General features: G+C 39.1%; 1 protein-coding gene across 1 annotated transcript; it reads right to left on the reverse strand.

Annotated features, from left to right (window-relative positions):
* Window positions 1–40,233: 40,233 nt before the first annotated feature.
* LOC104507134 (serine/threonine-protein kinase Nek7-like) lies at window positions 40,234–51,108 on the reverse strand (the record flags this gene model as incomplete). The annotated part of the gene is made up of 3 exons (XM_010148315.1): window positions 40,234–40,344; window positions 46,441–46,554; window positions 51,014–51,108. Coding segments are annotated over 3 exons (320 nt in total), but the record flags the coding sequence as incomplete, so codon positions are not given.
* Between the last annotated feature and the right edge of the window lie 2,023 nt (window positions 51,109–53,131).

Here is a 53,131-nt window from a genome sequence, read left to right on the forward strand (position 1 = left end):
AGCTTACACACGAACAGGGCAGGAAAATAAACCCATCGCCCTGTGAAATAACTGCTCTTGTCCTTGTTCTTGGAAAGAAACTGTCTCTTATGGATCTGCTACACTATCACCTACTTAAAGTAGATTTAAGCAACTACAAAAATCACAAAGATGCCTGTCAATAAGTTCTGAATTTAAAGAATTATCAGAAAGTTTGCAGAGTTTTGATTGGAAATAATCATCTTCTCAAACGCTAAAGAATTTTTTTTAAAAAGTGGTGTTTAGTTCAGAGTTATTTTAATTAAAAACGTAGAATGTTAAACCTTCTGTAGTATTATTGTGCTGTTTAACAGTTTACATCCTGCTTGCTTCACTCACCTAAGTATCCTGGCAAGTTTAGGTATCAGAAGATTAATTATGCCATCCAAAGATGATTCATTTGCTGAAGAACACTTTCCCTTCATGTTGGTAAACTGATACCAACATGTTTATATCCTATTAGTAGGCAATAATCCAGTCTCTGCAGTGAGCTCTCTGCTATGAAACAAGCTCTCTGCTAACTCTTAGCTGCGGGATGAAGTTCACTGACATAGAAAGCTGATAAATTCCCCCCAAAACAGTTACTGGAATTTCTCAGCAGTCTCCTGATATGATAGCCTCTATGCCTTGCCCTGTGACTGTGGAGCTAGAAGGGTTCCTGGCTGGAACCTCTTAGTTTCTTTTGCAAAATCTTTAGATAAAATCTTGATTGCTCTCATCCTTCCCAAAAATCAATGCAAGCAATCAGTTTGCCTTCAGTAGAACTTGTACCAAGACTTAAATGTGCTCCTGTACCAATTTTGTGATTGATTCTGGTGGATATTTTGGTATTAGTAAATATTTATAAAGTTTCCGAATTTTTTATAAGCTGTTATTTCTACTTTTCCCTGACAGAAGCCCTCTGGCTATGAAAACTGATTGGCATTGTCCTTAAACCATGCTCTGCTTCTCTCCTTTCAACTCTTGCCTCAGTCATCTTAAAAACTAAAATAACCTAAATCCAGTCCAGTCTTTCCACTAGTCTACTTGGAGGTAAGCATCATAGGGTAATATAAACAATATTCCCATTTTTTTCTTTAAGGGTTCTATAACTCTTCACCAGCCTTTGACTATGGAGATAGCTCCCAAAAGCAGGAGTCTTCACAGGCAGTGCTTTAACATGCTGCCCCTATCCCTGCTGTGATAGTCTCATCTTGCTTTCATCATTTCTTAACATTTTGAAATGTTTACAATTTGATAACAACCCATTTTCTGAATAACATTATTGGGAGTACTATAAATCTGCTGTTTAGAAGTTCCTCTGGATGACTGAATAATTATATAGCTGAATATACTTCCTTCAAGATAAGAAGCAAAATATACTGAAAATATTAAATTATTAAAACAAAATAATTGCTCTACTGAAAAACAGAGCATGACAAGAAAAACCTACCTGATAGGAAGTTATCTGGCAAATTTGTAATTTACCACTGAATTGAATTATACAATGAATATAACTCTAGAATATGCCTCTCTCACTACAAAGCCCAACACTGAGCAGACTTCTCTCCCCCTCTCTGGGGTTAAGGATTGCCCCAGGAGGTGGGTAAGCTGGAAAGCATGCTGCAAAGCACAGCACGCTGCAGGTATGGCACACAGAGTGCTGGTGCTCCGTCTCCAGCCAGCACGCTGGCCTTCCACGGCTGACTACAGCACACCAGGGGATAATCAGCAGAGGCTGCTCCACAGTATGTTAAGGTTCAAAGCATTACAAAATGGTACCTATATGCAATCCCCACAGGCTCTGAGCTGAGCCACATATCAGACACGTCATCTTCTCTTACTCTAAATTACACTAAACTGTATTTCCACCAGTTCCAGAAGAGCCATCAAGTGTGTTCTGCAGCCTGAGCTCAGAAGCAGGTATAGTGTAGGTGGTGAACAATGATCTGCCTTGCTCCCTACTCAATCTAAGAGGTCAAGAGTGTGACACCGTTATTTGTTTTCCTACTATATTTTGTGTTAGGTCCATTTCTGAGCCATCTTTTAAAAACAGCAAGCTGAGACAGGACTACAAGTGCCATAGTGAACGTACACATAGGAACAGTATTGTTTACACATGGCTAAACTTTGTTTAAACACTCATGACACGAGGAAAGAGAGGCAAGTCAGACATTCAAGAAAATATCTCTTCATCTCTTTTTACAAGATGCTGTTGGAAAAACTGCTGGCAATTGCAAAAGACCTGTCCAGCTTGGCTACTCCTTACAGATTGTCAAAATGGGAAATTTCAGTGCTGTCCAACACAGATACTGCATCTTGACTTTCCCAGGAACAGAATAATAATTGGTAACTAGTGAAAGTGTACTATACTTTCTCCTTTGGCAGCAAAGAGGCTGAAACACATCTGAAAACCTAGAAAAAGTAGGATGCATCTTTATGTTGCAAACAAGAAGTATTACTTGCAAGGATATATGAACTTGTGACGCAGTCTCCTATCGAGTTTAAAATGTACGTATGCAGGTAGCTACGCACATCCTACACTGATTTCAGATGCATAGGGGGTAAATCTAACTTTCAGTGATACTAAAAAGCTGTTTGCTACTTATTTCAGCAGACCATAAGTGATTTTATATTCAGCAGAATGGGACAGAATATATTTCTTTTAGGTACAGCAAACTGAGTATCTTGCAATGAAAGAATGTATTGTTTTGTTCTAACTGAAGAGAAATAGTTGATGGGTGAGCATGATCTAAAGCCTATTGAAATCAATGGAAAGATTCTCACTGACTTCACCAGGCTTTGGATCAAGCCTCAAAAGAGCAGCTATTTCTCTCTGATACAGCAAGGAATCAATTCCCTCTCCCAGTGGTCCTCTAAATAATTCAATATTTTGTCTCAGATAATTTCTTAAGAAAAATGACGAGGATGTCGTTTAAGTGGGCGATACCCTGCAGTGACAGAGTTCACAATTCATTCAGCCATGTAAAATCTCCTCTGTGTTGTACATCCACACAGAGACAGGGCAGTCAGAGCACCCTCGTACGCCGAGCAGTGCCTGCCCATTCACTGCCTGCAGGACAACACACGGTCACACTTCTCTCGCTGGTCGGAGAGCACTAGGTGGGTTTTGCTACATCTTGAGGAATGCCTGCACCGTGGCATTTCTTTAGAGAAGCAAAATTATCTTTTCTTTGCAGTAAAATCACAATCTATTTGCACAATTAGTTTTGATGCACTGCTGATTGTGCTATTTTTTTTTACAAAAAACCCAATACTCTCACCATTCTCCAATGCTTTATAGAGCAAAACACAACATGGAAATGATTATTCTTTTCGAGCTCTTTCGCTCCACATGTAAAATGAATCAGCATTAGATTGTGGAACTCTGCCCCAAACCACAGCACAACCTCACTAATTTTTACTCTCCTGACATAATCAGGCAGCCTTGTGCATACTAATCCTTTTCTCCTGTAAATGAAGAGAAGCCTGCTACGGGTTGTTTATGCACAGTTCGAAGAGGAGCTGCAGCACCCGCGCCGTCTCCACGCGTCGGGTCCAACAGGAGCGCAGCCCCGCTCACAGTCACACACCCCTTCGGCCGGCGGCGGAGCAGCGCTGGGAGCCATTCTCCCCATTTGCACGGAAGGGCTGCAATCTGCAATAAGGCAGTTGGGGGGGGTGGTGGGGATCCCACTTCTCCACTCCCACCAGACAGCTACCTAGCAACAGTTGACAAATGATGAAATTGGTACTGAGCTACAGCTCAGGCGGTCTCCCCCTTCCCTATCACTTCTGATTGAGTTAGACCTGTGGGGAGCATCTTGCCAGCAGCACCTCTGATGAGTGCAGACCTAGCAGCTCTGGCAGCCACCCTTCCACTCCCAGCACAAAGCACAGCCACAGCCTGGTTTTTCATTATCTACAGAGAAATACTAATCAGCATCTGTCCAAGCACACTCCTATATCCCTCCCATATATGTTGTATGCATATACATGTACTCACACTCTTGTTCACTGTGCATTTCAACGGAGCTGGATTAGAGACAGTATCACCTGTTTCCAGCACCCGGCACACTGATGCCAGTCCCAAAAGCTTGCCCTGACTCCTGGAAATCTTCACGCACAGAGAGAAACCTGCCGCCGCGGCTGGCTCCCCCTGACAGCTCTTCCCTAAGAACAGGAAAAGACAGGGGCTCTTCCCCTCGCTCAGGGCCACTCAGCAGCGTTTCACGGAGATCAGCTGGGTATTTCTGCCAAAGCACACCCAGATGCTTACGGCTGGGGCAGCCCAGCCGCAAGGCACAGCTGACTGCCCAAAAACACTCCTGAAGTCATCCTCACGAGCAGTACAAAGTACACCCGCTGTCCTCTCAGGTGCCAGGAAGCACGTGGTCCTGTCATGGCCAGAGACAGGAATCCTCAGCATCCTTGCTCTGACTTTTGCTTACCACCGCCACGTACAGTCTGACTCACCCACCCCCCATTAAGGTACTGCCTGAGCTAGTGTTAGAGAAGATTATATTTGCTAAATTGAGCTGCTACTCAAACAAAGAGAGTATTTCTGACAAAGTTGGTTCTTTTGGTTTCTCATGGTATTGGGATATTTAAGAATGATGAATTTCCAAGATACCATAATAAACAGATAATGAAAAACAAACCCTGTTCAAACTTTTAGAGAAAAAAACCACCTGTAGATAGATGAATGTATTCCAGTAATTTCAAGAGTTGTTTTTATGTTATGGTCAGCCAAATTGCCTACTTTTCTAGAAAAGGCTTTTAGAAAAATATAGCAATACACTGTTGGTTTTATATCTTTCCATTTAAATGGCTTTCCCAAACCTTTCAACTCAAATTCCTCCTCCCAAACCATTTTTTCATTAAAAAATTTATTACAATACCAAGGGGGATATGGCAAAATGCCATATTTAGGACACATCATACAAAAACAACTAACTATCCCTTTGATTTGCTGTGCATACCTACAGAAATGCATTACTATCAACATCACTCAGCCAACTGAATTGCCATAACAATGCTTTCTGTGCAAATTCTAAGACTAAAGCAACAATTTGAATTCCTTGTTTTAATTAGCATTTTAAGTTTGTTTTAAAAAAGAGCAAAAATTCCATTTTGCACTTATTTTATGAGCAACAGAAAATAAATATTATAGTTAGAAGCTTTCTTCTAGAACAAAAAAAAAATTTTTTTTTTTTTTTTAATATGAAGCATTTCACCTTCTTGGATGGAAATTTAGGCACTACACAGAAGACACGTGCTTCTCCCTGCCCCACTACATATTAGCTCCAGACTCAGTTTTCACCCAGGTCATTCTGCATTAGATGCCACAGCTCGACTACCACACTGAGAAGACCACAATTTCTCTTTGTGTGGGTCACAACAGCCTCCTCAATAAGGCACAGAGTAATGCCTACCGTGTACTTTTGCCCTGAACCTCCAACTGTTTTAAAGAACAGGATGAGATTCTGTCACAGTCCCATGAGGAAGAGGGAAACAAAGCAAAAGAATTGAAGTTATACATATCTAAGCACAAAAGAAATTAGCGGCTAAAGCACCACCTCCTTTTCTAAGGAGCAGTTTCAAACAGTAATGAATAAAGTCAATTTGAGACCTGCTATTTATTACAAGGAGACTGAAAATGCTCAGAGTACAAAGAGAGCAAGTTTACTGGGGAAGGCATTGCATCAGTTCTCAAATGTATTAACCCCTGACTGCAACGGGGAAGAAATATTCAGCTTTTTCTTTAACCAACCCTAGTTTTGTGTTATTAAACACCCCCACACACCGTTGATAAAAACCAGTGGTGCTGGAGACCCCACACTAGCTGCCTTGCCGCTTTTCCCCTCCAAACACAGCTCTGCCTTTGGGAGGCTCCCAGCCCCATCCCACACTGGGACACAGAGTATGTGTCCACCCGCTCTGCTGAGACACACAAAACCACACTGCAGCCCCTTTGATTCTGTACTTTCTGTCCCTGCCTAGATAACTTTTCAGAAGCTGACAGAGCCTTTACAATTTAATTGGTGTTGACACCTTTTGAAGCAATGCCTTGAGGCGTCGAGGGTCATTGTCTACTTTATCCTGCTTTTCTGCGGCTGCCTCCATTTGGCTACCTGGCAGCCTGTGGTGCTTTGGTGGCCCCTGCACTCTTCATTCATGTTTGTACTTGTACTGGATCCCATTACAAGGACCCTTGTTAAATGCCCAGCAGGCAGCACTGAATAGAGATTTTGACTATCTGGGATTTGAAGGCCTCTAGCAATAACAGAGAAAGCCCTGTAAACATAAAAGTATCCCAATAGCAACGGGGCGTTAACGTAATCACGCATTTATGCCACAGGACCTCTGGACCAAGCTCCTTGCTGTCAATTCACTAGCTATTAAGCCTTGGTAATTAGGTGGTTTCCCGTAACTTTTCCTTCTTGGGATTCACCAACTATCATTTTCCATATGTCCCTTTTTCCCAGAGCAGCTATACACCCTCACACATTCAATGATCCGGGCAGATGGTACCACGTACCAGCCTCTGAGCAGCCAAAGCCAATTCAAAACAAGTAAAAAAGCTTGGTGCAGCATTCCCAAAGCTGCCCAGGAAACCTGGATCCAAAAATCAGGGAGGCAAAACAAAGAGGGCAAAAACAAATAGGGCAAAAAAAGCCCCGTAGGCACGGTGGAAGAAAGGAGTGGTTCTGGAGAGGCCAAGCTGGCCCGGTTATGAACAAGACAGGATAGAGGGTTTCACAAGAAACACCCCCAGCGACAGGTATGCCCTTTCAATGAGCCAAATGTAAATAATGCCAAAACCAGCTTCCAGCTGCAACATGCTTCGCGCACCTCTGCTGGCTCTGCCAGGACAGGTGACCCTTTGGCTGACAGAGCACGAAGGTCCCATGAACAACACCAGCAGTGACAATTCCCTGCAAAGACTTCGGAAGAACGTCACTGGATGAGAGTAGGTTATGTCTGCCAAGGTGTCAGCTTCCTTGAAGACTGAAGTCAATCAAAAGGTCACTACAGCTGAGCTAAGAGCACGTGTTCGGGCAGAACCTTGCTTTTCTTCTGTTTCCATCAGCTCACACAGAGTCTGCAGGAAAGGATGGCAGCTAGTAAATAAAAAGTGGAGAAGCACCTCTACCCACACTCTGTCATGTAAGTTCAGCTCGAGTTGTTCCTTGCGACAATTAACCTAAAAGTACAACCCTTTCCTCATGGAGGCAAGGGCTTTGCAGAGTCGATTGCAAGGTACAGGGTATCATCTATGTAGGTAAAGAACAACCATATCTGGTTAGACAAGAGGCTGAAATCTTTTTCTGTAAGTGGCCTTTGTGTCCTTTCATTTAAGAGCCTTAATAAGTGAAGTTTTCTTCCACCATTTTGCCCTGCCTCTTTCAAGTCTGTGCAAACTTTTGATACGCACCACTACATATACACCCATTCCAGAATCATAATGCTCGTTTAGAATATCTGCTGTTTTCCTAAAGAATCATAAAATAGCACAAAGTACAGAAACCGTTCCCATAGCTAGAACAGTTTTCGCACCCTGTACACCTGTCTATGGAGGGCTAAAGGCTATGGAAAAGACACTAGTTCTATTTCCGAAATGTTCAATAACCTTGTGTTTTTTGGTTTGGATTTGTTTGTTTGTTTTGTGTTTGGGGTTTTTTTAATTCTTCTGTATTCCTTCCAAGATGGGAGGAGCATACCCTAATTCAAGGATATTTATGCACAGAGTCTGCTGAGCCCAAAGAAGCCCCACATCTCCCCTCTCTCTGACACGCGTTATGTGGGAGCTCTTTCTGGTGCACCTTTCTTGCCCTGAACACAGGCAGGCAGGAAAGGCTATCCCTGTTCTTTTCGTCAGCTAGCAAGGACAGATTATGTTTAGGTACAGTCTACACCAAGCAAGGTGCAGAGCTTCCCCAACATCTGCTACTCAGGCCTGTATCCTTGGGGCCAAATAATCATGCTGATGATGATGCACTCCAAGATCTGCTCATTTTAGCAAGAAACGGACTAAAAACACCAAACTGAATATTTCTCTAAATTTACAAAGGGACTTTGCTCATCTTTGGATTCAATTTATATCTGCTCCGGTTGTCTTGTAGAAATCTACCTCTGATTTACAGGAAGCTGAAGATGAAACTGTCCATCTGACTCTAGTTACCAGAAAAAAGCAACAGTGGTCCTACTGGGCGTCAGAAAGGGGATTACCAATGAGGGAAGGAGCTAGCCCAGCTGACTGGAAACACTTCAAAATCCTTTCCCCTTTCTGCATCTCGCATTTGCTCTTTATTAAAGCAAAAAACACTGCATTATTGTTTACTTCATGCACAGGGTAGCTGTAAAATTTAATTAATCACTGTAGCTTAGCTTGCTGAGATTTTTAAATGAAAAGCCTTATAAAAATGTAAAGTCTCCTATAAAGAAAACCACTCAAAATTGCCTAACTTCCTGCTTTTGTACCGTACCTTATGGTACCAGTGGCTGGACACTGCCTACAGTCTTGATTCAGCAGGTTACTTGGAAGTAAACGTAAACCTAAGCCAACAGACACCAAAGCATGCACTGATATGTTGACTTGGGATGGACTTGGTGCCCTGTAGACTGTCTGCTTCCGCCTTTACCACCCACCTCCGAGAGAGTCCAAATTACCAATGGAGCCTTCCTTTCTCACTCGCAGATTTCCAAATGCAGCTCTAGTCAGAGTCAAAGTGTGAGCCCTTATTTAATAGTACTTTACTTCATTAATGTCCTTATGGGTCTGAATGAGTGCGCTTACAGCACAGTACACTACTATGAACAATAACGACATCTAGGATTGCTGATCTAGAAGAAGCAAGATTTCCACCCAGACCTCGTCCCCCAAACAGCCCTTACCTGTGATCTGCCCCAAGATGTAACACACGAATGCACACAGTGGTACAAAAGATGAATGCTCTGTCTCAAGTGCTTCTTTTGTCTGCTGAGTAATTCAGTTTCATTATATGAATATATACTGTTACAACTGATAATCCCCACAGATCTCCTTTCTTCTAAATGAGATAAGCTACAAGAGAGCAAATACTCCCCCCCACACACCCCCCACCTCCAGTAAAAATTAGGACATAGAGATGGAATAGGCACAGAATGTTTCTTCCCCCTCTAGGTACTATTTTCACTGTTCCATTCTCAACAAAAAAACCTCATGGGTTAATTTTTCAGTTACAAAGGAAAGCAGAAAAGGAAGAGGGCCCTTAGTGAGGCACAATAACATGTGCAAGTTTCCTTGGATCAATTGCCAGCATTGACACCGCATCTTTCAGCTAGCATCCTGTGATGAATGGTACCCGGTAGCATTGGAGAGAGCCACAGCAGCCAGGCAACATGGGTGACTGCATGCCCTCCTAATTGGCTGATGAATGAGGAAACTCAAGAGAGACTCCGAGTGTGCGAGCTGGAGTAGTAAATGTTTTCATCTTTCTCTTTTATTATCTCCTCTTCTCCATTTATATAGGACATTTTAGAGATTGAGCTTTGTTACAAACTATTAGTCCAAGGCAGTGGGTTGGGAAAGTGAGATTTCATGGAAAAATGAAGCACAGGAAAGTATGAACAACTAGAAGTACATGTAATATTATTGGTTTGTTGTTGAAGGAATTTCTGTTTGGATTGTAATTCAGACAGTTGCCTTGATGTACCAGAATGAAAATCGGCACCCAATGTGCCTAGAGACAAAACACAGAACTGTCAAAAAAATGCTCTCCTTTTTATATTCCAGAATATTTAATTCAAAATGAAAAGGCCCCATGCACCCACAGTACAAAAAATACAGCTCAGCAATTGGAGTACTGTGCAGTACCACGCTACACAAAGTCAGACAAGCAACTCCCCCTAAAAACTACCAAAGTGAGGCAGTGGTGTACCCAATTGGTGTACCTCTGTCACACTTCTTAACAATGCAGAGCCTAACTTTAAGCAATCCTGTCTCTGGTAATGGCCAAGAGCCAGGGAAGCACCCATTTCAATTGACCAAGTGTCAATCTAGGGCAACTCTACTGAACTCAATTTTTATTCCATATTTTCTTTCATAAAGTGGAGAAGAATCTGGTATTCTCCAAGTATATTGTGACCTATATGTAAGCATTGATTTGCGTGTGATCAGTTTCTTCACCTGTGCTGTAGCTTCAGCTCAGCCTGGTGTAAGCTCTCTACCCATGGATCCACACCAGCTGAGGGTATGGGCTACTGCTTGCAAAACGCTATGAGCTGGAAGGAACTTCATCTTTCTCACATATTAAAATGCTCGGCTTCAACAGAGCTTGTGCAATAGAGCAATGGCTTCCCAGAATGCAACAAAAAAATGCACACACAGGTCCTCATTTAAATGGCAGTAGGCAGTGTATGCGTGCCAAGAATTTCTCTGGTTTCTTAACTAGATACAACTATACGCTACCACGATGAGAAGGCTGAGCAATGAAAACAACGTCTTTCCCAGCAGTGTGTGCTTAGAATGGCAACACGAGAGGCTCCTAAAAAACACGCACAAAGAAAAAGCCACAAGGGGAGTCTGTACAGGAAAAGGGATACCCGGGGACATCCCAGAAACATTTGATTTCTCTGAGGGTATGGCAACCTCACTCAAACATTTCAATTTAAATGAAGATGAGTAGTGATGTAATGCTATGAGGTCCTGCATGGTATTTGCTTGGGTTTACTACCAACACGTCAAAGTGGGAACTGTGTAACTCTGTTAATTCCATGGGCACATAACAGAACCACGTTAGATCGCTGAGGAGTCTTGCAGGAGCTCTACAACTGATGGAAATTAAAAATATTGTCTGCAGCTTGTTAAAATAGCCCTTTTTGTCCCTTTAATTGTGAGAGGACTAGCTGTGAGACTTCCTTCCTGTCAAATAGTTTGTTTTCCACTTGGAGGCAAACCAAACTGCCTACTGGGACAGCCCTGCAATGGAAATGGCTGAGGAACAGAACTCCCAGTTGTGAGGCACTGAGGGCTTTAACCAAAGGGAAACATTGTTTTCCTCATTAAATTAATTGGTTTACAAAATATGAGATCACAGAAGGAAAGGGGAGTTCCCCTTGTTAAATATTTACCATTAAATCTCTGCAGGGACTCCCACCATAAATCAGGAATTAAACAAGAGAATTAAAGTCAGTTATTTCCTGCACCATAGCATACACGATGCCTGCAGGACGGGACAAAAATCTTCACCCTGATAGACCTGTCTTCCTCTGAGTACACCTTTGAAGGGTGTAGGTTCCTCTCTCCTTTTGTTCTCCTTCATTAATTTTTATTAAATTATTTCATATGAAAACTTAAGATCTTTAGACAAAGTTTATAATTATAAAGAAACCTAATGTTCATGTGTAAATAGTTTGATTTTTCAAAAGCATAGGCTACCATTAATGGGTTTACATACCCAGCTCTATCTTCCAGTAAAGCTAGTTTTACAATGCTTTTTAGTTTGGTTTTAGATTATTTTACAGAAGAATTCCATATTTTGTCTGCCCTTGCTTTTATGTGAGATGAACATTTTGAGTTAATCAAGTAAGAGTGAATTCCAGGTCCTTCAAGCAGATGGAATGGAACATGCATGTTCTAGCAAAAAAAGAAAACCAAACTAAACTAAACCAAAACCACAAAGAAAACTACCATTTTCACAGTTGGGTAGAAAAACATATGAAAAATTGTAATAGTAAACCCTCTGACAAAAAGAGGGGTTTGTTGAAAACTTAGGAGATACTGAACAATGGACACTTGAGAGAGGGATTGCCATGTTAGAGGCAATCTCACCTGCAGAGTCAATAAAAATCATTCAGGTGATCCATCATGTCCATAAGTATTAATAGCAAATCCTAGTATTCTACCTCAACAAGAAAAAACAACAATAAAAAGTGTTCCTTGGTCTACCACGCTCATTAGAACATTTTCCCATCACCTTCCTGACATTCAAAGCAAAGAACTCATTGGCCAACTGCATTCATCCAGGGGAGCAGTGACAAGAAGGAACCAAGACATTGGTGAAGACAACAGAGGATGACTACAAAATCCAACAGCTTGGCCAGAGAAATTGCACGTCAGGTTCACCAAGCCAATATTCTGACTGGTGTGGGTCACCCTTAGAAAATGTCATATTTTGATTATTTCTACAGGAAAAATAATGGAAAGGAGGAAAAAATGTCTGAGGAGGCCAACAGAGGCACCCAGCAAGAGTGATGAATGTTTTGGTTACAGCCGCAGGTTGCTCTTTCAACCACGTGATTTTAGCAATGCTTTCACACAGCTCTTGCACATAACAAAGCCTAAACTTGTCTGGAATACTATTAGGTTTCATATAGTTCAGGCACACCTCATTTGCAAACAGTCCATGTCGCTTTTAATAGCAATACTTATTCTGAGAACAAGTCCAGATAAGGCTGTCAGAATGACTTCAGTCAGTAAAATCAAGCCTTCCCATAATTCCAGTAGATGATGAATTGCTGCAGCCTTCGGCCTTCAAAGTCTGGTCCCAAAAGCAAGTTCCAATGCTTCAGCACTAGGACGATGAAAGCAGCTGTCAGTGGTTGATTCCAGAATTGTACATAACATGAGCATAAGAATCGATGCAGGACGTGACCCATCTCCGCTGTCCTGACTTTTGCCTTGTGGTATCCTATCTACTGGTTCAATTTGGGAACGAGGTAGAGTCCATTTCTCCATTAACTAAAAAGAAGGCACCAGTGGGAGGGAAGAGGGGAGAACATTCTCATTGATCCTGTGGCTCTCTGATACTGTGGCACAAAACCTGGAAAGATTAGGGTCAAAACACAGCTTCAAACAAATATAATTTCTGGCCTTCAACTTCTGTCACACAAGGACCACCTTTTCACCTCCAGCTCTCTACAATTTCCAGAGCAGCCTGCTATTGGCACCTGAGTGGTACTAAATGGAGAGGACAGAAATTCATACTGAGAAAAGCCTGTATGTAGAACCACCGCTTATCCTCCTGGCCTAGAGACCCAACGTGCTGTGGGTGTGCAAAATGCACTAATAGCACCCTTGAAGAGACTCAAAGGCTCATTCGTCCAAAGCAAGGATGAGGCACACTCAGAAATGAGTACTCGCCACACTTGTTTTAACAAGCAAAAGGTATCAGACTTGGCCCTGTCAGTCCTGAATCTTTTTGAAGCACTTGGAACTTCATTTTTCTGCTGAAAGTCAAACTTCTAGAATTAACCCCTAAATTTGCATGGCAATGAAACACGGGAAAAGGCATCCGGTTATCAATAGAACTTAGGAAAGGTAAGATGATATTATAGAGAATCAATCACTGTTGAAAGTAAAACAGAAGGGCTAAATGAAAGGACTCCACCTGCTTTCAATTTGAACCCACAACACAAGGGAGAAGTTAAAACTCAAATAGGTACATACGTTTCTTTGAAAGGCTAGCTCTGTGCCTGAACAAAAGAAAGAGGCTTTTCACTTACCTCCTGTGGTATCAAAGAGCCCATTAAAAACCAATAAAATATTATGAAGCCTTTTCCCTTTGTGAAAAAGTGCAATTAATATCCTTCAGCAGATGATTATTAATTTTTATAAAGCAGGTTTCTAAAGTCATAATTATTCAACCCTCTGGGTGCCAGAAAGGAAGAGTTTTTAGAAGTAGGAATCGTATTCTCATTTCCACATCAGCACAGCCAGAATTTACAGATTTCTGATTTTTTTTTTTTTTTTTTTTGGCCCCCAGGACATTTTTGTTGTTGTTGATGTTGCAGTGCTCCAGCACAGGATTAACCCTTTTATTCCCTCCCACCTGAGACACATTTTCTTTCGCGACCCGTTCTTGAAGTATAGCACCTGTCAGATATTCATCCACTACTCACGGCTGGTGGGTTGGATGCTCAGCAGAGTAAACTTCATGTCAGAAAATCACCAGCTGCTCATACATCACACTGGTCATTAGTAGAGGATCATTCTGGACCTTTGCCCACAGCACCTTGCTATGGCAAGAGAAAGGCTATAAAACCCTAGGCCCTGTCAGCTGTTGTCATTTAGGTGAGAATTTATCAGGTCTCAGAGTGCCCTCTGACTGGATTATTATGAATAATGAATGAAGCTTTATGCCACACTGAGGCATTAATAAGACTGGGATGACTGGGAGAAATTCAGTACAACATCATAGCAGTAACTTTCTGTAAGTACACAGCTGGTGGGCTCACTGGATTTAGCTCGTGTTAGATACTGTGACTGAAATGAGGAGCTCTTTTAATTATTAAGCAGGTAGCACGATGCTTTTGGTTTAGCCTATGGGTAGTATTACTGACCTACTCATAGAAAGCTTGTAACAAAAGGCATTCTACCCTCTAGTCAAACTCATTTTCTGCACTTAAGAAGCTGAATTGGTGAACCGTCCCCAAAACAGATCCGATGAATGTTAATTTTCATATTTACTTTTAACGCAACTTAAAAAAAAAAAGTATACATAAGGGCAACCAGTTAGCAATAAATCCCTAAAATCTCCCAACAGAAGTCATCCAGCTTGTTGGTGATACTCTGGGGATATTAGTCAGGATTACTGATTTTCTTCCTTATTTCTCCTCAGTTCATTCAGTATGTAACCCTACAGCACACAAATGAGAAACAGAGAAGGAAGGAGACAAAAGGCAGCACTGACCTAACCAAGAGGAGGGGGGGGTGGAAAAAAATGCAACTACAAAAAAAAAAGCAGATGCACAGCAGAGACTATTGGCAATAATCAACCTCCTGGTGCGGCGGTTCCAGCTGCACTCCAGAGGACTGAGCCCACCAAGCTGACAAGCGCTCAAGGCTGTCATTTATCCTCCTACCAGCTTCACTAGGAAAATTATTTTATAGGGCTGGACACACTTTTAAAGACTCTTTGTATCTTAGGTGCATAATATCATTAAAACCTTAGGCTCTTACTATCTCATATTATTGTGCCCTCAGAAAAAAAAACAAAACCTGCATGGTCTCTTTCAAGGAAAGATGTTCTCTCTAAACCAATTTTCTTTTTATTTTTTCTCCTTTAATATGGCGTGCAGTCTCCAGTAAATCCTTAAAAACACCAGGCCAGATCTTAGTTTTTCCAAATGGCCCAAAATAAGGAGGCAGCAAAGCAGGACCCAGCCTGAAGAACACCAACCAGAGGCACCATGTCTCAGAAACACAACTGTCTTTCTCAGGTGGAAACACATAGATCACAAAGAACATTTCAACTTATTACTCATGCACGGGCAGACAGCACTAGGACTTGGCTTAAGTCTCACATCAACCTCTCAGTTAGTCGTTTTTACAGCAAAACCACTGATGCAGAGCCAAGTTATGAACAGAAAGAAAATTTAGCTCTTTAAAAGGGAGCATGCCTTTCTGTCAGGGACTGGAAATAGGAAACCCCTGTTTGAAAAGGTTCCGTTTTCAGCTCACTCACAGTCAGAGCTGGAAGAGAGAAGAGTGTCGCGAACCGCAGCGAATGGCATACTGATCTGACACCCAGACACTGGGACCAGGGACAAGCTTGCACACACACTCACAAGTGTGATCAGAATTTTACAAGCAATCGTGTCGGAGAGGTTTAAGAAGCTTTTCTCTAAAATATTAATCAAATTATCAACTTGGATACAATATTAATGTTACAAGTTTTTCAGTATGGTTATAATGTAGCAGCCCTCACAACAAATATTAGGTACATTTAAAGGCCTTGAATTGTCCCAACTCAGTTTCTGCTTTTTGGTCCTAATTGCTTGGACCTGACCCTCAGATAGGACTCATTTTCTAGAAAAAAAAATGCAGGTCCTTTGATTATTTAAGAAAGATCTTACCAGGAAAAAGAGAAGTAACACACACACCCCTTCCCAAAACCCCCTAACATTTTGAACAATACACAAGAAAAATTCTCAGAAGAGCAAATTTCATTGCAATAAAGGAAACCAGTATAATCTCTGATCTGCAGTGACAACATGTCCCTTTTTCCATAGTTTTGCTACTTTTTTGAGAATGGAAATAATAAAGATTATGACAATCCATTCACTCCTTTAGTACTATAAATAATGTAAAATGTTTTGTTTTCAATATTTCAGTGCTAGAGACGTCTCATTGAAAGCAAAATCTAGTGTAATCTGGAACCTGAAACCACACTGCACAAATCCTACTGAAATAGAAAGATTCTTAAAGATTTTTCCTTTTACTGGATTTAACATATTTATCATTAATATCACCCACAGTACATTTTGTGGATAATATCATCTTCATATTATACTGCTTTGATCTAGAATGCCTCATACTTGCATCCTGCCAGTTTTGTTATGTATAGGGAATTTAAAGGATAACAGTGTAATCTTGTATGTTTTTTTAACTTGCAGATCATCAGTCTTTCTCACAATGAGTCAAGAATGTAAATAATCCACGCTTGATTTCACATTGGTGAAACAAGCTTTGAAAAACTGTTTAGAAAGCTAGGAAACAGAAAACTGAATTTTTTCTCCTTTTTTCATTTGATAATCTTTATGACTTCAGATGTTTTTCATGCTAGTAAGGAATTTTGTATGTTCACAGCCTCTAAGAACGTCATCTTCTGCTAAAAACAGACAGACCTATTTTGGATGAAAAGCAGCAGGAGTGAGAGCAAAAAGCAGAGTCCCAGAGCTAATTGAAGCACAATGGCTATAGGCTTGGTGGGTTTTGTTTGGGCTTTTTTTAAAGGGTCTGTGGGAATCTGGGTGACAACAGGAACTGGGTGTTAACCTCAGTTGATATTCCTGTCTGTGTCCCGTAACCCTGCTGAGGCTAAGCCCTGTTTGTAAAGCTGATGGCCGGTAACATCTTGTTTCAGTAGATGACTACGGAGGGGTTTTCCCCGTTCCCCATTACTGCCTTCTCTGACGGAGCTTCCCCATGGGAAGGTGGGGGACAGCAGGTGCTGCTTAGCCCATTTCACACACGGTATTCAGGCTCCCACCCCATTGGAGGGTGCCCTGTGAGTAACACAGGGCTGCAGAAACACAAATCGTCTCCACATCCTGATGCTCTGTGCAGACAACATGAGAAGTAGCTCAGCATCCACGATACCCCCTCCTCCCACTGCACCTCCTTCTGCCTCCCTTGGCTCACAATCCATCCTGCTTTCCTAACATTTAATTTGTACTCTACAACAAATTATATACACGTAATTATTACCACCACGATATTTAGAAGGCAGGCCTGCAAAAGCCCTGGGCACCAGCACAAGGACTGTTTGGCGGGGCCGATGCAGGAGCCCACTCTGCTGAGGCGACAAGCATGGGCTGGGGCACCAACATCACACCCTGCTTTTGTGAGCTTCTTAAACCACAAAGAGAAAAGCGGCACTGTGGATACCAAGCATTTGCTTAGAGCATATATATAAATGAGATGACATATTCTCAAAACACATTGTCCTTTAAGCAGTGGTACAGGGCTAGGAGAAACCTGCTCAGCCTTGGCAGCGTGAATCCTTCCCGTGTCATAGGCAATACACCAGAGGTAAACCAGCAAGAGGTTAATTTTGGTTTCTCCTGTGATTTTTAAATAGCCATTTGATATTTCAGATGTCTTGCTGCAAAGTAACATTGTCAGCAACAGCTAAAACATGAGAAATCAATGAAACATAACTACACGGGGTTTGTTTTTTTTTTTTTTCTTTTTTTCCTTTTAAAAGTCACTGCACTGTGGTAGGTGGGGGTTTGCCCACGCAGTTACTCCCGAGTGACCATAAGGTTTCAAGCTGTTCTCATGTTTAACAAATGATTACCACAATCCACTGGAAAATAATATTCAGAGGCAAACTTGCTCTGGGGGTCTCAATGTCCAGGATTTATACAAAGCAGGACAGAGTAATTCTTGGGAAAGAAGGGAAGATAATCCGTAATTTGTGGATAATGGCTAAAAATACAGCTTTGGAGACACTGGAATGATGTGTGAATTCAGCTGCATTTTGGCTACTGAAAATAACTAAACATATACATAAAGTTGAAGTTACCTCCTCTGCACACTGCTGAATTTTCACGTGGGAACTCTCTCACCCTTTTTTGTGTGCCATTGTAATGGAACCGATACCTCGGGGGAAAAAAAGAAAAAAAAAAAACCACCAACACCACACCAAAAAAACCCACTCCACCTCTCAACAGAAACCCAGTAGATCAGAGTTCATGCTCACAGAAAAAGCACGTCATACACACGCGGTAGGACCCCTCATTGATTTGAGCCACGCAAGCTTTTAGAGCGTGTCTGTGAGCACTGGTAACAGATGATATGGCCACACGTCCACCATCCCTTATAAAGAAAGTTTCCACTCATGAAATTATGACAGATTCAGGAAACAAACCTTCCCCCTCACACCCCATCCCTCCACACAAATCATCTGGTACCTTATGGCAAAGGCGCTGCAGTTCCCAGCTCGCCCCAGGGCTAGTTTTTGCTGTCAGGAGGGCTCTGCATCATTCCACAGGGAGCTCTATGGGTCTTCTTCCCTAATTTGGGCCAAAAGAAGTAAGAGATCGAGTCCAGTTGAGTTCCCCACTGTGAGGGTCTTTCAAGTCTTCACAGCAGAAAGTACAAACTCTTATCCCAGAAGGAAAATGTAAAAATCCCTACAGCTCCACTACTGTAGAAAAGCAGAAAGTCTGCATTTATTTTACTTTTTGACCATTTGGAACCTTAATCTATTTTTCTCCGGCTTGCTAGATCTACTTCCCTTTTTTTAGTACTTCAAATTCCAGTTAAGCTGAATTTCTGCAAGTTCTGTTGTTGGGCACACGCTCCAGGTTTTCCTTGGGATGAAAGCTACAGGCAGCCAGACTCACCGCTCATTTTAAAAAATGAGACTCTTCATGTAGGGAGACAATGCTACATGTTTTAATTTTTAGGCTGCATATCTAGGAACATTGGTATAACCACCTTTTAATTGTAATTGAGCTAATGGACACGTCTAAGGACACAAACAGGCAAACTACCTATACTCTGTTATCAGCAATAATGAGTAATTTTAAAGGTCGAGGTATACACTCTAAAGTTAATAAGAACCTAGAGTCAATTAAAATAACAACAATTAGGGCATTTTATTGATTTTTCAGCTTACTGCAGCTACCTTTTATCTGTAGCAATTTTGTGGCACATACCACACTGATCTTGTAGCTTCCAAGGAATATTAAAATTCCCATTTAGATACTGTATTTACTTTACTAAGACTGAGCAAATCACACTACTTTAAAAAGCTCTGGTTTACTATTATATATGTCAATCTATGTCAGTTTCTTCTATTGTGTAAAGCTTAAAGCCATTTTTCAAGCTTAAAATTTCTTAAAACTTGGATTAGGAGAGCCTGGGCTAGATGGATGAAAAGAATAGTCTTAACGAGCTTGGATTCTGTATGTGCTAATTCAAGGTTCTCTTATGGAAAAGAGCTTTTTTTTTTTCCTAAATTTATTTCCAACTACTTTTGTTTTTCCTTGAGGGACCTTTGAAACACTATATTGCTACTTTTCATGTTTTTTATTTGCCCTCTGGAACAATAAAGGCTCAAAGGTTCATAAATATGCATTCTGTAAATGTATTATGCTGACAAAGTGTTGCTCAGATAGCTGCTCTTGCCTTTAGGGAATGAATAAGTTTACAGCATGCTTAAACAACGGTATAAGGGGAAAGAGAGAGAGGCAGAGCGCTGTGTCAGCGTGTGGGCTGAAAATGGAACAAAAGAGTTATCCTGAATGCATAGAGAAAATAGAAAATAAAGTTACAGAAGACACACAGCTAGTACCTTGCAATAAGCAGGGGCGGGGATTTGAGGACGTTACTCACTAGTAATGTGCTTGAGAGGGCACTGCACCTTGTTTTCCAGGGAGGCTATGCAGCCAAGACAGCATAAAATATCAACCTTCACTTGCTAATTTTGGCATGTGAATCAGGATAACCGCTTTGCTCCTCCCAAAACACACTGTTCCTGTTAGGGTCCTTCTCCCAGTTATTTCTCATCCAATCAGACACAGATCTAATTCTACTTCACTCATCCCTACCTCACCGGAAGCTGAAGGCTGATGCTTGTCAATACAAACACTTTTGGCAGAAAGAAAACATTTAGTAATTAAAAATACCATTTAAACACATAGCTCCAAATTGGCATATTAATGTTGATGTGACAGTAGGTTTTGACAGATAAGCCTCAGGACCAGCCAAAGAAGGAGGAATGAAGCATACATTTCTATCTGAAATAAAACCTGCTGACAACCCTTCCACTATGTTCTTCATATCAGGCATTCCTCAAATGCTGGAAGTTCATCTCCAGGTGTAGGAGCAGGGGCAGCAGGGAGACATCACAAATAGCAAAATGTCACACGTTGTACTGCACATCAAACTGCAATAAACATGGAGATGGGAGCATTTCACAGTGCTGTTTCTCCAGTTTTGAGCAGGCAACACAGAGCCGATGCAGCGCTACCTGACGGCACAACTGTGTCTTTACGTATGCTATGCCTCTACTCTTCACAGGATGACGACTTCTGCAAAGAGTAGCATCTTTACTTATGGCTAAACAAACATGTCAGTGCTGTGAGGCTACAGGTGATCTCTTAGGCCCCTAAGCCTTAAGTCCCTGACATTTTGTACAGATAAAATCCAAAGGAATCAGGTAGCCAACCACTTGCTATCTCCAACTTTTTCATAGACTTCAAGCTATTGGCTAAATGTCTCCTAAGCAAACATGTTTTCTTACTTCATCTAGGCTTGTACCTGTTTCTTTTCCTGATGAGTGTTTTGGTATGATCTGTCATATATAGAAACACTGGCTGTTAAAATTATCCTTTGTGGCCTGAGATTGACTTTAAACTAATTTGGTCTTTCAAAAGCCTTACACCTTTACTGGGCTCTTTCACTTCATTCTTCCATTCTACACTACATCTCTCTCAGGCCAGGATAAATTCTTTTTTGCTCTCAACGGTGAGCAAAACCAAGTTCCACCTGAATATTCATTAACCATGTAAACCACTAACAATGCCTGCAAAAGTAAAACATCAACAGACTAAGAAACTCCCTTCAAATAATCTCTAGTATTACACTATTCTCAAAAATAACCCTCTAAATTGAAACCAAGTTAAAAATCTAGAATGAACTACATACCATGAAGTGAAAGAATATAGTTTCTGATCTGAAGTTGTTCTCTTCAGAGCAGGCAAGTCTTTGCAAAAATAATCATCAAGCTATGCCTCATCGAAAACTTCTCCAATGGCCGCAAAGAAAGCATTGCAAAATGTATTTCCTGAACACAGACTCTCAAGATAACGTAAGTCTGCTTTTCTGTCTGGTGTTCAGCAAAGCCCCAGACACTGCTTGGGGCAAGTTTGGGTGTTTGAGAACACAGTGTCTTCATTTAGTCCTCTGATTGTCCCTGACACTTAGCCACCAGGGAGAGCCTCTTTTCAGTCTACTCCACAGTTCCCAGACTGGGCTGAGAGATACCATTCCAGACTTTGAGGTGGATGTGCATCTGTGTTGGACACAAAGGCCTCGAAGGGAGTGGGGAAGGCTTTCTGAGAGCTTTGGCCTATGAACAAGGATGAAGAGGCAGTCAATCCTATCTTCTCTCTTGAAGATATGAACGGATGTTCTGGCTTCCCCCCTCACACCCACAGCTTTCCACGGGAATCAGCAGGGATCTAACAGCCTACCAAGCCTCAGTTTTAGCCTGAATGGCTGAAACTCTCTGACAGGCATGTAAAATTCAAAACAGAAAAGAAAATACAACTATTTTACTACCTCTCTCTGTTCTTCTAACTCGGCTGCAGGCTAGCAGAGCTCTCACAGCACTCAGCCAAACCTCAAATCCCAGGTTTTTTTCCTAACCCATATCTTAGGTCAATATATTGCGAAGCGTCCACTGACGCTTCTGCCATCCCAATTTTGCATTGCTCAGAAGCACTTCACCTGCTTGAACATATATTTATTTGCATACAGCTCTTTTTTTTGTTTCCTTAGTTAAAATGTTCAAAATTGCAATCTTCCATGTACAGTATGTTCCTACACCTAAAATGGAAGTGTTCACCCAGTTATTTCTCAACTCTTTTCAGGCAGTGACTCTAGATTTAATGTAAAAAACCTCACAAACAAAAGCCTCCTTGCAGAGCACAGAATGAAAAAAGAATTTTCCTTCATTAAGCGTGGAGCAGTCTCCCTCCTTTCCCACCAATGCAGGGTCAGTAAGTTGTCCTAAAAGTTTACCTCAAAATGATTAAGAGATTGACTTGCAAAAATAGAGCAGTGCATTCCAAGAGTAAACCTGGGGCAAAAGCATTACAGAACTCCCAGTAAATATATTATTTTTAAGTATAAGAGAGCTTTAATCTATGTTTTCAGAGTAAATCTCAACACCCACTCAACTGGCAAATTATCTTAGTACCTCCTCAACCGTTGTGTAATGTGACTTTGACCTAAAAGCAGCTGCTCTGCTGACAGGACAGCACACAGACGTACCACAGCAACGTAGGGGGCTTTTTCCTGTAAGCCCTGAACTGCGCGAGACATTTACCCTGACCTCCTTCCGCAGACACAGCCAACATCACCTGAGCATCTTTGCATGACTGTAGGCAATTTATTTCCCTGAAATGGCACCGACTGCAAATGAGGGAATGAAGTTAAACTGTTGGCTGCTAGTTCTATTATGCCCTTTGCTAGTAAAAAGAAGTGTTCCTGGTATGGACCAGGCTAGATTTTAAACTGAAACTGTATGCAATAAATCTTTGACCATCAATTGAGCATGAGGGAAGGGGGGGATATAATAATCCAACTGCCAGCCAGGCTGTTCAGTCTGCAAGCATTCAATGGCAGAAGAAAGGGGAGAGTCCTAGAATGAAGAAAGGAAAAAAGAATAAGCTCCTGGGCTATTCAAGATAGAGACAGACATACTGTGAGGGTTTCCAACAGAAAGATAACAGATCAAGACAGGGGATGCAGATGCACACATGTTCTGCATCTCTCCCATAGATCTAGTTTAATAAAGCACAATTGATGATCATTTTTTTCTTTTCCTTTTTTATCCATTATTAGGTTTTTCAAGTGTGTAAGTGTTTCTTAATCAAAAGAACAGTTCCATACAGCTCTTGACATCAAAGGAGAGCATTTCCAAAGCTATTACAGTATCAAAGTAATATTCTGTGCAAAACCTAAGGTGAACCACTGGAATAATCCTTCTGGGATAGAGATAAAAAAAAAAATCGCTGCATTCAATGTTGCCCAGAAGCATCCAAAGCAATCTATCCAAAAAGCCATAAAAATATTGGGCCACAATTACTTGATGCATGTACTCACCACTACTATTATTTTCTTCCATTTTCTTTGTCTGGTTAGCTACTAATCTTACCTTTGTCTGAAAGTTCCTGCTGTATATATGAAAGTACTAGAGCTGATTAGCAAGTCACAGGAGGAAATGACCTCTGATGTGCTTCAAATCCATAAACCTTTTATCTAGTTGAATCATCTTATGAAAAAAGCATTACGGCAAAAATAGCAGCATTGTAGCAGCACTAAGGTGAGATTGCCTGGTACTAGCCATCCTTCTCATGTGCTCTTAACAGATTTTCACTATGTCAAAGTCTGTTATTATTGGCTTCTCTTCTGCTTATTGAATATACATTTACTAGTAAGCTATATTTAACTACAACAGTTTAGTTTGATAATCTGTTTCGATAAAACACTTTGGTCACCCAATCAAACGTCAGCCTAATTATATGCACTGCACAATAAACAGACCTCCCCACTCACCTGGATGAGTGAAATACTGGTTTATTTGCAGATGGGACAGGTAGTTTGGTAGCAGCTGTGGTTAAGAGAACTGAGGGGGCAGGGGAAGAGAGGGAGGGAAGGTAAGGAGAAGTCACACAACATCAAAAGCTCTTCCATCTGACAACAGTAGTTAACTTGCTCCTTGAACTTAACATCTGGTAGCATTTTCATCTTCTGCAAACTTGTAAAACGTTACGGGATTTTAGACAGTGGGAGTTCATTTCCAAAAGAAATTTTAACAGGACAAAGAGACCACAAAATCCATTTCTTACTGGGCTATAGGGTTTTCTAATGTTTAACTCATAGCTTACTTGAGGAATACCTTAGTTCTCCATTTGCTTATACTTTTTTTTGAGAGTACTTTTAGCATTAATTTTCAGCAGTCATAATATGCATATAGGGACTGTCTCTTACATATCCTCATTATAAAGGGATAAATGTGGGTAGATATAGATGAGCTATTTTTTCCTTAGCTACCTAATAAGGCCAGTATGGGAAGCAGAGAAAACTTTGTTGCTACCAAAACTCATCTGAGTATCGACAGAGGAAGATGCATTTTTTCCTGGAGCTATGGTTCCCACCTTTAAATTCCCACTTGGCAGTGCTGAGGGGCTCGGGGCAGAACGAAGAGCTTCCCCGTTTGAAGGGGGCACAGTGGTACGCACACTCGCCTGCTGCTACAGCGGACAGGCTGGCAGCCGATGGCGTGGGATGCTCTGCCCTCCAGTGCATGCAAAACAGAGCCAGTTACAGACTATCACGTCTTAATTCTTTCTGCCCTAACAGTACTACTAAAACTATATTGGAAAGTGAACTTGGGGTTAAAGGAAGCCAGCAAAGATTTACAGTTTGATATTAAATGAGCTTTAAAGAAACACCAACATTGCCAACATGTAAGCAGCATACAGAGTCACTCAGCCACTAAGACCCAACACACCCATCATATGTGTTGCAGAAACTAAGAGTAACCCAGCTTCACTTTAAAATGGTTTCTCTTACACATATGTATACTGCTGCATGATGCAGCATTACGTGGAATTAACACCTTCTCCTTCTGGGAATGATTATTTTTAAGAAGAAAAATATGTGACCAGGTGAGGATGCCTTGCTGACTAAATAGATGGAATGACAGCATGCATGGCATTTGCCGCTCTCACTACATTACCACCATTCCAAAGCATAAAACATTCATGCAATCGTAAGGAAAATACAATCCAAACCTGCTGTGACCCAAAATGCAATATTCTTAGCTCAGTCTATGCATGGTCAGATAGCATGTGACAAACAGCATGTAACAATCCTGGAATGAATACTAGGATTTTGTACAAGTGGTACTGTATTAAAACAGCATTTAAATACTTGCAAATACTACAGATCCGTGTGCTGGTTTCAGTTGGGACAGAGTTAGTTTTCCTCACAGTAGCTAGTATGGGGCTATGTTTTGGTTGCACTGAGAAGAATACTGATAACATACTAGTGACCCCAGTTGCTGTCAAGCAATGTTGATATCAAGTCACGGACTTTTTCAGTTTCTCATACTACCCCTGTTCTCCCAGCTTCTAGTAGAGATGTGTCTCTACCAGAAGCTGGGAGGGGAAACAGCGTGGACAACTGGCCCAAACTGACCAAACGGATGTTGCATGACATCCAACATCATGCTCAGTGTGTAAGTTGATGGAGTTGGCCGGAAGAGGCAGTCACTGCTCTGCAACTGGCCGAGGGTTGTCTGGCCGGTGGTGAGTGCTGGTATTTTTTTTCCTCCTCCCCCACCCTCTTTTTTTTTTCCCCTCATATTATCAGAAGTAGTAGTATTTTAATCACATACTAGTATTACTATAATTAGTTTATTTCATTTATTTTCAATTATTAATTTCTCAATTCCTTATATCAACCTTTAAGTTTTCCTATTTTTTCCTCTGATTCTCTCCCCCAACCCACTGGGGGTGGGGAGGGGGGGGGCAGTGTGTGAGCAGTTGCATTGTGCTTAGTTGCTAAACTGTAACAATTCATTAAGAACTGTCAAGATTGGAGAAAGCTGAGAGGAAATGCAAAATTCATTTATCAAAAGGAAACAAATAGCTGATGATTTTTCACTATGGTCAAACACAAGATAATGCACTATAGGAAAAATAATAAAAAGCATAATTTTTCTCCCCACCAAATTGTTTGTTCTAAAATCTGTTACAAATACACTGTAGAAGTAGATATACCTGCAGACAGATCTTTAAAAATATTAAGCTTCTACATTAGTTAAAGTTCCAAAATAAAGGATCCAGGCTGTAGTTTTAACACTGCAGAGGCAATCTGGATCCTGATTAACCTCCAGCACCAAATTCGGTGTGCTGAGACAGTCAGGAGAAAAAGTTATATACCACCTTTAAAGCAACCTTGGTAAAGCTCACAGTCAAAACCATCCTTGGGAAGTTTATCTGTTTCCTACACAATGGATTTTAAGGAAACTCCCCTTCTGAAATGGGCCACTCCTTTTTCCCCAACGTTGTAAATGTATTTTCCTTAACCTGAGAGAGGTCAACAACTGGGGATGGATCCCTGCTGCAGATCTTGGGAGCATCCAGAAGATGAACTATGCTGCTGACCACCTCACAGAATGACAAAGAGCCGCTTTGAACCTGCAATGAGTTTCTGAGTAAGCTAAATTAGCTATACTACTACTCTGCAGGATCTACTAGCTTGCATTTGCCCCTTCACTCGTGCTTCCTGCACACATACCGGGGAAGAGCATACTGCATTATCTTCAGAGGTAGGTAAAGAAATAACACAGGCTTCTCTTGTAACCACCTCCTTCTATTTACACCAATGTCATGTTATGGATTTAATAAAACTTCTGCAGATCTCAAACTTCAGGAAAAACAGATAATCTGAGGAAGAAATTTACTTCAAAAATTTTTTAAAAATTAAAAGAAAAATTTTAAAGGAAAAATTTAAAAGAAATTTTACATATTTGTTGGCATGCTGTCCTAGAAGGATCAAAAATTGAGAAACATGTTCATAGGTATCTACCCCTTAAATCCATGCATAAGCATTTGTGCTTTTGAACAACTTGACGAATTACTGAGGTATGCCTCTACCTGAAACACAGTGAGTAATCCTGTGTGATGAAATAACAAGCAATCTCTATGAAGTCACAGTGAACACAGCAATTTGTTACAGCAAGATATATGCTTATATACTCTAAAATTAACATAGGCCATAACACTCAAGATCATCTTCTATAGCTTTACTACCTTTAATGGCTTATTTACACTACAGAAAGTAGTCAAGAATCTTAAGGAGTGAAATTATACATGGAGCTATTTATTACAGGTAAAATGTTTCACATACTCGCTTACAATACCTCAGATATGGTGTAGATAAAATAGCGTGAGAAACTGAACTGCTCTGGGAACAAGATGGAAGGAAGCAGTTACAGGAAAAGATTTCTATCCTATGGAAAATGTCTTTTTTTTCACCTGCATATTTGAGAGACGCATGTATTCTTATTTCCTCTGTCTCACTTGTCTACAAGATGACAAGTGATGCCCAACTACTTTGGCATATCATATTGCATTGTGTCATCCCACCAGCTGCCAATGCCAGTGGCCCATCAAGCCTGAGAAATCAAAAGAAGCAATTTGTTAGGAATTGGGAAAAGAAAAAAAAAATACACTATAGCCAAAAATAGAAAGAGTAATTTTATATTAGTAAATAGACCATGAAATATTGATCTACAAAAGTAAGCAAGCATGAGTAATGTAAGTATTAATCTCACGGGCAGACTCAAGGATTTAGTCTTTTCCGTGTATCTGTATTGACAGCTTTGTGGAAGATAACGCCTATCTTAGAACAAAGAAGATTCTGCAAAACATTGCTGCTCTTTAGACTTTCTTTTAAGGGTGGCAGATCTTGTGATGAAAGAAAAGCTACAGAAAGTATAAGTTTTAATTAAAAAAATATTATGGAACTAAACCAAACATGCAGATATGTTTGTTAGCAACAATAACAGTGCCTAAAAAAAAAAAAAAAAAAACTTAAAAAAAAAATCACTGTCTGGATCCTCATTTGTTCTGCAAGTTTAGTGCTGAATAAGAGAAGTATATTTGTTACAGAACCACAGAGAAATCCTTCATTTTTATACAGTCCTCATCTATCAACAAAAGCATCTTTAAAAAAAAACAAAATCAGTTTGCTTTGCTCTGCAGTGAATACTAATGGACAAAATATAGACAGAGAAAATGGCAAGTGTACCAGTACTAGCCAAATTACAGCAATCATTTCCAAAGGTGCTATCCTTTGGGTAATTGTGCTGTTACTTGTAATCCTGCAGAAGCACTCTTCATAAGTGTTTGCTTAGGACCTAATCCCACACTGTACTGAGCACTACTTTAGATCTCAGATTTTTTCCCCTCATAATCCTGCATACTGTGGCCTCTCAATTTTCTCAACTGCTGCCATGTGCAAGTTAGGTTTCTTAACGCACTCTTTGTGACCCACGTAAGCAACACCAAGAGTGCTCAGAGGCTCCTAGTCCAACTTCTGTGTAACTAGGACTGTAAGCAAAGTAGTTCATGATTTTACCAGATTCTCAGAATGGAAAGGGATTTTAATGTCCCACTGGGGAGATGGAGCAAGAAACCACAAAAGCCACCTCATCCTCAAATCACAGCAGAAGTACATGAGGAAGCAAGCACAAAATTACTAGGAGAATAAGAGAAATACAAGGTTACCAAGCCAGATGCTGTGAAAAGGGCACAACATTGAAAGGAAAGATTCTCAAAGCACAGAGAAAAAAAAAAAAAAAAAAAAATCAATGAACAGAGCAAAGCTAAGAGGTAAAAGGCAGAACTGAGAGCTAAGCACAGTGTGAAATGCAGGATCCCACAGAAATTGGAAATGCTAAAAAAAGGCCAGAAGCACTATAGGAACTGGCCTCACTCCAGAAAAAGAGCAGAAACCAGAGCTAAGAATATACAAGAGGAGGGCAGAAGTTGTGAGGTTTGCATGCTGCTCCAAAGTTGTTGGACTCCTCTAGGACTCCTGCTCACTTACACAATTTGCTATGAAGTATCCTGCCTGGGAACATCTGTCTGCTACATGATGGAAACCCGTACTGTGCAAGCTGCATGGAAAAATAAAATGGAAACGGAGACATAATTAAGGCCAACCTGTACACTCAGGGTCATTAGAGTTTTGGTTTTTTTCTTTTAATAAATATGTCGACAAAAAATAGCCCAAGACTATGACAACACGTTTGTCATATGACAACTATAATTTCAAAATCGGGCGTTTTTATGTTTCCTATTTATGTTCTGTAGCAGAGCAAAAAGCACCTCCACCAGTTTGTGTTCATTGTAGGGTACACAAATTGTTTTAAGGGAATAACACATCACTAAGGACATTTTTATAGATTAAATGTCAGGAAGGAAATACTGCATTTCAACTTATTTAGGAACTTAGGGAATGAATATAAAGACAATTATTGAGAGGTCTGACCAAAATAATTGATTTCTCTGCAATTTCAACTCTGAGGCGTTTTATGCAGTCAAACACAAGTAATTTCTATTTCAGGTCTTCATTACATAAAATTCTAAAGTTATGTAAAGCTGACAGTATTTTAAGTTTGAGAACTGCAGAATACCTGATTAAAAAGGAACTTGTGTTTTAGGGCTGCATTTTAAGCACAGAATTTCACGCGCAATTACTGTGAAATAAATCAGTTATGAGCTACAGTTCTTTTTGCAGTAGCTTGATGGTCCTTTACAAAGTCAAAAATTAAAAATCAGAGGGAAATAAAAAGGCCAAATTCCAACAAGGGCCACATAAAGCAGGCAGATTTGGAAGGTACTTTGCTGCTGGCAAACGACTGCCAGCGTTCCAAATCAACATGCAAGGCAACTTACTGCAAATTCTATTTAACTAAATGACAGACTGTACTCAATACAGAGAATATTCTTACACAGACGCAGCGCTCGGACACATGGGATTCTGATCAGGATTCTTGCATTTGGGTACTATTCCAATAAAAAAGTCATACCACGTGGAATTTAAGTTTCTTACAGAAAAGAAATATAAATCACAGATTGCAAAATACGTGCAAAATTCTCCTACCACACCATATTTAGAATACCAAAGTTATTTAACAAAAGTTTGTGGCAGTTTTTAGAGCTATCAGTGTTGTTAGAAGAAAAGATTCAAGATTGAAAACAACAATAAATGGGAAGAATAAGGTATCTATGGGAAGTACTATGTTTCGTTTCATGGGTAATTCTCAAACGTCATCCGTTTCCATCCATTTGGGACCACTGTCATCAAATTGTGCACTCTCAGAAAATGGAAATAAAAGCAATTTTCAAATAAAATGTATTTTTATAAGCAGATTGCTTAGATCATAAACATTTCATTGCTAAACAGGCAGAAAGTAATTTTTTTTTATAAAGTATTATAGATCGATCACCACCTGTTTGTATCGTGACAGCTTTCCCCATGCTGCATTGGTGGATTTTCACAAGGTCTTCTTGGGATTTGTGCCATTGTGAGGGATGGTCAAGTGCTACAGCAACAGAATGCCAACAAGGGTCATCTACATGATCCTCTGCCCTTCTAGCTGGAGCTGACAATTCACATCAACCTGCCCACTGCTTCTAAAAACTCCAGGCAAGTGGGTCATTTCTTCCAATTGGTTATCCCCAGACAGAAGAGATGGGGGAGGAAATAGCGTGTCCCAAAGGCCCTGTGCCAGCTGTTTGATCAATGGCCAGTGTCAGCAGGCTTCCATTTAATGATGCTCAAACCAGTGTCAGCCTTGCTAACAGCCATACTTACCACGGATACCCACACACAGGAAACAGGCTTCTGGAAAGACCAAGTAATTGCCTCATTCTGCAGTATGCATAATTTTTTTTAAAGATGTATGACTTTATGATCATAAAATGCAAGGAAGTCCTTAGATTTTAACAAAGAAAACATGTTCACATTCACACCGGTGCAACGTGACAGTCAAGGGCAGCGAGCAGCAAGTACATCTGGGTGACTAGAGATCATCTTACAAACATCTGTTATAAAGAAGCACACAGTGTTTTCTAAGCCTGGCTAATATATATATATAAATGTATATAAAATTATTAGTCCATATATAAGGAATATGCTGTAATTCTAATTTTAATGTCAGAAGTGTTACCAAAAGCCATCAAAAAAATAACAACCACCAACAAAAACATAGCACAGGAAAGTACAAAAACAAGACAGAGCACCCCTTTGTCCTATTTCTGCTATTATACAAGGGCCAAGTTGTTGAATTCATCTCCATATCCATGCAAGCTCTGGAGTGGAACGACGTTACAGAAGCAAGATGACTGTACGTGGTCCTTCACATTACTGACTTACTATTACTACTGGCTATTCCATACAGACTACCTACAAAAACTCCCCCACGTGAGGCAGGATTTTTAAACCAGACTGTGAAATTTCAGTACCCCTTTCTTTCTTGCAAACTCATTTAAACTTTTCAAGGTGGTCTTCAGAAAGCTCTTATGTCTGTCTAGTAGAGATTCTGCCCTGGAGGAATTCCTTTCCAGCTGTAAGGGGGAGTATTACAGGTGCTCAGATGGACTCATAGCACAGAGTCATCTTTTGAGGGTCGAAATCAGTGCAACTGCATCTGGCTCTTCCTATGCTTCTGAAAACAAACTTTGAATTTCTCCTATCCGGTGAGCATAGTCCTAGAATTCTAGTCCTAAGAGAACAATATATTTTGAAATATATTATGTCATTACAAATGAATGAAAACCAGTCGAAATTCTACCATGGTGGACTTGATGTACATCAGAAATGTGTGTTTACAGAACACCTCCAACTTTCCTGTTTCTTGGCATCAAATCGTCTGACCTACGTGGCTGGTGCTGGGAAGCAAGAGAACAGAGCAGGATATGCAGCTCCACCCTGTGCCAGCACCTGCTTGGAAGCAAGTGCTACCCAAGGCACACTTGGTCACCACGTCTCCTCCGCCGCCCATGCAGCACTGTTCTGGAATGAGGCAAAGGACCCCAGCTGCAATACTCCACGAGCAGGTCTGTGGAAACACATGCCTTGTAAGAGCTCCAGTACAAAAATGACATACAGCCACCACCACCCTGCCAGCTCAGTAATTGTTAAATGGTATTTTGTAAGACCAATGAATTATTCTTGGGTTAAGGAAATTGTCTCATAAGACTGAATTTCTGTCAAATTTGGAACTGAATCTATTTGTCACATTCTTTATTTGCTTCCAAGAGGTTTGTGGTCAAAAGTTTCAAATTCTGAGTTCCCATTTAACACATGGGAAAACTTACTAAAACCAACTAGTACTCTGAAAACTACGCAGGATGTTTTCCTCCTCAAATAATCTCAGTTTTGATAAATCTCTCCACAGAAAAGTTTCCACCAGCACACGAGAGTTTAAATGTAGACTTCCTGTAACCACCAGTTATTCTGATGCATGCCAGCTTCCTTCCCTTCCCATCCCATCCCAGGTGGTAAGCTACCTTCCTTGAGGGAGGCTCCAAAACACAGAAACACAAAGCTATGCTCAAGATCCCAGCTTCCCTGCTTCACCAAGATGGGCAGAACTGTGCTCTGCCAGGAAACATCTAATAAATTTAAAAGGTAACAGTTAAGAGAACATCCAGGTCATAAACATCACTTGTAAATCAAGTTTTACTGATAAAAATTTTATTTTACACTCAGGTAGTAAATGAATAGTGTACATGCCATACAGGATACAGAAGTACTACATGAATGTATTTGCTTGCAACAAGTTTCAGAAAATAAAACATCATACATTGTTTGTTTCAATATTTGACTTACTTATTCTGTAATGCAAAGAACATTTGAGGAGTGGCAGGAGAACAAACAATGGCCATAAATTGTAACTGAGGAGTTTCTGACTACATAAGGAAAACAAGGTTTACAGTGAAGCTAGCTGAAGACTGAAGCAAGGCTTCCCAGAGAAGCTGCATAATCTCTGCCCCCAGAGGTTTTCAAAATCCAACTGACTGAAGCCCTGAGCCCTGGTCTGAATTCAGCATTGACCCTGCTTTTAGCAGGAGGTTGGACTAGAGACCTCTCCCAAGGTCCTTTCCAACCTGAACAATTCTATGATTTGATTCAAGCACTGTCAGCAGCCAAATTCAAACAAATCAATGAACACTTCCCTTCTTCCCCTCTCCCAACAAAATCTTACCAGAAAATGCAATACTCGTCTTTAATGATCATCTTTACTACAGTCCAGTGCGACTGAAATCAAAGAAACAACCAGCAAATGTGCATTAAGAGTACCAACACCCCATTAAAGGCAAACTAAGAGCCCTTGCACGATTTAAAATTCTCTTTGTAACAACAAACACACAGTTTTAATGCTAAATGCGTAAAGATCAATAAATGACTGTGTAACAATACCAATGATCTTCCTAGTCATTTTTAAATGGGAGACTTCCTGTTCACACCAAGAAAGGACACCACAGGAACACAAGCAAGATATTAACGTTTTAGCTCCCAAATTTGTATTAGCCCTTGACATACTGGCAGTGCCATGCCCCAGCACGTGCCCCAGGAAAACCAGAGAATAGGGACCTAGGAGGTGTAGAAGAAGCAGGGAACCCCAAAACATCTCTACCTTGGGGACCATTTATGTCCAGTTTGAGAACTCTTGCTATTGGTAAGATTTCAATGCAAAGCAAGCAGGACTATCATGAAGGACTCAGTGCACCTAATTTCTTAATTTATTTTTATTTCCATATGAACAGAAGATTTCAGTTAGACAAAAGGTATACAGCCTCCACCCATCATTAAGGCAGTTGTAGAAGAACAAATTAACTAATGGTATGACATGATACAAATGCGCAACAAATAATAAACATAAAACCTGAAAAAATACTAAAAATGTTTTTATTTTGTACCAACGAGCAACTGATCCTCTAAAAGAATTATTCTGCTGCAAATAAACAGTGATTCAATGTGCATATACCCACACACACACCAACCTGAAACTGACACTGAGCTCCACATCCTACAGTTCCAAAACCCCAAACTTCTTAGTTCTACAGAGAATTTTGTTTCTCAATTTCAACGTATATATGAGGATAATTATGAGCAAAGGTCAGACAATTTGATCAACAGTGAACCTCTGCAAACACACAGCCTTCCAAACCTGAAACCCTGCTAAAACTGAGAAGTCAGACAGCACTCCTACGCAGAAAACCGTGCGGTCCCACCACGCAGGTAGATCTAATTTGGCTTTCAATTAGGGTAGCGTGGATAGGCAGAGCTCGGTTCTAGACCTACAGGACAAATAAACACTTAGTTGTTGATAGTATACAGGTTACCTTGTTGGCAGCTGTCTCACCTGTACCTAACACTACACTGCAATGTGATACAGCCTATCTTCAGCTGGGCAAGATACAGAGTGCAGCAAATAAGAGAAGCTAAGGTGAGGCTGGGACAGTAACAAAGAGCACTGCGCCCAACACTCTGGATCCAGCCAGTGAAGAGCTTAAGCACATTCTTATTTCAAACACTGTTAAAAGCATTAAAATCAAGTTGCTGTAACAAGAAAAGAACTGTTAGCTGTATGTGCAGAAACAAGAGAAGACAAAGTTACATAAAGAAATGAAGGGCAACGACTTTGTATCTGAAGCAGTAGAAAGCCAAATCAAGGCCAAAATTCAAGGGCTTTTGAAGTATTTGGAGGAATAAAATCTACTCCAGCTCTATAGTCCTGAAATAAGACCAAATCTGTGGGACCCAAGTGTCTTAAAAACAGAAAACAAGTAGTAATTTGGTGGAGGTCCTTCTTTTACACATTAAACAGCTACAGCCCAAAAGGAAGTTAGTCCTGTCAATTTTGGAACTTCAAAGGGGGTGAAGAAGTCAAAATAACACATAGGTTAAAACAGTGACCATAAAAAAAAGAACACAGATATTGAAGAGGGCTGGAATCTGATACTAGTAACTATGAGACATCTGATATGCAGGCATGGGAGACATGTCACAGATAGAAATTTTGTGGCCCCAGAAAATAGGCAAGTAAAATTGTCAAGGATGTTATAAAATAGCCTAGAGGGTGTTAGGAATGAAAATTAGAACCCTGAATCTCAACAGGTCTGAGACTGTGGCTGGATACTCAAGTTATCATCTGGACATGGAACTATGGGAGAACCAGACTAGGGAAGGAAGCACTGGATTTTGGGGATATTGAAACTAAAGTGTAAAGCCAAAACCTTGCAACCAATTGAAGTGAGGATGTTCAGGTACATGGAATTAGGGGATGACAAACAGAATAAAGCGCAAAGTATTAAAAAAAGATAAACTGGATGACGGGTGCCATCCCCTTCAAGACAGAGGAAGGAAAAACTAATGAGAGAAGGAAATGAGAGAAGGATTTAAAGAACTTATTCAATGAAAGGAGAGAGGTCTAAGAGATGAGAAATAAAAGGGGCAAACTCGTATAGTTTAGAGGCAGAGAAGCCTGGTTCAGAAATAGGCTCTGGGAAGTAGAACAATTTTGAAAAAGATCTCGTCATGCAAAAATCAGGATTGGTTTTGAAGACATATTTTGCAATAAGAATTAATGGAAAACTAAAATGAACGGCAAATCTGAAAGCAAACTCAACAAGGGAAAAAAAGGTGGGATAAAAGTGGTTAAAAAGTCCACTTGGAAGGAGAATTAAAAGAGGTAAGGCAAAGCTGAGCCCAAAGCTGTGTTTTGCTGACATACTCTTCAGAGATATTTGGAAAGGCAGGAATGGAAATTAAGAAATTCAAGAAAAAATATGTCTGGGGAGAAGAATGGAGACAGGGGGGCAATGTGAGAAGGAACCGAAGAAACCACATAAAGAGAAGCAGATTGAGATGAAAATAAAGACCAGCGAGTCCAAGAAAGTGAGGCCAATGAAGGAGGCAGCTGAGAAGAGTAAAGGAGTCTGAAAGGTTAATAGGCTGGAGATCCCAAAAGAAGTGAGTGACAGGGTAGAGAAGAGAGAAAGACAGATGAGCTGAAAGAGAGCAGGTAGTGATCAGAGAAAGTGAGTTTAGAAATGAGGAATAATAAAGTGAACAGTATTTAGTAAAGACAAGGTCATAGGAATGATTGAGGCAGTGAGAAGAATGTCTGAAACCAGAAATTGGACTGAAAAAACAAAATGAAGAACAATGGAGTTAAGTAGTTCTCGGGGAGGTAGGGGGGGAAGCATGGAAGAGGTGGGTAATAGGGCTTACCCATGATCAGGGATAAAATTTGAGAAGACAGAAATGGGTTAAGCAAAGTCAAAGAGGCAACCTAATGGCCACTAGGAAAAGCAGTCACAGAGGACTTCACATCAGCAAGAGGTTAGAGAAAACAACAGGACAGATGAAGCAGAAGCAGTGGGAGATAGGAATCGTAGGAATTCCAAAGTGAATATGAAACGGAAACAATTTTTTAAAAGCATCAACTGAAGAACAAGGTTCAGGGAAGAGAGTAAAGTTTGAAAAAGAGCCTTAAAAATCTGTATTTTGAGTCATGCTCAGAAACAAGCAACACCTCACTGGGCATGCCGAGCGCCTGTATTTCCCTCCTTGGGAGATCTTGGCAGAAAGGTTTAGTGATTTGCCTAGACCAAACCACAGATCAGAAATTCAGAAGACCAGCACTGCCACTAGCTACATGTGGGGATATTGGCAGGGTTGGAAGAACGTTTGACTTTAAAGAAGTATGACAAAATGGCGGAAAAGCGGTGATTTCAACTCTGCTATCCAGCACCTTCACTTGCAGATTAGATTAACTCTCCACAAAGCAAGACCTGAAGACTTTTGTTGACTCCCTCAAATCAACCTCCTGTTCCCAGAAGCCCAAATACCTGACACAGCATTCAAACTCAGACATTAAGATTCTCATCTCACTGCATAACAACAAAGACAGAGATTAAGTGGACTGATTGTTGAAAACAAACATCACAGCAATTTTGGGTCCCATTAAGAGATCCTTCTCCATTTCCAAGCCTCTGGCAAGAATTTCACTCTATGGCTTCCTTAATCATAACCATAAATGAAACACGAGCCTCCTCAGACATTTCTAATACTATATTTCATCTGCCTGTATATTGGCATGCTTTTAAAATTTCTGCTCATTACAAAACGACAACATACTTGTATTGCCTGCTCGTACAATTGGTAGCTGGTTTGCCAGAGTGTAACAGAAGAGGGTGACATTACCATTTATTCATGTGTGTGTATGAGGTTCACTCAACATTACCAAAATTACATAAAACCAGCCTACCTATAAACATGAGCTCACAGGACTAGAGCCATAACGCTTTTCAGATATTTTCATATGGTTTGAAAATAATTTTAGATTTGTTTTTAAAATTTAGATAAACAAACCCTTGGGGTTAGTTGTGAATATATCTGTTGTAGTATTCTTAGATACATTTTGGACAAATAATATGAAAACAAAAATTTTTTAATGTACTGTCTTTTGTTGCAGTCAGGAAAACTCACCTACAACCAACTACTGGAAATACTAAACTGTCCACAAGATAGGTAGCATCTACTGTAACATAACAAGAAAAGTTTGAAAAAATATTGTCGAAGCACTATAATTTTACATTATATTTCATATCTATATGTTTTATTTCTATTTTATTTCAGCAGGGGAGCTTTCCAGACAAGACAAAGATTTTATGCAATGTCATTCAAAGCAAAAAGTTCACTCATGAAGCAAGATAACACCGTAGCATTACTGAAATAAAAGGAGGAGCTAGCCAGACATTCTGGCTAGAAACGTAACAGGTTCTCTTTCAAGAAAATAAACACGTAATTCCATAGCTTAAAATAAATAGTGCCAAATGTCACAATCAACAACATATGAAAAGTAGAATGGTGTTTTATATAAGAAAATATTTTATGAGCTCCTATGGAAGTGCTGTAACAGACATTATCATTTTCATATGTTAATAGGTGCTTTAATTAGAGGACGGAGATTCTACAACCCCCAGTTACACAAGCAGTTCTATTAACCCTACGGGCTGCTTAATTATAAGAACTTAAGAATTAAATTTGGTACACATAATTTGTACCATTCATTTTACAGATTTTAAAATAGGAAAAATTATTTCTTTTCCTCAGCGCATGATTTAATCATCAATACTAAAAAAATAACAATAAAAAATTTTGAATGCTTAAGCATGTACGTTTGCTGACTCTTAACTCATGATTTCTTTACTCAGTGTATCCTTCCAGATTGGTGGGGTAGGAGAGGGGGTGGCATGGAGAATGTATTATTGGTTTCTTTCAGGGAAAGTTACGACACTTGATACATAATATTAGATGCAAATAGTCTGACTGCACCAGATTTTTTTTTCCAGTGATATTTAAATGTTCTAGTAAATTTCAAGGGAAAGAAGATTGAGTATTTGGGCATATTAAGAGAGAATCCTGGCAGTCAATCAAGTATTGTGCTGCCTTTTCTAATATAAACTGTTAGGTTCTATAACACGAATTATTGTTATAGAAAATAACCATAATTTTGAAAATTCAATAATCAGATAATAAGTGAAAGCAAATCTAAATGTTGCTAGACACACACCAAGGTTTCTTAAATATTTGCCCCCTACAAATTGTTCCATTGAGGTCCTACAAGATAAAGTATACGTAGAAGCTAGAAGGAAAACGAACAATTCATCCTTCAAAGTCTGGAAGCAAAAATTTAAAAAAAAAAATTTGATTAAGATAAGCTGATGATCTGGTACATACCATTTAAAAATTCCTGCATTTTTCCAAACACTATTTCCATAGTAGTGGTAGTTTTAAAAAATAAAAAACCAGAAAAAACCCTGACCGAGCTTGAACATTTTATCCACAAACCCCACAGATAGATTTTTATTCTTTGAGCGTTACCTCAAATCAAAAATTAAAACTGCACAGAAAAAAAACAAACAAAAATCTGAGCATGCAGGGAAACTACTGCATCTAGAATCTCTATGTGTATGAACGTACTGCTGCTTTATTTGAACTAACTTCTTTCTACACATATAAGGAAAAAGATTTAACTGACAGTAACAGCTTCTCAGCAATATCACTGGTAATAATTGTTTTGACAGTTCTGTATTTTCTCCAAAAATTTCAGTCTTGAAACCCAAGAACTTTCAGTCCGTTCTCCATTTTTACTACATTTAAAAACAAGAAGCTTTCCTTCCTTAACAATAAGAATATTATTTAAGCATACCCAAAAAGGTAAAGCCTAACAGAAACATTCTGAATTTTCTTTACAATTGATAAAGCATTTGTAAGACATTTCGTATAAATATTTATTTCCCAAATGACAGAGTGACAACTTCTTTTAAACATAAAAGCTAAAATTTAATTTTGCTAAATATAAAACTAAATCTCAGGATACAGCATACAAAACCAGATATTCATGAAGAATACATTTTGTGTTATACTACACCTCTATCTTTTGCAAAAGGTTTCTGTATTAAAAAAAAAGAACACATTTAAAATATACGGTCATTCAAATTATTCTAAACACAAAAATCCATGAACAGTGACATATACATATACGGTTGCGAAACAGTAACTTAACGACTGCATCTTTTAATCAGACCTTCTCATAAACGCTAGCCTCCAAAGAACCCTAGCTGCTACAAGAAGCATCTGCACGGTTCTAAGACTTAACTGTGCAGATTCCTATGGCCTCAGGGCAGTGCTGCACAAGTCTATTGGCAACAATCAGATTGCAGAACCAACACCTTAAATTTTCCCAGAAAAACTCCAACAAATCTTTTATGTGCATTATGACAGAAAAATAAAATGAAAAGGGATATTACAAAAATTTCAGCATGATCATTTTTCCCAAAACTATTTTCCCATCACATTCCGCAAGCAGCGAACTAATCCTATCACCTGTCTACTCTTAGGCTAAGAACTGGAAATTGCAATTCAACATAAAATACAATAAACTCTTATAATAATTATGTTTCTCTCAGAACAAAGATTAAAATAAAGTTAACTGTGCTGACTCATACTTTCCATAAATTACTAAAGAGGTGAGAGCTTCAGACATTTTGCTTCTGGATAATAAGCCTAATATCTGTATCATGTGCAAAAGTGCAACTGTGTTTTAGAACTGCAGCCCAACTGAATACAATTGTTATTAAAGAAAATACACTTGAACCCACTCAACATGGAAAACAGTGGTAGTCTGTATCTTTTAAGGTTATGCTTTACGTATTTAAACCTGTTATAAAACTGCAAGTTATTAAAAAATAGAAATAAACAAGAAAGAACAGTTTGTATATAAATTGGTTTACAATTCAAAGCACAACAGTAAGCTTCAAAAAATTATATTTCTGTAACACTAAGAGGTGGGATGATTTATTTAAAACACTTGGTTATTTCTGCTCTCTTCTTCGTGATCTGATGTCTGTTTAGCTGCTCACAGTGTGTGCATGCATACGTTTCGCTACATCATAGACATAGGTTATGTCTGGACGCTTCTCGGGATCCGGGCTGATGCACATATTAACTAATTGTCGCAGCTAGGAAAGGAAAAGAACATGTGAGAAAGCCAACGATCCTATCAAGTAGTATTTGTGCATTATCAAATTCAAATTAGTAAGAGTGGCAAAAATTAGCCAAACATAGCCAATCTGCATAAACACACACTCAACCCTCCCTCCCTCGATACTCACTGCAGTTTTACACAAGCATTTATGCAACATCCTCCCATGATTTTTACATTTTGTACCGTTGTCCAGAACAAACAATGATCAGATTAAAGTTGTATGTTCACAGGATTAGAACTTAAAACATGCATTTAGTCCCATTATACATCATCTAAGCAAAACTTTGTGCTTTTGGAGGGCTGTGCCTGCAAACTGCAGGAGGCTGAAACTCACAGGGAGAAGGTATATTGGGACTGCTTGCTCATGGTCTCCCAATACACGAGTTAGCCAACAATAAATGACATTGTGCAGGGCAGGGTCCAACAAACAAAAGGCAGTGATTCTCCTTGTAACATTAACCTGCAGAACCTCTTGCTGCTAGAAACTACTGACATACACACATTCAGAAAGCAACTGAACAAATTAAACTCACTGAGGCCTATTTAATCTATTTAATATAAAGGACTCCACCATTGTGTAAATCTCTGAATTTAAAAAACTGGTAGCTGGGAAAGTATTCTGGGGAAGTATCAAAATATGCTGGTCCTGCTACTCCACCTGTTCACTGCTGGAGACATGAAACTGGAATAAATAACTTTTGGTCTATGTTCCAATATCTATTCTTAGTATTAGATCACTGATTTATTTTCTTTATAGAAAGAAGCACATAATTAACAAATATGTTCACAGAAGCTTCAATCTGGAACTAAACAAATTGCTATGACTAGAAATCCCTGTGTTTCCACAAACATGGTAATTTACTGGGCCTTCTACAGTGCACCTATTCAACAGAAGCAACCCCAAAGAACTTTCACATCACTCAGACCCTTCTCACTGCCTCTACAAACTGGGAAAGCTGCAGGTTTATCCTCCTCTGTTGATATGCCTGAGGTGACTTAACACAGTCTGAATAACCTTCTGATGGGGCATCTATTCTAAACTGTGTGTATTTCCTAAGCAGATGGAATACACACCTACTTCATGACAACTTATTAAAATGCTTACAATTCTTTGCAAAAGCAACTTAACCAACTCCTTTTTGCTTTTTAGTAGCTTTGCCAAATCCTCCTGGATCTCCTTATACCATTTGGGGTGAAAATAAAAAAGGTAAAAATAACCCAAAACAGAAAAAGCACCATCCAACCAAAATAAACACCCAAACAACAACAACAAAAAAAACCCCACAACACCTAGCGATCCCCCTGCTATGGCAATATGTCAAATTTGATTCAGTCTCCCTCCCAGTACTTTTAAGTACAACTACTGAAAAACCTGTAATTACTGCAACTAACACAGAGCATACTCATGACCATGATTATTCTAAAGTAACACAGACTGCATATTCAAATCTGCCACCAGAGTTTCCTTCCTACTTTTTATTAAAAAAAGAGAAAGATTTTAAATTGTAATTATACTACTTTCACTTTTTAGAAGATTAATTTAAATGCATGGCAATAGGAAGTCCAGAAGTCAAGTAAGAAACACTGCATATCACTTTTTAAAACTCTGTCCATTAGCCCCTGCAGAATCATTGTAAATTGTATACAATGTACAGGTTTTGCACATTTAACAATACAAGAACTGTGTCACTATACATCCCATTCTTTAGGAAGATGATCTTGGTATTTAAAAATGAGACCATTAATTTTGAAGATAGTGGTCAGATTTCTGGACTGAAAAGAAACATTAGATCAAAGGTATCTGCAACAGGCTTGCTATTTGAATCTTAAATATGTGAAGTATATTTTGACTAACAGAGTTACAGAAGCCATCACGTTGCTTCTGGCAACCAATAAATAAAACTCAATACCACTGACAGGAAAAACTCTTAGCCTGTAATAACTCCCAATCATCTGGAGAACAGAATGCTGGAATCATGAACTATTGTAAGAAATAATAATTGCCAACACGTAAAACAAACATACAAAGCAAAGCAATCTCCTGTAGATGCAGCAGGTGGGACAGAGTGCAAGCAATAGGCACAACGTATTAGCAGAGATGAGCAGCTTGCTATGCAGCACCTCAGCCTGCATGGAAAACAGGAAAGACTGAAAAACATCCAAAACCTGAAGCTTGAAATTAGACTCAAATAAGTAAACCTTTTATAAAGAGAACACAAGTGTAATTTAGCTGGAGAATACGACATCAGATCTTGTATGTATGCATTTATCTTCCTCTATGAAGACTTCCATCTGTTCAATAGAACTGCATACAGTAAATAAAAGTCTCAGCAAAAAACCTTGAAGGATTGAAACCTATAAAGCTATCAGAGGGGAAACAGTATTCTTTCTCCTGTTTTTACCAGTTGTATATCAATAACTTTACTATAGGTAGAACAGCAGAAGTAGATCTTAAAGAAATTTATTCTGGGAGAAGGTGAATAAATTTTGCTGTACAGGCTGAAAACAGTTACACAGGAAGAAAGCCTTTCAGGACTGAAAGTGGGACCATGCTGGATGTTAACACTTGGTTATATCGCTAGTCCTTTAACTCCAACAGGATCATCCCTTTCAATAAACCTGAAATCCATTTGTCAACACCTGTAGTGTCAACAAAATTTGTGACGTCGCAGAAGAGCCTGACAGTATCACGGGAAGAAGCACTGGGATTCTAAATTCTGACTATCATTAGAGTAATTTTTTTATTATCTGTCATAGACTGGCCAACAGGCAGAGCAGACTTATGACTGAGCTGGAGGGACCTCCTGTTGCATCCCCAAGCTGCAAACTTCTTTGGCTGCTCATTGTTCTTAACCTCCTCTGTGCACTTAGCACAATGACTGTCTTTAGCCTGGAGCTTAGCCTGACATCGGAGCAGTGGGACATGCTTTCTTTAACTTTAGCAGGTTTTTCAGCTATGAAATAAATAATTATCACTCAAGTCAGGAGAAGGGGGAAGACAGAAACATGACAGGCAAGTACTTTGCATTGTTAGGCAGTTGAAAAAATTTTCATATAGGAAATCTTGGATTACAAAAATCACCACAAAACCATTCTTACTCTGAATAGGAGACCTTCTTGAAACCCTTTCTCAGCGTTATCCTCAAGACCTTCTGCTGGCAACTAATACTGCCAATAGTGGACCTGCTGCCTTATTAAGCCTTCATGAGTGGGTAGGAGGTTATGGACTGTAGAAATGCACCTCAATCAAAAGGAACATTAAAAAAACTTCATCTATCATGAAAGCAACAGGATACTAATACTGGTTGACAAGACTTAGGGATAATGGCTGGGGATGGCAAAGGAGCCCCAGCTCTGAATTCCCTAAAGCAGAACAGCTTTCAGGACATGCTGAGTACTCGCCCTGAATACCAGATATGCTTAAGGAATATTCAAAAACTGAGACATCCAAAGTTGCTAAACACTTGAAAATTTTGGCTTACGACTCTACTGCTGAAGAAATAGTTTGTTAAAATGCTTCTCTTACACTATCAGGATTACTAATCAAAGTTAAAAAAAAAAATCCATCTATCTTAAGGTGCATCTTTCTGTAACACTGTTCTCTGATTGACACAGATGCAATACATTACTAACAGATTAGTCTTATAAGAGTTCCAAATTTAGAAAAAGTGTCACATCTTAAAACTCACTAAATTTACATACAAAGTTTTCTCCTCAAAGCATTTGCCTTGTGTTTTGTAATGAAAGTATTTATGCTTTATATATCAGAGGATGCAGAGATCAAGACAGTGAAGTATTTTTTTCCGCAAAGTTCTTTGTTATAAAATATGAAGTGAGTTTTAGTGTTCAGTGACTCCTGGGGTCTTTACTGCTCATTGAATGTGCTTCCAACCTGGTTCAGGGTTTGATATCTAAACTTCCCATACAGGTGAAACATTCATTTAGGACAGCATCCTAATATGACAGCTAAAACTTGGTTTTTTCTAGGTTTTTTCCATACCTCATGCCAGCACAGTATGTTTTCATACAAGTAAAAAAAGGTCTATTTTGGTGCAATAACTAATAAACATATCTGGTTTCCCATGTAGCTTAGTGAAGACACAAGTCTTCATATCAGAACATAAGAAAATGTTCCTCTTCGCCTCCATAGTTGATTACTACTTTTACGTAAATATTTTCAGACCTATCTTCATACCTATCATAGCTGTGATTCTCTGTTTTAAAGTAACTTAAGTGTATTTCGCAAATAACTGGTTTATCCAACGTGCAGAACAACGTGCCTGCTTCGAAATAAAGAAAACGTAACACGTTGAGCTTTGCATCTGTTTTCAATACCAGAAACTGTACAGATGTAAGTAAAAGATGGAATCTCTTTCCCCATCCAAACTCTTAAGACCTTCTATCCAGGCCAGACTTTGATATTTGCCCCTTGGCTGGGAATCCGCATATCCAACTTCACACTTAGCTGCAGTGAAGTAGCCCTGCAGGCAGGCCAACTTCAACAAACCACTAGTGGTATCATCATTAAAATCCTGCTGAACTGCCTGCTGAGGCTTTGCCGCTGCACTCCGCATCTCCTAATCAGCTACCATGTGAAATGCAAATTCAGACAGTCTGAAAATTAGTCAAGAAGAATAGAGGATGAGGATGCAGATATGTGAAATATTCATGCGCTTCATGGAAAAAGGAAGACAGCATGAATGACACAACAAAGAACAGCCCCTGACATTCTTGCTATCATTTTGCATTATTGTTCACACCCTACTGTATTTCCAGGCCTCCAGTTCTGAAGTGGTTATATGAACTGCCATATTTATAGTTTAAAATAAATAATAATTAAAAACAGCCCAGGTAAAAGGACTAATTGGAAAACTCACAAAGAGGTATAGTGCATAAATTACACAATAAATCATTATTCCATCCTTTGTAACATTACTGCGTCATCTTTAAAGTCCAGGGTTTTTTTTTGCATGCAAGGTGAAATTCTCACTACATATACAAAAAAAGAAAATATTGGGCAGTAATCTTTTATTAACAGCCCAATCACTGTCTTTGAATGTAAACAAAAATTTAAGGTTCAGAATTACAACCCCTACTCTATAAATGGAACTGCACAACGTTTTATGTTTATTAAAGTATTTCAGTGCTCATGTTTATTTGCGTTTTCAAAGTAATCTTTAATTCATGTAGTCTGAATTCAATTAGAATTGGTTACTAATACATGTTCTTTGGTTTACAGCTTCTGTAAGTTTGCCCTGTTCTTTTCAAAGTGAGAGAGTATTTCAAAACTGGCATCTCAGAACATTAACAGGCAAGTATTTATATTTTTCATTGTTACTCACACAAAGAAAAATATTTATTTAGTTTCTTTATATTTTAAAGCTTAAAAAAAGCAAGTACCCCCTTAAATGCATTAATGACAGTAAAGAACTGTTACCTACGAGCTTAAAGCAAACATTGCTGCAATATGCATGAGTATATTGTTCATATTCAATTATATTATGTCTGCCTATATTTCTCTGAAATTTATTATTAGTGTTGTCAAGAACCACTCTTTCTTGCAAAAGAACTGCCACTCAATTGTATTGAACAGCACATCGCAGTTTTATAATGCAGACAAGTGGGAACTAAACAATTCATTTTTACTAGTGAGCTACATTGTATCTATTTTAATGCAAGCCCCTAGAGAAACAAGGCTAGTGCACTAATTTACTGTGCAATATAAACTTGTATAGCTGTGCTTTTAAAAAAGCATACTATAGATGTAAGACTCAATCCCATTTTGGCAAGCAGAACATATCATTGTGCATTCTGGGAAAGCATTTTGTCATAGTTGCAAGGAACTCAATGAAATTAAGCGCATAACAGTGTGAAGTTCCCATCATAATCCCCCAAATTTAAAATCATCTCAGAGACTTGTTTTGACTGGAACATTTGAGCAAGTTCAACAAGCAAACACTTATGGGCATAATCTGCAAATAACAAAATCACACAAGTTCATTTACTTACCTGGAAGTGTGCCAGCTTACATAAACTAAGGATCTAGCCCACAAAAGGAAAAATTACTTACTTCCTCCGAATAGTGATCTGAAGGGAGAGGTGGGTAGTCACACTGTTCTATCTTCTTGCACAGGGAGTACAAGTTCATTTTATCACCATAAAAAGGACTCTGCAGTGCAGCCATCTGTTTAAAGAAAACGTAGAGTCTTCTTTTGTGCTTTTAAATAAACCTGTTTTATCATAAAACCTGTAATACTAACAAATCAGAAGTGATTTTTAACAACTTCAGTTCGCTGCTAGTTTCAAAACTACTACTGTAACCAATGTGTGTACTTATTCTACGCTGTATCTGTCACAATCATTACACCGCAATATTTGAATTGTATACCACAGCAGTCGTATTAATAGAGCACGAGGAAAAATTGAGTACTTTCCGATACTGCTGTGAGTGCAGAGAGTCCTTGCACCACAAGGGAGATAAAAAAGACCCAAACCTGAAATGTAATATCTCTCTGAAGACCTTTTGGGAAGAAGCATATAATTTATTTGAAAACACTATCTGATCTAAAGCAATACTGTATGGTGAAAATGCTGCGTAACAGCAGTAGATTTTGTAACATTCCATACCTATTATACTACATTTTGATAAAGTGTTTTGTTTTTTAAAAAAAACTAAAGGTAATGTCTATACTTCCAAAAAAAACCCCAAAACTTAATAATTCAGTATAATATTCAAAAACACTTTAAAAAAAAAAGATAACCCAACATGTCATCAGAAATGCAGAAATGGCACCCATGAAAATAATCTGTAATTGTAATAATAAATATAAGAATAGCTGTTGGAGAGCACTTAAATAAACGATGAACATTAGTAAACTTTATTTCCAGACAATGTTACAACTTGACATTTAAGGTAGAAACAAATGTTATGGTTAGCAGGATTACAAGTTTAAAAATTCATTTAAAATCTCTCCATTCTGTTCAAAGTCTTCTAAGTCTTTGAACCGCAGCAGCACAAATGCTGCTTTGAGTGCAGTGCTGCCCCAAAGTCAGTCACCCTTTTCTACATGTGCTAATAAGTTTGATTTTGGAAGGACAATGTGTACATTCCCCAGACAGGCAGAGTGTGTGTGAAACACGCTAGTCCATGCTGTGCTACTCAGTGAGCTTCAGCAGGGACAGGACAAGCTGAAAATGGCTCTCATCTGTCTTGTGGTCTTCCAGATAGCAGTTTAACTCTTTCATGTCTAAGCAGCAATTACACTGGGGGAAAACGCATGAAGGAAATTACCAAAATTCCTTTTCATTTAATTTACATCTGATAAAAATGCTCTCAAATACTTAAGTACTTTTCCACATTACCTTCAAGGAAGAACAAATAATTTTAAAGCTCCAAAACCAATTACCATACTACAGTTCCATCCTACAGTCCTCCCCAAAAACTCTGTATTATCAAAATAATACCAATTTTTGGTTTACAGGACATTGTCTCTTACCTTAAAAAGAACATTAAAAATGCAAGCTAAAAGACCAAAAGAAAAAAAAAAAGAAAAAAATCAACTGCAGGATCTGTACACATTCCAAAATTCTAAATAAACGCACAGATACTAATTTTCCTACTCTAGGTGTTCACCAAAAAGTACTTTTGTTTGAATGCTACGGAGTGTTAAAAAAATTCTGAATGTCCCCTAAGGAGTTAAAACAGGAATACTATATTTTCATGCATCTCCTGCTTTGACAGATGAAAAATGTCAACTGTCCTGTTTTTATTTTCAAGCTTTTGCACTATTCATCTGGTTCATTAGTGCATCTCGCTGCTGCCCCTGACAGCTGCTCGCCCTCTCCTCCCAGCAGCTGAATTTTTCAGGCTAATTTGATCCTCCACACTGAGACGATCGCTAGAATGATTGACTTGCTCCCTGACCTCCAGGGTCTGACTTTCCTGATTAGTATTCTGGGGGTGTCTGAGGGACGAAAGCCCACTGTCTGTCTTCGGGGCTGGTGGCAGCTCGCGCTCTCTCTTTTTTTTCCCCCTTTTTTTTTTTTTTGAACTGTAAGCCACCAACCTACAACCCTGTAAGGATGCAATTGCTACGCTGAACAATAAAAGGAAATGTGTAAAACCTACTTTTCCATGTAAAGGTCCATGTAGCAAAAGCACAGCATCTTGATTTTAATTAGTAAAGTCTACTTTGTTGCATATCAATTAAAACTCCAGTGGTAGTGTTTTTGAGGTTTCAGAAACACCCGGGGCTCTAAAAAAACCATACTTTAAAATAGACTTTTAAAAATCTTCCTAGCCCCATAGTTAGCACTGAATAATAGACTGTAATATAGGTTAGAAATAATAACTTTAAAAAAAATATTATAGCAAATTGCTCTAAACTTAAAACATAACTGAAAATAGTTTAGCAGCAATTAAGCATTTATTGAGAAGTGATAAACATGCCACAGCTTTTCTCCAATTAAGCTGGAGACAATCCAGAGTACACAGGAGCACATATCAACATGAAATCAATATAATAAAACATGCTAAAAAGCAGGCAATAGGCATATCAAAAAATGATATTCACCATAAAACTGTACGGATCATAAAGATGCCATGCACGAGTCCATGTATGTCTTGAAGAATGTTTACTAACCACTTTCAAATAATTTAAAAAAAATAGGGGGAAATACTCAGCAAGTATTTTGAGACTCCTCTACCTAAAAATTTCAAAATTACATCTCAATATCAACAAACAACAATGAAAAAACCCAACCAAACAAAACCCCACCACAAACATCTGGTACGCTGTAAAATTAACTCAGTGGGATAAAAGCATCTCCAAAGAAAAGCTAAAAGCTACAGTTGAAGACACTGCCATATACATTACCTATACACTGACAACAAGTATCCTAATAATGAATTTATTTTTACAATATGTAAAAAAATTAACACAACACCGTATCAATTTAAATACCATCCTAGTAAAACTTCTAAAATAAATAAAAATAGTATGGTATTTAAAAATGCTGTGTTAAGCAATGGAAATAAGATATTTTGCTATTTTGAAATTATTTACCAGATCAAAAAAAAACTCAATATTGACACTGGTGTTTAATATACCAGCATCAAAACAGCAAGCTCAAAAAAAAAAAATCTTTAGAAAACTGCTATTGATTTCTACCCAGAAATTTTACTTCATATAACACAGAAGAAAAGAAAACATAGAACGTATTTATTTTATATAATAATTATTTAAGGGATTTATTTGTTTGTTTCCGTATTTTAAAAATCCCCAAGAAAAGCAATGAGGGGACAAGTAGTAAGTAGAAACACAGAAACAATCCTCATCTACCTTTATGATATCTTTAGGCTCCTGCTTGCACAAGTGCGTAAAGCAGAGCATTGAAATTGATGGCCACTGCCACGGTCCCGATATGGGATTGGGATTAAGGAAGCCCAATACTGGATTAAGTTTCAGTTCAGAACTTGAACTTCTGAATACCTGCTATCAGGTATCAGACTTCATTCCTGTGAACTGCCCCACAGATTTAGTAGCAACACCTATACATGCATTTATAACTCTGCAGAATTGCTATTTATCTATTTGCACTTTTCTTACTTAAAGCAACATCTTAGTGACAGAAAGGAAACGAGTATCACTGGAGACAATTCACCTAGTAGTATACTACGTTAATAGGCTGGCAGTGTTTTCCACAAAATCCTACAATAACAGGAGGTGTTATTAACAAATTCTGCTGAATCACTGACACAAGTTGCTTACAGGGAAATGAAAAGTGAGTTGTGTATATTAGTTTTTATCTGAAACATGACGAAAAAGGCTTAACTGCCATTGCTGATGGAAGGAAATTTTTTCTAGCATCCTTCTACACAAATGTTTAGTCTTTTGAGCAACAAATGACATGCAAAGTACTTTGAAGACATCGTTTGCCTTACAAGCCTACCTGTTATTCACACCTCAATTTCAATTTGCCCTGTATCTTTGTTCTCTCAGAATACAGTATCATTTAAAATTGTATATCACCTACCAATCACAAATGTATACAATAAAATTGAGTTGGAAAATTACATATGCCTGTGTATAGAGATCATTATCTTGAAAGGCAAACCAAGATTGTAGTAATAAGTACACAGTAACCCTTTCATTCTTACTGTTTTACTTAGTGTTTAAATAATTCTAAAGAAATTAAACTTGTATTCACATAACTACATAGCGGTTTTTGAAAGCGTTAGTTGCGTACTCAAGTCAGTCCTACTGTTTCATAATTACATTACCAAAATCATACAATCAGCATAGGCCATTAAAACAATTTTAAATGTGCTTGCCATTACTGATTTACTCATCTTTCAGTTATGCCCAACCTCCCAGTCTTCAACAAATTATCTTTGTAACAAACCCAGTAAAAGGCAAGTCTTGAGTAACATAAATAAAAGTATTTCATATGGGGAAGTTATGTCATAGTTTTCATTGCTAATATTAGACAGACATAGAAGAGCTGAAACGTAGCTTTTCCACAACACTACTAACGTTTCTAAACAACAGAAACAGATCCTAAACCAGTACTTAATGCAGTGAAAAACATAATGCACCAGAACACAACAGGGTTATTAAGCCCACTGTATGTATCAATATTACCTCATAGAGCAGACAGCCTAGAGACCAGATGTCAGATTTGAAGTTGTAACCATTTTCGTGTATTCTCTCTGGAGACATATAATAAGGTGTACCAACTGCAATAAATACACAAGTATTTTCGAATTAAAATTCCTGTTGTTATATAGTAGAAAAAGTACAGTCTTCCTGGCTGAAAAATGTTTTTATTTCATCTTACATATCTAGGTATCTATCTAGACATACAATTTCAATTCACACTTGTGATTCTTCAGTTTCATAGAACATTTTTTGTATGAAACATTTCATAGTTTCATACAACATTTCATCCAATGCAGCTTTACTGTCACTACCGATGTCTAATTACCACAATTATTGTGTTGCAGAATGCTTCCAATTTTTGCTCTTAAAAAAGCTCAAAAGTAGTTATTTCCTTCTGAAAAGAAACAAGGGAACATACTACACACACATATATCCCCACTCCTTTCCAAACTGTTATCACTGTGGCTGGAAAAAACAACCAGAAATTCTCTTCTACAGCTTGCCCGCTTTTTTTTTTTTTTTTTTTTGAATGAGTTGTCTGTTCTTCCTTTAGAGAATATACAAATCTGAAAAAGTTGCTTTTCAAACTAATAAACACAATTTAGTTCGACTATCTGCAGCTAAAACTGAACCTGAATTCCTGGATCTTCAGCTTCCCAGAGGAAGGCAGGAAAACCTGCGAGCCCAGCAGAAGCAACAAGTCCCACAAGCGACTTGGCCATCTGCTGCAGAACCAGACTCTGCAAGGGCTTTTCAGCTCCCCAGTCTGTGGCTGTCCTAGCTTAATCCTGCCTCAGAGCTATGCGTTCTGGTGAAGTCTGCTCTTGAAAAGCAGCATTTACTAGGATTGTCCCAGAGCAAATTCAAATGGAATACTCCAGCACATGTGTCCTCTTGGTTTTAACCAGACCCTACCATCTGTGTCACAGGCTACTTAGAAATTCTGAGAGATGTTCCAGCCCTGTAAAAAAAGCCCCTTAAAAAAAGCATATGAGCGATGGGTTCATATCTGACAGATCAACAAAAAAAAGACATTACAAAAGATAACAGTAGTGGCAATTTTGGTGCATTGTCGCTGACCTTTCTGCTCCATCTCCCCCCCCCGCAAATGACTGCCTAACAGCAAAGAGTCACAGATGTATGTACATTTTTGCTTCACGTTTGTGAGGAATATTTTCTTAAGCACTGAAACCTGATGATGAAAATCAATTGAATTCTGTCAATTCAAGTTGACCTTATTTCAAAACTAAACATTTTGCAGCACAGCCAGAGATTAAAATCAGCACTCTCACTGCAAACTACAAAAATGAGAGTATGAACCTCATACTATTTTATTTAACACAAAGTTGTATCTCTTCTACACTTCTGAAGTAGCCTCATCTATTCAGAATTCATGCCCGGATGAAAACTGGAAAAAGATACAGTGAATACATCAGAAATTCCAAGTCTGAATAATCAGGTTAATAGTTTTAATTAGTCAGATTAATAATTTTACTCAGATCCTTTCCAAAAGTTAAGGATTTTGTTTTGACAATGTGCCTTATTTTAGAGAGGCTGACATCTCCAACTATGTATCACACTTCCTTAGTGAGGAAGGCGAAAAAAAAAGAGAGAAAAAAAAAAAGTACTTTCCTACTTGAAGGGCCCAGCTCAGACTGGGAAACTCAGGTTGGGCCACTGCTGCTCGGGGCAGGGGGAGTGGGTGAGAGGTAATCCCTAATTTCAACTGATCTCCTTCTGTGCAAGCAACATTGAAAATAATATTCCAAACCAATACAAACTGAGACTGTGTTTTTCCAAGAGACATGCAAGGACAGAGGTCACATATTGCATCCTAGAGTGGACTCGGCACCCTAAATGTTTCGGGGGACTTCCAGTCCCAGGAAAGCAGAGGGTGCCACAGCCTCTCTCCCCAGAGGCTCCCCTGGTGCTGGACAGAGGAGTCATCACAGCTCTCAACTGAGACTGCAAAAGATGAAGGCCTTAAAAGAAGAAAGGCAGGGAAAGGCAACTCAAAGTGATGAGTGCTGTGAAAACCCTTGCTCTCATGGGATGTTCATATTCACCCACTACAGAGGAATCACAAAATGGTTTGGGTTG

Source organism: Eurypyga helias, unplaced genomic scaffold, assembly GCF_000690775.1.
Source record: "Eurypyga helias isolate BGI_N326 unplaced genomic scaffold, ASM69077v1 scaffold39003, whole genome shotgun sequence".
Taxonomy (NCBI): domain Eukaryota; kingdom Metazoa; phylum Chordata; class Aves; order Eurypygiformes; family Eurypygidae; genus Eurypyga; species Eurypyga helias.